Here is a 70,608-nt window from a genome sequence, read left to right as displayed (position 1 = left end):
AGGCCAGGACCCCACTCGTGGATTCGCAGACACTGAGATCTCACCTTCTTCTGTCATCTCCATATTTGTTTCTTTCCCTCTTGGTGGAATTCCGTTTTTCGATCGGTCCTTCATGTAGTCCAGGTTGTCCTAGAACTCACAGCGTAGCAGAAGCTGGGCCTCACCTAATGCATTTCCCCTGGGCCATTTTCTCCTGAGTGCTGGAATACAGGAGTGAGCCTAAAACCCAGTTTATTTATAAACATTTCGAGGCAGAGTCGGACAAAGGGAAAGTACGCTTTGGCACCCAGACCAGGGGATTAGGAATCCAGGACCGGAAGCCGCTAAGCGAGAACAGTCCCGTCAAGAGTGACAATGAAATATTTAGATAAAAAAAGATACATCTTTAGTCGGGTGGTGGAGGCACAGGCCTTTAATCCCAGCCCTCGGGAGGCAGGGTCTGGTAGATCTCTGTAAATTCAAGGCCAGCCTGGTCTACAAGAGCTAGTTCCAGGATAGGCTCCAAAGCTACAGGAAAACCTTGTCTCGACAGATCAAAAAAAAAAAAAAAAAAAAAAAAAAAAGGACGTAATTATACAAATAATCTCATGATCCTTCAAAGATTACCAGCACCCTAACTATTTGACATTGGCACTGATTTTGGTTATTGATACAAATTTAATGTAATTTTTTATACTGTATGTATGTTTCTACTCTTGTTTCAGATACTATGTTTTTTCAGTTCACTTAAAAATGTAATGTATAATTAAGCAATATAGATGAATATTGATCTATAATCATCAAACGTAATTGTCATGCTAGATATGATTTCAAGGTCATACAGAGATATATTTTAGATAGATAGGTAATTTATTAAGGTTTCTAGGCAGAGAGTTTCAATCCACTATTCCACCCTCTCAATCCGTTAAAAAGGCAGGTGGGTCCTTTAGCATTTGCCCCAAGCCTGTTGGGTTGCATTCCATCCCTGAGAGCCATGTTGTGGAGGGAGAGATCAGAAACTTTCTAACCTCTGCTCCTGTACTATAGCATTTTCCTCTCCAACACACTAAATAAGTCGAATGGAAACACAAAATTTAAACAGAAAGGATCACACAGAAACAGGATCAGAACAGCTGTCACCCAGATCAAGAATTCCTTTTTGCACCAGATAGAGTCTTAGGCAACTGGGAAAAATGAAAGGAACTGAAGATTGTGGGTTGTCCAGACTCAGGGGGTAAATCTATAACATATTTAATGTACCCCACATTCAGCAAACACAGCAGAGGGAGTTGGGAATATTTCAAAAGCCAGAGGACCAGCAAGTGGACTGTGAGGTCAGAGTGTGTCTCCTGTAACAGACTGGGAATCTACAGCCAGGACACCTCAATAGTATGGGTGTCTGAATACGTTCTGAACAGGGGCAATCACAATACAGGCACTATCCTGGAAGGGACAAATCTCCTAAGGCCCCTCTCCTAGCTATAACCTGCGGTTCAGTAAGGACAGCTGAGAGAAGGGGTAATTAGTCATACAAAAGCCAGAGCCTGCTAGTTGGTTAAATTATTCCAGGTGATCAGACATGAAATCGTATACAGGCAAGTAATACTTGATTGACTCTGCAGATTGTATTTATATATTAGGCTTCTACACACACACACACACACACACTCACTTGTGTGTGTGTTTATGCCCATATATATATATATATATATATATGTATATATATATATATATATATATGAAACATTTAAGAAAAAAGAAGCAATGAATTTGAGATTGAGCTGGGGTATACATGGAAAGGCTGGAGTGAGGAAAGCAAAATTGAATCATACTATTATAATTTTAAAATATTATAACATAACAAAATATGGGGGGTAAAGACTTGTCTCATCAATTAAGACGCCTCCTGCTATGTAAGAGTACTATACTTGGGTGCCCAGGACCCATTTCACAACTCACAAAACACTGTAGCTCCTGCTGTTATGGATTTGGTCCCTGGTCTCTTTAAGAGACAAGCCATGCCCACTCCCTCTCCATCCCCTGAGGCAGGCTGACCTTCAGCTTTTTGCCTGAGCTTGCTCTCTTTTTTAGCTTCTGCCTCTCTCCCTACTTCTCTGCTCCCCCCTTCTCCTCTCTCTCTCTCTCTCTCTCCCTCTCTCTCCCCCCCTCCCTCTCTCTCTCTCCCCCACTCTTCCCCCTTCCAAACCCCCTGAATAAATCTTCAACCTCACTCTGCACGTCTGTCTATCCATGTCTCCTGCCCGCCCTCCATGTGTCCCCCTGCCTGGGACCAGCCATTGCTCTGGGACCAGCAGCCATCTCTGCCTGGGACTCGCTGCTCGCATGGCCTGCTGTCTGCTGCCACATGGCCTGCTACCACCATTTGGGACCTACAGCATTTCTGCTGCCTACTGCCATGGGGGATCTTTTAGCATTTTTTAAAAAAACAACACCAGCTCCAGGGGAATCCATCACCCTCTTCCGTCTCATTTACCCACAGATAAAAATACATAATTAAACATTTTAGACATAAAATATTAACAAAGATTAAAAAGCAAACCTAATCATAATCCGACTCAACAGTAGAACATTTGTCTTCTACCTAACATGGTTCTTTTATTTTTCTTCTTCAGTTTCCTGAGTTTGCAGTATTTTGAGATAGATCCCAGAGAAGGGTTGTTTGTGAGCAAGATGGAGTTTCCTTGTGGGTCAAGGGATTATTAATGGAGGTGGTCTCATGATGTCCCATGATGTAATTTCCATGTGTTCATGTCATGAACAAAGAGTTTAGAAAGACACATATTAGTGAGGAAGTGGAGTTCCCTTTGTTGATACAGAAACACAGCTCCGACATTAAAAGGAATAAAAGAGAGTTTATCCTGGAGTCATATATGAGTGACCATGGTGTGGAAACTGATTCAGTTTACTCCTAATTTCACATTTCAACAGGGAATTTTTTTTTTTTGAAATTTGTATGGTACCAGAACAAAGCAAATCTTAAATGAAGGCAATTTTTTTGATAAACTAGTTAACAAGAAAGAAAGAAAGAAAGAAAGAGAGAGAGAGAGAGAGAGAGAGAGAGAGAAAGGAAGGAAGAAGAAAGAAAGAAAGAAAGAAAGAAAGAAAGAAAGAAAGGAGAAAGAAAGGAAAAATATATGTTTTGTTGGAAACAATAGAGGATAGTTTCACCAAAGCTGAGAAGTTTCTCCTATTGGTCTGAGATGTCACCTGAACTTTCTAAAGCCTTTGATTTGTGCAACTGGAGTTTTTAAATTTAATACATTATAAGATATTTAGAATCTAGGGGGCTGGAGAGTTGGCTCAGAAGTTAAGAGCACTGACTGCTCTTCCAGAGGTCCTGAGTTCAATTTCCAGCAACCACATGGTGGCTCACAACCATCTGTCATGAGGTCTGGTGTCCTCTTCTGGCCTACAGGCGGGATACTGTATAAAGAAATAAATAAATCTTTTTTTTAAAAAAAGGAAACAGAAATATGGAAGAAACACAGAGACATGGGATAGTACGGGGAGAGTCAGTGAACACTGAATTATTGAATCCTGAATCTGCCTTGTTTATTTTCCATATGTTTTTATGCCCCAATACAAAAGGGGGAAGAAGGCAGAAGACTGCCTTACCATGACACAAAGCACACCCAGAGCAGTTACTTGTTTTAGTAAATGAAACATTAAGCCATTATTTTCTAAGGTAAGTATTCTGATGCTTTGGGTGGAATGTGTAGTGAAAACACCCTAGACCAAGAGTCCTGCAGGCAGCCACTCCTACGCCAAACTTCCTGAATGATAGAGCCGGTGTGGCTTGAAATCTCTGCCCCTTGGTCAGGGTGGAGCGGATCCACGTCTATGGGCATTTTAAAGTCCAAAACACCAGGAAGCAACACTGTGGTCAACAAATCTCTGACCTTCAGTTAAGGTGGAGCAGACTCACATTTTCTAGGGCCCTACAGCAACAGGTATAGGGAACTGTAAGAACATTTTCTCATTCAGGGGTTAATCAGGCTTCCTGTCTCCTTAGAGAATCCTCAGGTGAACTGGCTTTCTTAAGGGGTGGTATCCTTGGCCAGGTGACTGACAGGGTCAGTTAAATTAACTCATAAGACAATGTGTTGTTCTAATTATTAGTACAAATTACAATGTCAGGGTTCTCCCAGGTTCAGGTGTCAAACTCAGATTCTACTCTAAGCCCAAGAGAAAGTAGATTTCCTTTACTGACCTGAACAAAGCACCTTTCCTCTGCCTCATCCCTGTGATGTCAGTAACAATTGCTGTGATGGAACCCCAAGAGAAGCCCCTGACCTGGGGCAAGTCGTATTTGTCTCACAGCTCGAGGGAACACAGTTCATCATGGTGCGATGTCATGGGGGCAAGAGTGAGAGGCACCTGGTCAGGCTGTGTGCACAGACAGGGAGCAGAGAGACAGGAAGCGTGCTGCTCAGTTTGCATTCCCTTTATTGACCTCAGCGTGTGACACATTCGTAGTGGAGCTTCCTGCCTGCTTCCTCTTCTCAGAATATCAGCAGTCATGTTTGCTTGTCATGGGACTGCGACTCCCACAGAGGTGGTGACAGGAGACAGAGGGCAGTGAGAACCACCTGAAATGCTGTCGCGTCTCTCATGGGTGGACCTTACCTTAGGAACCCTAGGCTATAATAGGCTGCACTGGGATTCTGTGTGTTAGCGAAGAAAGGAACTGCAGAGCTGTGCACAGAGCCATCACACAGTCATAGCGGCAGCTGTGGTGTGACTTGAGTGAGCAGAACCCAATACATCCTAGACATTGACTTCCATCATGTGGTCCAAGTCACATTGGGACACATGTCCCTTCTACTGTTGTGTAAACCCACCACATATGTTCTCCGGCATCATTTGTCAGAACTAACCCCTTGGTCTCTGCCTAGGAACCTGAAGACTCTTTTGGAAACCTCTGTCACGGAATGCCAGTCTTTTCAGTCACACTTGAATAACTTCTTACAATGTGAGCGCCTCCTTCAACTAAAACATCTGGACATGAGTGGTGTCCTGCTGTCCAGTTTATGTACGATGCCTCTCAGTGGTCTTTAAAGAATGTGGCAGACACTCGGGAGACACTGGAAATGCAGGGGTGTGGGATAAAGGGCTCTCAGTTCAGTGAACTCCTACCTGCCCTCAGCCCGAAAGACCTGGATAAATCCAGACTCCCCAGCAGGAAGAAAATAGCCAAAAATCTAAGCAGGAAGAGAAGAATCAGAAATCTAGGATTAGCCGGTTCAGTGACTGTGTTTCAGGAACTAGCTGAAGATAAAGTTAGATTGTAATCTTAAGAATAATCTTGAGAGGCAGGGAGTTGCCCCCTTGTGATCATCACTGATATTTTCGGAATTTTCTACATCCTCCCTGCCCCTTTCGGATCACTGGACTGTGATTTCTTCCTTAAAAACTCCTTCTCAGCCGGGCGGTGGTGGCGCACACCTTTAATCCCAGCACTCGGGAGGCAGAGGCAGGCAGATCTCTGAGTTGGAGGCCAGCCTGGTCTACAAGAGCTAGTTCCAGGACAGGTTCTAGAAACTGCAGGGAAACTCTGTCGAAAAACCAAAAAAAAAAAAAAAAAAAAAAACCAAAAAACTCCTTCTCTCCCGGTCTCTGGGGTCGAACTCTTCCCCTGCGTGGGTCTTGGCCCCAGTGCACTGGTTCCCGTTTCATCTCATTATTAAACCTCATGTGATTGCAGCAAGGACGGTCTCTCGTGAGTTACTGGGGGAGTCGTGTTATCCTGAGACTTGAGTGAGAGTCTCCCCACCCTGGGGGTCTTTCAAGCCAATGCTCCCAGCTCACCAAGGTCAATTTCTTTTTCTTTCTTTATTTTTTTATTTATTTATTTTTATTTATTTATTTTTGTTTTGTTTTTTCGAGACAGGGTTTCCTTGTAGTTTCTGGAGCCTGTCCTGGAACTAGTTCTTGTAGACCAGGCTGGCCTCAAACTCAGAGATCCACCTGCCTCTGCCTCCCGAGTGCTGGGATTAAAGGCGTGCGCCACCACCGCCCGGCTTTATTTATTTTTTTATTGATAGTTATTGACCTCTACATTTTTCTCTGCTCCCCTTCCTGCCTCTCCCCCTTTCCCCTTCAATCCTCTCCCAAGGTCCCCATGCTCCCAATTTACTCAGGAGATCTTGTCTTTTTATACTTTCTACTTCCCATGTAGATTATATCTTTGGACCACCATATCTAGTCTGCATGCTATGTGACTTCTAAAAGCCTGGTGGTCGCTGGCATGTAGTCTTCAGGACATGGTCAAACTTCCCTCCACTCTCCTCAAGTCCTTACTGCACCAGATAACTGTCTTTGCGCTACTCAATTGTGATTACCTTCTTTGTTTCTGAAATTCACCGAGCACATAATTATTCTCCTATCTGTGGGTCTAATCTGATAGCCACTAAAATTCCCTGGGACCACGGAGAATGGATCACAAGATACACAATGAAACCCACTTTAAGAATTTATTTAAAGAGAGAAAAACATGTGCACAGGCCTGAGGAAGTTCGTCCAGGAAGAATGTAGAGCTGGTGGTTCCAGCTTTTATTTATTTTATTTTATTTTATTTTTTTTTTTGGTTTTTCGAGACAGAGTTTCTCTGTGGCTTTGGAGCCTGTCCTGGAACTAGCTCTTGTAGACCAGGTTCCAGCTTTTAAAGGCTATCTAGGGCATGTAGCTGTGGTACACATAGATCACATGACCATGCTGCATGTAGATCAGGTAGGGCTTCAGGTCCTGGGTAGCTATGTAAGTTGCCTGAATGCTTGATGTCACATGTATGGTCCTGGAACCCGGATGTGCCAATGCTTGGGGTGGGTAGAGATTTTGCCAAAATGCTTGTGATGAAAAACCTAACAGCCACAAAATAATTTTGTATCACAATTTCATTTAATCTGTGTGATTAGTAAAGTATATGTCCATGGCATCAATATTGGTCATTGTTGATGGCTGACTTTCTTAAAGCAATTAATTGTAAGTTTTTTTTTTTAATCAAGTATACTCTGGGAAGACATAAAATGTGAAAAGAAGTGATTGTCATGATATTACCATTTGAGACATAATCTTAAAATCATCCCTTGCTGGAAAACAAGTTTTAGCATAATTCATTTGGCATCATATTATTGCGTGAGTTCTTATTGGTCTTCACACACACACACAAGAAACAATATATTTGCAACCTGAAGCTTTAAAGATGATAGAGAACGGCTAAGTTTTTATGCAAAATAGACAGCTGATTCCTTGTGACTATGTATCCATATTTTTTAATTTAATTTTTATTCTATGTGTTTTTCACATCCTGTATCTTGATCCTATTCATTCATCCTAATACCCCCTTTCACACCTGCCCCCGGCCCCTGTACATACCCCAAATAAAACAAAACGCTAAAATAAAAAGGAAGAAAATAAAATGAAAAACTTTTAAAATTTTTATAGAGGAACCCTGTGTAGAAAAGCAAAAAAAAAAAAAAAAAAAAAAAGTTAGGAATTAGGACAGCTGGGAACGATGCACAGGACTGACATCAGCCCTCTGAATGTGGGTGACAGTTTTGTGTGGCTTGGGCAGTTTGTGGGACCACTGGTAGTGGAATGAACATTTATCCCTGGTGCATGAACTGCCTCTTTGGAGCTCATTCCCTATGGAGGGATACCGTACTCAACCTAGATAGTGGGGGAGGGTCTTGTTCCTGCCCCAATGTTATGTGAGATTTGTTGACTCCCAAAGAGAAGGCTTATCCTACCTAAGGAGCAAATGGGAGACATGACGTGGGAGACTTGGTAGGATTGGGGGGGGAGGGAGTGTGGGGGAACTGGCATTGGTATGTAAGATAATATAAAAGATTGATTTAAAAAGAGAAAATAAAAAATCACTTAAATAATAAAAAATGAAGAGAAAAAAATCTCATCATGGCCATTGTAGTGCAATTATAAAAGTCACACTGTAACCTGATTTGTCCATACATCACTACTTGCAAGTATTCATTGCAAAGAGTCATTGGTCTGGTTTGAGGTCCCTGGTCTTCACTATATGTTTGATTCTTGGCTCCCACTAGGACTCTTCCTTGACATCCTTTGTTGTGGAGATCCTGCAGCTTTGGATCTACTGGTCAGGTCCCTTCATGTGCTTCAGTAGATCATAGACAGGGTGGATGCTGGGGCAGGCCAAGTTGTACTTAACCCTGGGTTTGGGCGTGGGCAACTGTAGGGTTGGTTCATCAGATAGAAGATGGGGACAGCTCTCGCATGCTCACAATTTCAAGTCCAGCTCACTCACACCTCAGATAACAGGGTTGGCTCTGTCGTGCTGCTTTGGCTAGGTGAAGGGCTGATTTCAAGTGTTGTCCCTGGCGGGGATCAGGGATAGCTCTCCCACTCTTATGACCACAAGGCCAGCTTTCCCACTTACCTCCGGCATTGATGGGTTGGGGGTGGGAGTAGGAAGAGGGCACTTCTCCCTTGCCGATGTCACCAGAAAACAGATGGGAAATGGGGACAGCTCTCCTGTGGTAAGTTTTTGGGCTTTCTGTCTCACACTTACACTAACTAGGTTGGCTGTTGTACCACCCTGGTCGGGTACAGGTCCTACTGTTCCGGGTGTTACACCTGGTGTGATCAGGAATGGCTCTCCATACGATGACCACAGCACCAGGTCTTCCACATGCCTCAGGCATTGCTGGGCAGAGGGGGAAATTCTCCTCTACCTGAGCTGCCACAAGCAGATGGGTGACGGGGACAGCTCTTCCATGCTCACCCATGCCTCCGCTAACAGGGTCAGCTCCCTTCCACAAGTGCCTTTTACGCTGACAACCCCTGATATCCTTCCACTCAATCCATAGTGCAGGAGCTCAGACCCTGGACCCCAGGACAAACTGGGCTATTGCTCAACCATTGAGCTCAACCCACACACTTGAAAACTCTGCCTGTCCTCTCACTGTGTGGTGCTGGGGGTGGGAGCCACACTGGCCAGTTCGTTTTTCTTATTTGTGAAACTGGGTTTTCTATTTGAAGACCATTTTTTAAGATTTGCTGTGTGTGTGTGTGTGTGTGTGTGTGTGTGTGTGTTGGGAGCAGTGAGACCCCAGATCCTGAATTTCTTGTAATCCCCTGATCTAAGTGCCTACAGCTGCTCTGAGCATGAGACCTTCAGGAGTTCCTGATGGCAGGAGAGTGGTTTCTGGTGGGTTTGGCTGGGGTGTGGCTATCTTTATATAATCTGCCCCTGAATACAATAAAGGAAGCATTCTTGGGAAATTCAAGGATGGCCCATGTCACTGTCTCTCTGTCTGTGTGTGTCTGTGTTTTCTAACCTCCAGCCCCTTGCCTGAAACTCCGTAACTGGGTAATAGCGCACAGAGCACAGACACGGGGGTACGGTGTGCAGCAATTGGACGTCCCAGCCGAGATTCGGGAACTAGGGAACACTGAGAGGTCGCCCTCAGAAGATGAGGGTGGATTGGGGTATGTGTGTTAATCCTGACGTCCTTCGCTTGGTTTGGCAGCAAGTGGAAGTCAACTGAGAAAGAGGGGTAAATGAACAGGGTTGTCCCCAGCCGGAGGGGACGTATGTATTGGGAGAGAGAAGAAAAAGAAAATAGAGAATAAAGTTAATGCCTTAAAAAAAAGGGGGGGGGGTAAAGTCTTTAAAAGAGACAAAGTAAAGTGATAGAGTAAAAATAAGCCACATAAAAATGGAAAATTCACAGAGTCTGGATTCTTTGTATTATTGTGTTTTCTTTGAATTTGTTGACTGTAAAGGAGCTAATTATAGATAGACATTTTATTATATGGGCTGCCAGGCTAGACCAGAATGGATATCATAAGAGTATTATGATTTCAGAATTTGGGTCTAAGGATATCATGCTTTGGAAAAGAGTTTCTTCTTTTATTTTCACAGAGGATGAGACCCTGTGGATTGCTTCTATCCCAATATGGTATGATAGACCACGCCCTCCTGAAAGGTTGTAGCAGTGGAGAGTGAGCGGCACCAGGAACTGGCAATGCAGCTCGTTCAGCTTCCAGCTGACTACGCAGAGTCGTTCGTGATGGAGGGGTGAGGAAAGGGATCGGGGCTGGGAGCCTCCATCATGCCTCTTCACCACCGGACCCGCGTCTGAGTGCAACTGGAAAATGGCAGTAAATTGTAGTAAATACCCCTAAGAATGCAGCGTCCCCTCTCAGCAGGAAGTAGCCAGACAGATTGATGACGCTCAAATTCCCTAAGTGGGGCCCCTTCAGTGGTTGCAGAGCATCAAGCCTGCTTCCCTGAGTTCCGCTCCACTCCATGCACGAGTCTGGACCTAGAACGAATGCAGCTGGGGCTAGAAGGCAGCTGGAGTAGAGCTTTGCTAGGTGGCTGTGGTGGAAGGCACATTGTCTCAGCAGAGTCGGTGCCTAGCCTGGCGGATGCCACAGCAGTGCCAGGAGTATCAGCACACACAAGTGCTGGAGCTGAGACAAGCTGGAGCACAGACACCACTGGGCTGCCCGAGAACGCAGTAGCGGGGCAAAGAAAAGGCAGTGGCAGTTCTAGGTTCTGCACACCGAAGAGTCTGCGGCAGAGCGAATTTTTTTTTTTTTTTTTTTTTTTCGAGACAGAGTTTCTCTGTGGCTTTGGAGCCTGTCCTGGAACTAGCTCTTATAGACCAGGCTGGCCTCGAACTCACAGAGATCCGTCTGCCTCTGCCTTCCGAGTGCTGGGATTAAAGGCGTGCGGCAGAGCGAATTTAAATCAAGAGACTGCCCTATTGTAGGAGCAGGTGGACTTATGACTAGTACAACAAATGTCCTGTTTATTATTCCATTTGTATGACGTCTGTTAATATTGCTAATGCCTCTTATGTGGTGAAATAACTTAATGGTTACTTGAATAACCGTTGAAATGTTACAATTAGCACACCAGATTGTACTGTTTAGGCAAAGGGATGGTTGAATACCATAGCTCAAATGGGAGGTTGGGTCCAGTGGTGATGGGGACCCTACTGCTGGCAATCTTAACACCTGTTGCCATGGGCATTCATCTTTAAATCCTGTGTAAGATCAGACAACTCATGAGAATGCAGCATATGGTCACTTAGCAGAAGCAGGATCAGCTGGGCTACTAGGGACGCCAAAGAGGTGCACGAGTGAGAAGGTGTCTTCATGCACTCAGCTGACAAGAATGAATGCGCCACGGGGGTATGGCAGCCGGGGTGTGTTATTTAGGGGACTGCTGAAGGAGCAGTGGTTTCTGACTGCTCCTGGGGTCATGGCAAAGCCACTCCTAAAAGTCCTGAGTCTGATATGGTCACATACCTCTGTTCACTTGAGGGGAAGAGGGTGTGTGGGAAATAGTATGAGGAACCAACAGTCTCTGGGATACTTGAATCTACCTGTCTTACAGGCTTAAGTTGCTCTCTTGTGTTCCCTAAAAGCCAGTATTCTCCTGAGGAGATGCTGTCACTCTCTCCTGAGTACAGGTTCAAAGTGACCAAAAGGCTGTGCGGTCAGGAGGGTCTTCTGTTTTATAAAAAATTTAGGGGGAAGATGTTGGGAGCAGTGAGACCCCAGATCCTGAATTTCTTGTAATCCCCTGATCTGAGTGCCTACAGCTGCTCTGAGCACGAGGCCTTCAGGAGTTTCTGATGGCAGGAGAGTGGTTTCTGGTGGGTTTGGCTGGGGTGTGGCTATCTCTATATATAATCTGCCCCTGAACACAATAAAGGGGGCATTCTTGAGGAATTCAAGGATGACCCGTGTTGCTGTCTCTGTGTGACTGTGTATTTTAACCTCCAGCCCCTTGCCTGAATCTCGTGAACTGGGTGGCAGCGCACCAAATGCAGACACGGGGGCATGGTGCGTGGCATGTGTGTTTTGTAGATTTGTGGATATGAAAGGAGGACCCCACACAGGTCAACGGTCCTATCACCTGAAGCCACCTTTTCAAAGCTACTTGAAAACCACAGAATCCAAACTTGGGTCCTCCTAAAGAAGCTGCATGTGCTGGGAACTGGAGAAATGGCTCATTGGTTAGGAGAAGTAGCTGCTATTCCAGAGGACCTGGATTCAATTCCCAGAACTCATATGGAAGCGCACAACTGCATGTAACTCCAGTTTCAAGGGATCTGACGTCTTCACACCACTGCACATAAAATAAGAAAGAGAATCCTGCAGAATATTTCTTTAAAAAAAAACACTATTTGCTGTAAAAGTACGAGCCATCTCTGTCCATCTATGGGTAGTTTTTTTGTTTTGTTTTGTTTGGCTTTTGGCTTTTCTGAAACAGGGTCTCTCTGTAGCTTTGGAGCCTGACCTGGAACTAGCTTTTGTAGACCAGGCTGGCCTCGAACTCAGAGATCCACCTGCCTCTGCCTTCCAACTCCTGGGATTAAAGGCGTGCGCCACCACCGCCAGCCATGGGTTGCTATTTAGAGTAAATATCTTATGCTGTACCCTAGGCTGGCCTACACGTCCATAAGAGGCCCACACTGGCTGATGACTTGACCCGCCTATGCCAGACTCTGAACTGCTGACATTACCGCTCTCAATCTGTAGATCTTTATGCCAACACACTTGCTGAGGAATCCTTACACTTAGATATTTTATGCAATTTGGAGAACAGGAATAACATTTAAGCAAAGAATACTTGTTCTATGTATTTAATAATTATTCCAATGAAGAAAATAAGAGAACAATAATAAATTATTTCATTGATTTTTTTTTTACTATATCAGGATAGAGGCCACAATTGAAGACATAAAATACAATTCTTTTTAAAGTGAATGTTTTACCAGTAGAGACATTTATTGAACACCTTTACACACACTTCAGCTACTCCAGAGTTTTAGAGTCCATAGGAACACAGCCCTACAGACACGGGGCAAGCAAGCTGGTGGTACTATCAGGGAGGCAAGAAGAAAAAAATCAAGAATTCAAGCCAGCCTACAGTACATGAGGCTATCAAAAAGAAAATTTCAAATGTGGAAGAAAAACAAATGTCACAAACCCTGTTCCCTTTGCCCCACGTTGTCTTCTTTCCTTCAGCCATCTCTGATAGATCCCAGTGCTGAGGTCTGAGTACACTGGATGTGGATCCTCTGTGGTCCCTACACATCCTTCACAGGAAGTATCTGCACTGCTCCCTTAAGTTGGAATTTTGGTGCAAATAACGGAAGAACTACACAAAAGGCACATGACTAACTCACAGGCCAAGGACAAGAATGAGAGAAGTGTCACAAAAGCTTTTGCTTTATTGCTGCCAATGTGACCCGGACCTCTGTTTCACTCACCAGATATACCTAAGCCTGGCAGTGAGGTTAATAACTGAAAAAGACCCCAGAGTGAGAGCATCCAGGTTTGCAGGTGCAGGACAGAGCCACTGTTCCACCAACAGAAGACACACAGAAACACAAAATTGCCTTCTGACTCCACAGGACTCTAGCTGTCCCATTGTTCTCCCTGCAGGGTCTACCTCACTGCACATCATTCTTTTCCTAGCCATGTTTGCAGTGTCTGAAGCCATGAGCTCTGAGACCCCAGGTGAAAGATGTGTCCCAGTGATATAGGTGGATCTTCTATGTGTACTTTCATTGGTCAAATAAAGAAACTGCCTTGGTCTTTGATAGGCCAGCCCTTAGGTGGGTGGAGTAGACAGAATTGAATTCTGGGAAGAATAAGGCAGTGAGGCAGACGCCATAGCTCTCCTCTCTGAGATGGACGCAGGTTAGAATCTTCCCCGTAAGGGGGCTGGAGAGATGGCTCAGCGGTTAGAGCACTGCCTGCTCTTCCAAAGGTCCTGAGTTCAATTCACAGCAACCACATGGTGGCTCACAACCATCTGTAATGAGATCTGGTGCCCTCTTCTTGCCTGCATGACATACATGCAGACAGAATACTGAGAATACTGTACACATAATAAATAAAAAAAAGATTCATTAAAAAAAATCTTGCCCGTAAGCCACCACCTTGTGGTGCTAAACACATTACTAGAAATGGGTTAATCAAGATGTGAGAGTTAGCCAGTAAGAGGCTATTGTATTGTATTTAATATGTATTGTATTAAATGAATACAATTTGTGTGTTATTTCGGCTATAAAGCTAGCCGTGCGGGAGCTGGGTGGGAACTCAGCCCACCGCTCCTTCTACATCCCAAGCCTTCCATGTCTTCAAATCATAAGTCATTTTTCTCTACTTATGGCCAGCAAAAACAAAGTCTGGGTGTCAGGTCATACACACAGCGCGCAGCACATTTACGGCAGGTATGGGTAGCAAAGGAGATACCCTTGGGCTGCCTTCTGGCTCTGAGTATATCCATGAGTTCATGGCAAAGATGGGAAAATCTCTCTACAGAGATGTAACCTGACTCATCATAGCACTGCAGAGGAACAGGGTACTGTTCCACACTCAACTTCCTCAAGTTGGCTGTGTGGTGCAAAAGGTCCTTCAGGATGGGCATAGAGAAGTCATTGTCATACAAATTTAACTTAGTGAGCTGTGAGCACTGGCTGAGGGCAGGGATGAGGACAGTGAGGTGAGAGTCCTTCATCCTACAATTCTGCAAGTCCAGGGACTGCAGAGTGTCTGCCACATTCTCTAACAGAACTCGGAGTGGCATAAGATATAAGGTCAATAATACCACACCACTCATGTCCAGATGTTTAAGCTGACAGAGACTGTGACACAAGGGGAAGCAATCCAAGTCGCGCTGTGACAGATGGAAGCCAGTGGTGGCGAGAGTCTCCAAGGGGGTTGTCAGGCACCTAGGAACAGACAAAGGGATTAGGTCACAGAAAAGGTTTGAGACTGTGTTTGAAAAGGAAGACAGGGCACATGTCTCAAGGTCAGTTAGACTATATGAAGAATGAGTGTGCCTGGGTGCTTCATAGGAGTCTACTAAATCAAGTAACACCCACAACTTTCATCATTATTCTTCCCAGTGACTGGCAGGCACCATGCACTCACCCTTCAAGTTAAAGAGAAAGATTAGCTCTGGTAGCTGACCCAGCTCTCCAGCTTGCTTACCTGAGTAACTGTTCCATGTGGTTTCTCAGAAAACAGACCCCAGTTAAGAACAGATGTTGCAGACGGTTAAACTTGGAGAACTGAGAAATCAATGTCGTGGCACACTCCTCTTCTGTGTCTGTTGTCCTGTTGCCAAATCTCAAAGTGTTCTGAACGATAAAAGTCAGGGAGAGTTTGCGAAGACTTCTCATCTGGCCGAGGCAGGGAGCGAAACATTCCAGGGAGGACATATCATACACCAAGTACAGGTCCAGTTCCTCAACGTGCTGTGGCTGGAAATTCAAGAGCGCTTTGATAGTGCATGTAGGCATTACCTTGATCTTCATCTTCGTACACAGGAGCTGTAGGGAGTCTTTTCTCTGATGGGCCCACTGCAGGAAGCATGCTTGTTCTTCCCTCATTCTGGGCCAAAGGCAGAGTTCAACCATGACCTTCAGACGCCTCCTCAGTGCATATCTGGGAAGGACCTTCACTACTTGCTTCTCTGCCACAGTCTCTGCAGCGCTGTCCCCACCCTCTCTTCCGGTCCATATTCTCCAGAAATCATAGTGCACTTCCCTCAGGTCGAGCACCTGAAGTTCCTCCCTCCTGTGGGTAAAACATGTAAAGTATCAGCAGACATGACAGCCCAACACTGAGCCAGCTTACAATACACATCCCCAATGTCAGCTCTTCCCTCCCGGTAAGGTGTGTGTCTCTTCAGCACCGCGTGTCCAGTGTAGGAACTCACGTGTGCTATGGACATTTTTCCTGAGCTGCATATGCAGACCTGGCTACTTTCCTTCTACTAAGATACTTTACATCCACTGAGTCCCATGATTAGTGTTTGTGGGATGCCAAGGAGAGATGCATTCCACACTGGCTAAATCTACTCTAAGCTCTATTCCATACTCAACTGTCCTTACAACAAGCAAACCATAGCTTTCAGGACCCCAGCATCCTGGCATGATGATCCCAGCAGAAGCCTCTGACCCACTTACAAGGCCGTTCTCCCAACCTTGCAGTCTCTTCAGCGTGCCCCATGTGCTCCAGGCTACCATACTTTGTTATTGCTCACCTGGGATGAAACCTTCTGTCCAGATAGGTGTCTATGCCATCTAGCAGAGCCAGGAAGGTTTCCAAGTTGGGAGTCTTCATCAACGTCCCCACAGGGAGGCAGGGGAAAGGCCAGGCCTCCACCATTGCCTTCACAACCCTAGCATGTCTGCCATGGAAGGCATCCTTGAAGAGGCCTGGGAAGAGCTCCGTGGGCAGTTTCTCCAGAGCAGAGATAGTCAAGGCCTCATTCCTCAGCAGAGCCTTCCGTGCCAGCTGCATGAGTGTGGGTGGGGTCTGAACACTCATCATGAAGAGTCTTCTGGCAGAAGGCTCCTGAGCAAGCAACACACTTTCAGGATAAAGTTTAGAAATCTCCCTCACCCAGCACAGTAACCACTCAAGGTTAGAACTCATTCCCCCAGCAATGGTAGAAATATCAACTTCAACCAGTGTCCTCCCTGGTGGTGTAAAGTCAGACTCCTGCACTGGCAGCACAGGAGCCTCTCTAGCCCCTGATTGTGCACAAACCTCAAAATACCTTGTGTAACCTTTGGTTTAAAAAATCAAACAACAAAAACCCTTGTATTGTGTTCGATATTTAGTTTACTTCCTGCCAAGGAGGATGGTGGCCGTGGGTTCCTCCAGTTTTCTGGCCACCCTGTGTCAGACCACATCCAAAACAGCAGAGCTCTTTGATAAGGACGCAAACTAAAGCCCTAGTCAAGATAGCAGGTGCAATTGCAGTTCCTGCTGCTGTGAGTCTCAAGCAGAAGAACTTCCCAGGAATCAAAGATACGTGATCCACAGGTCTACATGTGCTCTTATTCCACAAAAACAAAAGCAATCATTTGAGCTGCACGGTGGCGGCACAGGCCTTTAATCCCAGCACTCAGGAGTCAGAGGCAGGCAGACCTCTGTGAGTTCAAGGCCAACCTGGTCTACAAGAGCTAGTTCCAGGACAGGCTCCAAAGCTATGGAGAAACCTTGTCTTGAAACCCCCCCAAATAAATAAATAGAACAAATAAAAGCAATCATATGAATGGGCCACAGTATGAGCGCCCTAAGTCAGGAGGTCTTTCATCTCCAGCCTAGTCAGAGCTACAGTGGCAGTTTTAAAACAGGTTGAACAACACAGGAAAACCTTGTCTCAAAACAATCATCAACCATAATGAAATCAGGAAGCTATCGTAGATCAACACCTGAGATTAAGGTAAAACTTCATCTAGAAACAAACCCATTGTCTTTAATGTGTTCATCTGATGAGACAGAAATAAAAAGTTTCCAGTCCCTTCTTTGGTCTATAGGTCCTGATACAAACTACAAGAGCCCACAGAGGACATGTACTCACCAGTTCTGAGCACTGACGACAGGTCGGTCTCTTAATCCCAGCTGAGCCAGGCAGGTCCTCCAGGCTCAGGTCTCTGAGTATGGTGGATCTCCTGAAGCCTTTTGTTTGGTTGGTTTTTTAATTTTGTTTTTTTGAGACAGGGTTTCTCCGCGGCATTGGAGCTTGTCCTGAACTCTCTCAGTAGACGAGGCTGTCTTTGAACTCAAAGAGAACAGCCTGCCCCTGTCTCCCAAGTGCTGGGATTAAAGGCGTGAGCCTTTAATTTACCTTTCTGCTCATCTTCCCTATTGCAGTCCCACCTTCCAACCCAACGCTGCTATTTGATTGGATGGTTCAATTTCTGTCATTTTAACTTTGCAGAAAACATTCAATCACATTATTGATTTGAACTGGAACTCCTTGAGAAAACACCCCCACTGCCCCTCAAAAGTCTTGGATAAACACAAATATTCCACTTGTTAATTAATTACACAACACTGAGTTTGTTGATTTCTTCTTTTATTTGCTTACTTATTACTTAGTTTTGAATTTGTTCCACAGACTGTGTCTTGCTCTGAAGCTGAGATTGTTCTGGCACTTTAACTCCTAGGAATCCTCCTGCCTCAGCATCCTTGCTAGGATTTCTTTTATGAATCACCAAACCTTGCTGAATTTGATTCATGTGACCAAAGTCAGTCTGGGTTTGACTTAGTTTGGGATTTAATATATTGCTGATAACAGTCATAAAAATAATTCAAAAATGTTTTTGTCAATGGACCTGGGAAAAGACCTAGTCAGTCAGGAATATGTTTAGAAGCTCAATGCCGGAACTGGATGCTCTGTCAATAAACTGAAATAGCAGCTACTCAAAAGGGTGAGGCAGGAGGATGGCTTGCATGCATTAATAAGGTGGTCAGAGTTCCTAGAGAGCTGCCCAGCGTACACTGAGTTTTCTTCCCACCACTAACTGCACCAGATGTGCCGAGGCATGCCTGAACCTCAGAATTCAAGAGCTAGAGGCAGGAGGACCGGTTCAAAGTCACCTTCAGTTATCTTCAGTGATATTGTAAAGGCACTGACAGCCTGAGCCACGTGAGATCTGCTTTCTAACCAATGAACAGAACAGAAGAGGTGGCTTTTGAGGCTATCTTGGCTCCCCAGATACAGAGTGTGCTTCAGGAAGGATCAGACCAGCAAACTTGCTCAAGGAGATGAACTCGAGAGTGGGACCTGGGGACTGGATAGTGGCTCAGCAATAATGAGCACCTGCTGATCATCCATCCCCCTTGAAATGATCTGTAAGAGCAGTCTCTGGAGATCTGAAGCCCCACTCCGACCTTCTTGGGCACCAGGCATACACATGGTCCAAATTCACATGGGCAGGCCAAACACCTAGAATGAATGTTTTTTAAAAAAAAAAGTTTGGATTGTAGATCCCAGGACAGCTTGGTACACTCCTGCCAAGACAGGCTCTGTAGAGACCAACAGGAAAGTAGGCCTGAGTCTCGGTTTACCCTAAGGCGATACCTGGCTCCAAGAAAGACCACTATCTGAGCCCACCCAGGCACCACCCAGGAACCGACCATTCAAAAATAATTCCTAAAGTTCCAACTATTGTAGATAAGATCACTGAATGTCCCTTAGCCCAGCACGCTGATCCCCCTTCCACCAAGACACACCTAGACAAATATCAGCCATCCTGAGATTTAGAAATTCCTCACCCCAACCTAAGCTATTATAAAAACCCCCACTACACTGGGTGCTGGTGGTGAATGCCTTTAATCCGAGCACTGGGGGGAATAGTGGGGGAAGTGCAAGAAGGGAGGCAGAGGCAGAGGCAGGCAGAGCTTTGTAAAATCAAGAGTAGCCTGATCTACGAGAACTAGTTCTAGGAGAGCCAGGGCTGTTACACAGAGCAACCTTGTCTCAAAAACCAAAAAAGTAAAATTAAAAAAAAAAAATCCCAGTCCAGCTGAGCTTGGGTTTCTCTGATCATGCAATGCATTGGAAACACAGAGAGTCCGGGTTTGAACTTGAATATGAATAAAGGCTTTTTGCTTTTAGACACAGAACTCAGCCTCCTTGTTGGTTTTTGGGGAAGCTGCATGATCTGGGTATAAAAGGATCAGTCCCCGGAAATGGTACACGCTTATAATCCCCACACTGGGGAGGCAGAGGTAGTTGAGTCTCAGTGACTTCAATACCAGCCTGATGTAGTCAATTCCAAACCAGCCAGGCATACAGCCTAAGGACCTATCTTGAAAATTATTTTAAGCACGGTGGTGGCCAAATACAGTTCCCAGAAGGCAGGGTTAAGTGGATCTTGAGTTTGAGGCCAGCCTGGTCTAGAGTGAGTTCCAGGACAGCAAGGACTACAGAGAGGTCTTCTCTTGAAAAACAAAGACTGAGGAATCTAAAACGCCTGAAAGACACTTGAAATGTTCAACATCCTTAGGCATCAGAGAAATGCAAATCAAAACAACTCTGAGATTCCATCTTACACCTATAAGAATGGCCCAGATCAAAAACACTGTTGACAACTTATGCTGGAGAGGTTGTGGGGGAAAAGGAACACTCCTACATTGCTGGTGGGAATGCAAGCTGGTACAGCCCCTTTGCATGTCAGTGTGGCGATTTCTCAAGATCTTCAACAATCTTCCTCAAGATTTAGCAATACCACTTTTGGGTATATATCCAAAGGATGCTCAATCGTGCCACAAGGACATGTGCTCAACTATGTTCATAGCAGCTTTGTTTGTCATAGCCAGAACCTGGAAACAACCTAAATGCCCCTCGATCAAACAATGGATAAGAAAAATGTGGTACATTTACACAATGAACTACTACACAGCATAAAAAATAACAACAGCTTGAATTTTGCAGGGAAATAGATGGAGCTAGGAAACATTATTTTGAGTGAGGTAACTCAGACACAGAAAGACAATTGTCACATGAACTCACTTATAGGTGGTTTTTAAAGACAAAACAAAGAAAACCAGCCTACAAATCACAATCCCAGAGAACTTAGACAACAATGTGGACACTAAGAGAGATTTACATAGATCTAATCTACATGGGAAGTAGAAAGTATAAAAAGGCAAGATCTCCTGAGTAAATTGGTAGCATGGGTGACCTTGGGGGAGAATTGTATGGGGGAGGAGACAGGGAGGAGAGCAGAGAAAAAACCAAAACCAAAACAAACAAACAAAAAAAAAACAAGGCTAAGAGAAATAGTACATTGGGGTGAAAATTCAGTTCATGTGACTTAAATCATGAAGTGGTATGCAGCTGCTTGGTACAGTAGTGAGTGTCTTTAGTAATTATAGACAAACATTCAGGAAACAGATAGGAGGATTGCCTGAGCCCAGGAGTTCAGGACCAGAGTGGGCAACTTTAGAGAGAGTCTTCTCTCAAAAAATAAAAAAAAAAAAAAACCAAAAAACAAACAAGCAAACAAAAAAAAAACCCAAAGCAAAAACTTAGCTTCTGTTGAGTACCTTTTGTGTACCTGACCCAGTTTCAGAACTTTTGGGATACGTTACATTATTAAATAAAGCAAAAAAGAAAAGAAAAGAAAAACAAAAACCAAACAAAAAATTAAAAAAAAAATTTAAAGAAAAGATGGCTCAGTAGGGAGCCTGACTTCAAGACTAGGACCCACAATGTGTGCTGAGAGAAAGTGCTGCAGTTTCTAGTCCTCCCGTCTCAGCATGCACTCCCTGAGCACCAATGCACGCACCAATGAGCAAATACATTCCTCACGCGAAGAAAAATACTGAGTGCTGATCCAGGGCTGTGGGGCAAGTTTCAGGAGACTGAAGAAGGACTGTCACAGTCCTGAGGCTAACCTGGTCTAACTGCACAATGAAACTCCATTTCCCCATGGAGCAGTACTGGGAGCTGATGCCAGAAGACAGAAATCTCTGGACCTGTGCTTTTCCCGCCAGTTTTTTCCTGGAGCTTTTCTGTGATAGTCCCACCTGTCTCCAAGGAAATAGATTTTTTTCATACAATATGTTCTGTTATGGCTTACCCTCCCCCAACTTCTCTAAGATCCTTCCAACCTTAATTCCCACCCCAATCCATTCTCTTTCTGTCCTTCCTAAGAAAACAAACCACACCTAAAGAATGATAAGAAAGAAAGGGCAGGAGAGATGGCTCAGCGGTTAAGAACATTACCTGCTCTTCCAAAGGTTCTGAGTTCAATTCCCAGCAACCACATGGTGGCTCACAACCATGGTGCCCTCTTCTGGCCTGCAGAAAAATATTGTATACTAAATAAATAAATAAATATTTAAAAAAAAGAATGATAAGAAAGAGCTAAGTGTGGTGGTGCACGTCTCTAATCCCAGAAGGCAGAGGCAGGCAGGTCTCTGTGACTTCAAAGTCATCTTGATTTTTAAAGTGAGTTCTAGGACAGAGAAACCCACTCTCAAAAACAAGCAAAGCAAAAAATACCAGATTTGAATAGAACAACATAAATAACAAACAGATGAAAAGAGCCAAACAAAAATAAGGAACACATAGAGATGCAAGACGTGTTCACACACATAGGAATCCCATAAAAACACAAAATAGGTAGCCATAACATATGAGCAAAGGAGCAGTGTGGTGTGTTGGTGTGCCCCAGGTGATGCTGACCATTGCAGTTCCTGTCCATGCCGCCACAGTCTCTCTGAGTTCATAAGTGCGACACTTCTGTTGGGTTTAAGGTACCGTGGATCATTCTCCATTCAGAACAGTAGTGTACCTAAAATTTTTGCGATGGTGGAATCACTCAACTTGGACAGGTGATTATAGACTCTGTAGCTGAAGGCTGTGACATTGCTAACACCAGGCAGCGCCTTTATTGACTTGAGTACCTAGGGGAGCCATCATTGTTTTTTAGAAGCAGTTTTGAACTTTTTTTTGAAAAGTACTTTATTTTTTGAGATTACAATATAAACATTCACACTCCCCTATCTTCACTCCAAACCCTCACAAATATTCTTCCTAACAGTTTCAAATTCATGGTCTCTTTTTTCATTATCTTTTGTAGCACGCATTTATGGGTATGGACGTTAAAATAAATGGGCACATCTTGCTTCATCTATATACTGTTACTTGGACATACGCTTTCAGGGCTTTCCACTTAGTTGTGATTAGCTCTTTCCTAGGGAGGTGATTTCTGATGCTCCAGACATTCCTTAGTTGCCTGGTGGTTTTCTGAGGACCCTACCACCCCAAGTCTATAGTGCGTCCAACCTTCCAACGCCGTCTCCAGATCAGAATGTACAGCTTTCTACCTTTGTTCTCTGTGGTTTTGGAGCCTATCCTGGAACTAGCTCTTGTAGACCAGGCTGGACTTGAATTTACAGAGATCTACCAGACCCTGCCTCCCGAGGGCTGGGATTAAAGGCCTGTGCCTCCACCACCCGACTAAAGATGTAGCTTTTTTTATCTAAATATTTCATTGTCACTCTTGACGGGACTGTTCTCCCTTAGTGGCTTCCGGTCTTGGATTCCTAATCCCCTGGTCTGGGTGCCAAAGCGTACTTTCCCTTTGTCCGACTCTGCCTCGAAAATGTTTATAAATAAACTGGGTTTTAGGCTCACTCCTGTATTCCAGCACGCAGGAGAAAATGGCCCAGGGGAAATGCATTAGTTGAGGCTCAGCTTCTGCTACGCTGTGAGTTCTAGGACAACCTGGACTACATGAAGGACCGATCGAAAAACGGAATTCCACCAAGAGGGAAAGACACAAATATGGAGATGACAGAAGAAGGTGAGATCTCAGTGTCTGTGAATCCACGAGTGGGGTCCTGGCCTTTCACCATACCCCACGGTGCTTTCCGTTTCCTGCGTGAACAGCTCATCCGGACACACCCAAAATCCCAAATCTGGTTCAGAGGGTGAAGCCTCAAACATCCAGTCAAATTAGAGCTTGCAGGTGGGGCCGACTGCAAAGGGGAGGGGCTAGAGGGAAGGTGCTATAAAACTTCAGAGGAGCCAGCGAAGACACCAAGGTTTGAGATCCCAGAGCCACTGCCTGCCCTCTGGAAGAAGGAACGGCGTCTCCAGTATCCACCTCTGGTAAGTCAGCCCTGTCCGTCGGGACACCACATCTATGCAGCCCAGCCACTCTCAACGTGAGACACAAGAAGGCACAGGGAGCTTGAATTTCTGTCTAGATGAGGATACTGGAGACTGTTTCTGACACCAGATACAGCTTTACCTTGGTGTTAAAGACTATGTACATTTCTTCTTTTTCATCTGTAATATTTTTAATTTTTGAGACCAGGTTTTGCCGTGTTGCCTAAATTGTCCCAGAAGTGGCTGAGTAGCTCAGGGTAGGAACCCAGCCTCAGCTCCCAGTTGCTGACATTGCGGGCTGTTAATCAAAGATCTTGTAATGTTCTATTGCTGTTGTTCAGGTAATTTTAGTTTCAGGCTACTTTGTCTCTTTGGTTAGTTTTACGTTTTGTTTCTTTTTGATTTTTCAAGACAGGGCTTCTCTAGGTAACAGCTCTAGATATCCTGGAACTCACTAAGTAGACCAGTCAGGTCTTGAACTCAGAGAAATCTGCCCGTCTCTCTCTCCCTAGTACTGGGATTAAAGGCGTGGACCACCCTGCCGGTACAGAAGCCTGTTTGGAAACGGTGTGGTGGCACACCTTTATTCCCAGTACTAGGGAGGGAGGGGCAGGCAGATTTCCCTGGGTTTTAGGCCAGAATAGTCTACACAGTGAGTTCCAGCTAAGCCAGGAATAGAAAGAAAGTCCTTGTGTCAAACAACGACGATAATAAAAGCATGGACTTTTATAACCAAGGCTACAAACTCCATACATATCTCAGATGACCTTGGAGGACAGTGACCTCCTCTGCTAGAATTCACAGAAAACTGCCTGACTGTTTCCTCAGTACCAGCCTCTCTCTGCTGTGTGTGTGTGTGTGTGTGTGTGTTGGGTGTTCTACAGTATCACTTTCTGGATGTTGATCGTGTTGAGTTAACATTTCCTGGTTGTCTTTCTCAGAATTTTCCCCAGCTTCTACCAGGATGGGCATCTGGCCCCTATCCACACTGGAGGAGCTTTCAAGGCAAGCTCTGCTGAGAAACGAGGCCTTGGCCATCTCTGCTCTGGAGAAGCTGCCCAAGATGCTCGTCCCAGCACTGTTCGAGGAGGCCTTCAGTAACAGATACACTACGATTGTGAAGGCAATGGTGGTAGCCTGGCCTTTCCCCTACCTCCGTGTGAAGGGCCTGATGAACTCCTTCTTCGACTCGGAGATTTTTCATGCTGTGCTGGATGGACTGGATGTCCTGCTGACTCAGCAGGTTCGCCCCACGTAAGTGAGACCCATGTAGGGACAAGTGGAAGATTCTGGGGTACAGGAAGAGATGCCTGAGGTTGAGAGAATGGGGTCAGAGGTAGATGAGGCCTTTGTTAGCATCAGCTTGGAAGACCGCAGTAGCCTTGACTGCTGTTGAGCTCTGATGGAGAAGGACAGTTGGGTGTGGGGAGGAATAGAGAAGTGGGTGCAGTGGAAGGAGCCTGCCCTGTCTCTCCACAGGCACCGGTAGTACCAGGTCTAGAGAAACTGAATGGAGGGAAGTGAGACAGAGCTATGGTTGCAGCTCAGAAAGAGCCATTGCCTGGCACCATGAGGACTTTGTTGGACACTGAGTACTGGGGGAAAAGCAAACACTCCCAAATCCAGAGGGAGCTGAATGTCTGTCTGTCTTCTCTTGTCATGACACTTCACCTGTTCTACTCACAGGAGGGGGGAACTTCGAGTACTCGATTTTCGGAGGGTGCCCCGTGAGTTCAGGACCATCCAGGCTGGAGCAGAGGCTGGGAACTGCTCAGCTGAGACTGTGAGTGAGAAGCAAGCAGGGAAGCCCCCTCCCAGACGTGAGCTGAGGCCGCGAATGAAGGTGAGAGTTGACCTCTACTTCAGTTCCCAACTGAGGGAAGAAGAAAAGTACTTCTTACAGTGGGCCCAGCAGAGAAAAGACTCCCTACGGCTCTGCTGTGAGAACATGAAGATTACATTCCAGTCCCTAGATAACGTCAGGACGCTTCTGAGTGTTTTCGAACTAGAGTACATCAAGCTTTTGGAACTCACCACAGATTGGAGCTGGTCCACTCTGGCACAATTTTCTACCTACCTCACGGAGATGAGAAACCTTCACTCAGTTTCTCTGGTGCATATCCATGAGAACATATTTGGGGCTTGCTGTCTAAAATGCTTAGATGAGAAGAAGTTTGTTCAAAAGTTGTTTTCTCAGTTTTCTGGTCTCAGCAGTCTCCAGCATCTTTATCTACGTGGCTTCTTTTTCTTCAGTGAGCACGTGAAACTCTTGCTCAGGTAAGGATGGATAGAGAGCTGTTCCTGCTACCAGACCAACTTTACATTTTATGTCAAAGAGTAGTGGGCCTGGTATCTGCCAGGCCTTACAGAATAGTGAAGGAGACATTGGAACATCTAAGCATGGACATGTTCCTATGTCATTGAATCAAGGTCCCTCATGACCACGCATGAAGCAGAGGCCTGATTTGGGGTAGGAAATGTGTGCTGCATAGTATGTCACAAAAGCAGTTGGTGAGGGTCAGGTTCAGTGAGAATGTTGTACTTTCTCCCTTAGAATCCAGGCTAAGCTAATGGGAAGTGCACAGAGAAAGAAGGGAACCAAAAGAGTGGAGGAGCAGAGTCCCTGCATCTTTCCCCAGGTGGTCTGTGCTCAGACTGTGTGGACAGCCTCCACCATGCCTCTTAATATCCCATGTAGGAAATGCTTTGAACAAGTAGGGACTGCGCTGATGGCAATGAAGGACAGTGGGATTTTGGGTCAGTGTCGGGGTGGAGACTGTGTATTCCCGCAGGGGTGGGGGAAAATGTAGAGGGCAGCGAAACCACCTGAAATGCTCTCAGATTCTACATGGGTTGGTCCTTACCTTATGTGCCCTAGGATATATTACCTGCACTGGGATTCTGAGGGTCAGTGAAGAAAGGAGATGCATGGGCTGTGCCCTGAGCCATCCCACAGTGATGGTTGACAGCTCTGGGTGTGACTTAGTGATCAGAACCCAAGAGGCAGCACCATAGACGTTTTCCTTCCATCAGTGTGACATTGGGTGGGATACATGTCCCTTCTGCTGTTGTGTAAAATCATTACACATGCTCTCGAGAATCATTTATCAGAACTAACCCCTTGGTCTCTGCCTAGGAACCTGAAGACTCCCTTGGAAACCTTCTCAGTCACTGACTGTCACATGTTTGAGTCATACTTGAAAGACTTTGCGCTGTGTCCATCCCTTCATCAACTAAAACATCTGAACATGAGTGGAATCCTACTGTGCAATGTGTCTATTCTGCCTCTCGGTGTTCTCCTAGAGATGGGAGCAGACCGTCTTGAGACTCTGGAATTGCAGGGGTGTAGGATAGAGGACTCTCAGTTCCGTGAACTCCTACCTGCCCTCAGCCAATGCTCCCAGCTCACCAAGGTCAATTTCTATAACAATGACTTCTCCATGAATCTCTTGAGCGACCTTCTCCACCACACAGCCAACATGAGCAAGATGACCATGGAGCAGTACCCTGCCCCTCGGGAGTGCTATGACGAGTGGAATTGCATCTCCATAGACACATTTTCCCGACTTTGTTCTCAGCTCATGGATACGCTCAGGGCCATAAGGCAGCCCAAGAGGATAAGCTTTGCTACAGTTGTCTGCAGTAGATGTTTTCAACGCTGTGTGTATGATCAGGGGACCAGACTTTGTTTCTGCTTGCGGTAAAGAGGGAGAAAGTTGTTTTTGGTCCTTGAATTCTCAGGGTGGCTACATAAAGGCCTTTGTGCAGAGCAGTTAACTAAAGTGAGCAATGCAGACACCCACACCTTCTATAGCAGAGGTTGGGGATTTCTAGAGGTTTTTAAATCTGGATACCAGTGTCGGAGGCACTGTGTGCATGTGCAGTGGCAGTAGGGAGAGCAATGCAAACCAAATGGGATGAGTTTAACCCATGGGAAGAACTTTTCTCTTTTCTGTCACTTAAAAAATATTGGTGGAACTTGCTACTATTAAACTCTTATGAGCTTACTTTACATTGTTTCAGCTATGTTTACGTGGTGAGGAGGTACATCCAATTGCCAGAGGCAAAGGAACCCTAAACCAGCTGCCTGGCATGGTTGCCAGGAGCCAAATCTGGTCTGCTGGAAGAGAAGCCAGGCCTCCCCAGTGCTGACCCATCTCTCCAGCTCCTGGCCTTGACCTCTTAATCCTCTTGTTCTGCCTCCTCCTCCCACTGCTGAGATTACCCATATGGACCACCATGTCCAGCCTGAATGCTTCAGGGCACCTAAAAGCTAGGTGGCCAGTGGTTTGTCAGTGTGCAGGATGTGGTACAAAGTCCCTCTACTGTCCTGAAGCCCTTACTACATCAGACAACTGTATTCGCACTATTCAATTGTGATCTACATTTTTGTTTTTTTTTTTTTGTTTGTTTTTTTCTTTTTTCTTTTTCTGGTTTTTCGAGACAGGGTTTCTCTGCAGCTTTTTTAGAGCCTGTCCTGGAACTAGCTCTTGTAGACCAGGCTGGCCTCAAACTCACAGAGATCCGCCTGCCTCTGCCTCCAGAGTGCTGGGATTAAAGGCGTGCACCACCACCGCCCAGCTTACATTTTTGTTTTTACAATTTACTGAGTTCCAAATTATTGCCCTATTTGTGGGCCTAATCTGATAAACACACTTTTACTTCATTTGTGTGTTTATTAAAATATTGATGCTTTGCTAAATATTCGTGAGTGTAGCTGCCTGACTTCCGTAAAGCAATTAATTGTAAAGTTTTGTATCAAGTACACTCTGGGTAAGAAAAACATGAAAAGAAGTGATTTCCATGACAGTTTTATTTGAGACATAATCTTATAATCATCCCTTGCTGAAAAACATGGTTTGGCATTGTTTGTTGACATCGTCCTCATGCTGAATATCACAGAAGTTGAACCCTGGCCACAAGGCTTTATCTTGTCAAATAGTTATATGTTTTACCTATAAACCGACAGTCCTGACAGACCAACACATTCTTGGGAAGGAGAATTCATACTCGACCTGTTCAATGATTGTCTTGTGTTTTTCTGAACCGATGCATCTGCAGAGGGGACAATGACACTGTAAGCAGGTTCTTCATGCTTCATGTAAGCGGGCTCTCACATGGGACTCTCAGTCTTCAGTTGCAGCACACTTTATGATGACGGGGTAACTTACAGCAGGACCACAGAGAGGAAAATCTGCATGTCTGGTTCATCTCCTGTAGGTACAGATTCTGTATGAGGGTCTGAACCCGGAACATGGAGATCCTGGGTCACCAGCTACAGGAAATGTGTCCTGATCTTTCTTCTACACATAATAGAAAGGACACACCGAAACCTTACCTTAAAGATCATGGAGCTGAAAAAGAAAAGGTATCATTACATACTAGGCAAATGTTCCACTTCAGAGTCAAGAACCAGAATGTTAGAAAATTGGAGGGTATTTTGGTTGTTAGTGGTGCTGCATACATTTTAGACATACAGTTTCAATTTATTCAGCAGATTTGTTAGAAACTCACTGTGTTTTCAGTCCTGTAGCTCTATAATAGAGTGTGATGTCAGGGATGGTGATGCCTCCAGAAGTTTTACTGTACAGGATTGTTTTGACAATCCTGTGTTTTTTTCTTTTCCCTTATGAAGTTGAGTATTGTTCTTTCAACATCTGTGAAGAAATGTGTTGGGATTTTTATGGTGATTGCACTGAATCTATAGATTGCTTTTGATAGGATTGCTATTTTTATTATGTTGACCCTACCTATCCACGAGCACAGGAGATCTTTCCTTTGGTATCTTCAATTTCTTTGTTCAAAGACTTAAAGTTCTTGTCAACAGGACTTTCACTTCTTTTGCTAGTGTCCCCACAAGAGTTGGCCTTGCCCTGTGGTGGTCAGATTGATGACTATCTTAAATGTCAACACAGAACGTTCATCCAGCTACTGTTTTAAGCAGAGGCAGAGATCCAGAGGGGAGCACTGGATCTCAAAGTCCAGTCAAGGAGTGGGAGGAGGGAGAATACGAGCAAAGAGGTCAAGACCATGATGGGGACACCCACTGAAACAGCTTACCTGGGCAAATGGGAGCCCAAGAACTCTGGCCTGACAGGAAAGGACCCAGCACAGGACCAAACTAGGCCCTCTAAATGTCGGTAACAGGTGTCTGGCTGGGGTAGACTTCAGGGAAACTGCCAGTGGGACCAGGATTTATCCCTACTGCTTGTACTGGATTTTTGGAACCCATTCTCTTTGGAGGAATACCTTGCTCAGCCTAGATAGAGTAGGAAGGACCTTGGTCTTTCCTCAAAGCTATGTGCTAGATTTTCTTTACTCCCCATGGGATGCCTTACCCGCTCTGAGGAGTGGATTGGAGGTGTGTGTGTGGGGGGGTGGGAATGGGAGGAGGTGAGTGAGTGCAACCTTGGGATAGATATGTAAAGGGAGAATTGACAGTTTCTCTAATAAAATAATAAGAAATTTACGTTGAAGATTATTCTGTTCTCATACACCCAGCCATTCTCCTGCCTCAGCTGGGAATATAGCTCAGCTGGTTGAGTACTTGCCTATCTGTCAATAATCTTCTGGGTCTGATCCCATGGCCCAGCATCACTGATCACTGCCTGTGGTTGTTGATGCTGCAATCCAAGCACAAAAGTGGAGGAAGGAGTATTGAAGCTCAAGGTCTTGTCAGCTACGTAGTTAGAGTTCAGCCTGGGCTAAGTAAGGTCCCATTTCAGAACACTAAAGACACTACGAGACCTGGAACAGACCTTCCCAAAGAGAGAACAAAGCTGACACAGGAGCAAAGACTTGGCACAAGGGGTAACAACCCAGTTCCAAAGTGCCCACCTGCAGAGCTGGGTCAAGGCTAGGGGAGAAAAGAGGAAAGCTGCATCTGAAAACTGTGAATTCAAGTGGTTCCAGTTCTGCAGGGGATCATGCTATACTACAGTCCTGAGAGCTGGGAGTTCCGTGTTGGGACATCTGGAGACATAAGCACCAATGGTTTGCTGACCTAGATTAGTATGCAGTGCAAGGTATCTCTACAGAATCCAGGAGAAGGGTTGCAAAGTTCAGTGATCATGTGAGTCCACTAACATCTAGTAACATTTGAAGGGCTGCCTTTCTGAGTCATTATTTTATGTCCACCTCTCCATTTTGCCAGTCTCCTGAAGGGGACGTATTTGTGTGAAGTAACTGTCTAGGCTGGAGAAAGGCCTTAGCTGGTATGAGCACTTGCTGGTCTTGGAGAGGATCAGAATTTAGTTTCCAGAACCCATGTCTGGCAGCTCACAAACCCTTGTAAATTCTATTTCTAGAGGATGCTAAGCCCTCCGCTGGCCACTGCCAGCACAGCCCCACAGCCAGCATATACTTACATGGACACACGAATATATACACAGAAATAAAATAAATCTTCAAAAACAGAATCAAAGACAAGCTTTTCTGAGTAAATGGGGGCCATGGGGACCTTGGGGGAGGATTGAAAGTTGGAGGGGAAAGGAAGGGAGGGGAGCAAAGAAAAAAATGTAATATTCAATAGATATCAATAAAATATGTATAAAACATTAAAAAATTAGAAAAACAGAATCAAACAATCCATAAAGGTTTATTAGTTTTTAATGGGAAAAATTTGCACATTGTGGGATGTTTTTGGCATTTGAACACAGATATAATAAACTACTGTAATAAATGGAGGCTCTAGGATTCAAGCATTTTTTTGTTGTTTTGTTTTTCACACAGGGTTTCTTTGTGTAGCTTTAGAGCCTGTCCTGGAACTTGCTCTCTAGACCATACTGGCCACAAACTTCCAGAGATCTGCCCGTCTCTGCCTCTCGAGTGCTGGGATTAAAGGTGTGCACCACCACCACCCAGCCAGGATTCTATTTTAAAGAAAAATATTACATCATTTCTCTCCACCCTCCAACCCTCTATTTTCTTTCCTTCCCAATCAGTTTCAAATTTGTACTCTCTTTTTCTTTATTTGATATTGCAATATACAAAAATATAAAAATATTTATACGATTATATATATATATATGCAAAGAAATATATAAATCCAATCTTGAGTCCATTTAGTGGTGTCTTAGGATATTATATATTATATTGGATAGCCATTTACAATACTCATCTCTAGGAACACCAATTGTCCCTCACAGCATTTTGTCATATATTTAATTTGTTCATCGATGTATCTATTTATTCATTCTACAAAGTGAGCACAGTTTTCCCTCCTTCCTCCCCTCTCAGTTCCTCCTCATTCTCCTCGTGCTCACCCCCTCCATCCTCTCCTCTTCCATTTCTATTCAGAGGAGAGCAGGCCTCCAATAGATATCATCCAGGTATGGCATATCACATTGAAATCCAGAAGAGGCAAACCTATATGAGGATAAGGGTACAAAAACCTGCAAAGGAATCAGACTGCTCCTGCTCAGACTCTTGGGAGTCTCGCTGAAGACCTTGCTACACAACTGTAGTGTGTATGCAGAGTGTTTCAGTCAGTCCCATACAGGCTCCTGGGGTGTCGGTTCAGTCTCTGTGAGCCCTTATGAGCCCAGCATAGTGGATTCTGTGGGCCTTCTTGTGATGTTCTCCACCATTCAGGCTCCTACGATCCTTCCTCCTCCTCTTCTGCAGGATGTTCTGAGGTCTGCCTAATCTTTGCAGTGAGACTCTGCATCCATTTACATCAGTTGCTGGATGAAGCCGCTCTGCTGAGAGTTGGGCTACACACCAATTGATCACTATAACAGAATATAATTAGGAATCATTTTATTAATTTTTCCCCAAGGACGTTTGGTTCTGTCCTAGGTCTCTGGTCTGTCCAGCCTCTGGGTCCTGGCCCTTCAGGCAGTGTTTGGTTTGGGTTCCCTCTCTCGGCACAGGTCTCAGTCTGCCAGTCATTTCTTGGCCACTCCCACAAGTTCTGTGTTTCCTTTACACCAGCACATCTTGTCAGTGGTACAAAACGTAGACTGAAGGTTATGTGGCTGGTGTGGTGTTCCAATCGCCCACAGGAAGGCTTGTCTGGCTACAGAAGATGACCATGTCGGGATTCCTATCTCCCATTGCGTTTATGTGAGAATGCCCTAGCTGTCTAAACAAGTCAAGCTCAGCTTCCTCTCAGCAGTTTTTAATTACCTGTAGCTCTCCATCTAGGGGAGGGGTGGAGCCCTGTGTTAATTACCCCCAGCCACAATGGCGTGTTAAGTAGGGTTGTTAATGTCAGGTCTTATTTAATAACACCGTTTTTGTTGGGATTTCATTGTTGAGGATTAGTTTCCTTGTCCTATCTAAAGTGTCAGTATTACAGAAGACTTCCCGGTCCTCTGAGTCTTATAATCTTTCCACCTCCTCTTCCATGGGGCTCCCTGAGCCTAGGTGTAGGGGTTGTGTGGATGCTTCACTGAGGAATGGGGACCCCACTGTCGGGTGTTCTCTGTGTTTTTGCTAGTTGTGGCTTTCTGCAGCGGCTTCTCTCTGATGAGAAAACAAGGTGCTTTGATGAGGAGGGAGAGCCACACTTCTCTGTGGGAACAGGGATGAGTATTTAGAATGCAGATAGGACTTGCACTGGTTTAGGAAAGATTCTCCTCTGAGGTCGATCCCCTCTGCAGCTATGGGTGTTTGACGAGGTTTCCAGTATCACCTCTGATTTCTCTCCTGTTCACACAGCCTTTAGTCCAAGATATGAGGGCAGCTATTGCACCTTTAGGGATGTCATTGCCATGCTGGTCATTGTTGCAGGTGATCGGTGTCACGGCTCGGTAGGACTATGGCATGCATCCATCCTTTAGAGATTGTAGAGCGTCTTCCAGTATTATGAAAGGTTGTCCTCCGGGAGAAGGCTTTGATCAGCTCATGTCCTAATTCCAGGCCTAATGGGATTTTGAGCTCAATCTGCTAAGTCAATTTAGTGACGTGTCATTTCCAAATCAAAGTTAGAGAGAAGGCTTGGACATAGATCACTGTTAAACAAATCTTATAGCACATTGCTCTTATTTTTTAAAAGTCATGGGACAAGAGGGAACCTCAGCTAGGCTTGGTGGATCATGTCTTAAATTCTAGCATTAAGGAGGCAGAGGTAGGCAGATCTTTGCAAGTTCAAGACCAGAGTAAGTTAGAGGACAACAAAGGTTGTTACACAGAGAAACTCTGTCTCAGAATAACAACCAAAGCACAAACGAGAAAACAAAGAGGGAGTCTTGATTAAGAAAGTATCTCCTTGATGCAGTCATAGTAGCCTACGCCAAATCCTAGTACAGAACCTGAGGCAGGCTGACCTCTGAGTTCAGGGTCAGCCTGGTGGACAGAACTAGTTCCAGTACTGCTAGGGCTACACCAGAAAACCCTGTCTTGCAAAACAAACAAACAGCTGGGCAGTAGTGGCACAAGCCTTTAATCCCAGCACTCAGGAGGCAGAAGTGGGTGGATCTCTGTGAGCCTGAGGCCAACCTGGTCCAAAAGAGCCAGTTCCAGGACAGGCAGCAAAGCTATAGAGAAATCCTGTCTTGAAAAACCAAAAAAAAAAAAAAAAAAAAAAAAAAAAATAAAATAAATGAATAAAAAAATAAAAAAATAAAAATAAAAGAAATAAAAAGGAAGAAAAAAAGAAAAAACAAACAGACAAAACTAAAAAAAATAGCAAGAGGGGGCTGGAGAGATGGCTCAGTGGTTAAGAGCATTGCCTGCTCTTCCAAAGGTCCTGAGTTCAATTCCCAGCAACCACATGGTGGCTCACAACCATCTGAAATGAGATCTGATGTCCTCTTCTGGCTTGCAGGCAGACACACAGACAGAATACTGTATACATAATAAATAAATAAAATATTTTAAAGAAAGAGCAAGAATAGGAGGAGCAGGAAAGAAAGCACCAGAGAAAAAGGAAGGAAAGAAGAAAGAAGGGAAGAAGAAAGGAAGGAAGGAGCATGCTGTAGCCAAGTCTATGGTCATCTTCTTGATGAGTGTCTCATGTGGAAGGCCTCAGACTACTGTTGGCAGGGCAGTGGCCAACCTGGGCAGATGGTCCTGGGTTATAGAGGAGAGCAAGCCATCTATCCACGGACCCTTCCTCAGATCCCAATTTGAGCTCCTCATCCAATTTCCCTATATAATCTACGTAAACTGTAAGGTGGATTAGACCCTTCCCTCCCCGATTCGGGTTTGGTCCACTTTCATCACGGTAACAGAGCATCCTACTCCAACAGCACTCTGCATTCCCCAGGCTCAATATTTAATACCACCGTAAACACACGCATGCTAGGAAGAAGGGCTGGGGCTCTACAGTTGGGTGTGTATTTGTGCACTTTTTAAGTTGCCGGGGATCCAAACCACAGTCTTTTGCATTGTAGGCAAATGTTCTCAGGTGAGCTATCACCTGAGCCCAGATTGTGTGTCCTTAGCGGTAGTATATGATGAAACCAGGATAACATAAAACATTTGAGGTTTCATAGGAAAGGGTAGAAATATTTGTGTTTAGACATTTAGAAATTAAAGGTGTCAAGCCAGGTGTGTTCGAACACACCTTTAGTCCCAACCTTTGAGAGGCAAGGGTGGGAGCATCTCTAGGAGCTCAAGGACAGCCAGGTCTACATCTTGAGTTCAAGGACATCCAGGGCTGTGTAAGGTCACGTAACCAGACCCAGAAGCTTAAGAAGGAGAATTGAGAGTTTGAAGTCAGCCTGAACTATGTCGTGAGACTGTATTGGGAATATGATGATGATTCTTTTTATTTATTTTGAGACAGGGTTTCTCTGTGTAGCCCTGGCTGTCCTGGAACTCCCTCTGTAGGGCATGTTGGCCTCAAACTCAGAGATCCTCTTGCTTCTGCCTCCTGAGGATTAAAGGTGTGTGCCAACACAGCTGTCCTAGAATGGCTATTTTTGTTTGTCAACACCTGACTGCTTCTGGAATTAAGTAAAACCCAAGTAGCTGGGTACACCTGTGAGGAAGTGGTATTCATTAACTCATCTGAACAGTGAAGAAGTGGAAAGACATACGATCATATCTCTTTGCTCTGCATAATTTCCAAATGAAAGCAATACCAGCTCATAATTATGCCTAACATGGTATGACACTCTCATGTGCAAACACATTATATATTTACCCAGGTTATAATTGCAGCTAACATGATATAACTACCCCTCCTACAGCCACAAATGCATTTTAAGTAAAGGGAAACTGAAAACACAGTATAAATGAGTAATATGTCCAACCCAGCAGCTGTTGCAATGAAGAGAAGCTGGTGGGCCACCCAGTGGTAGAATCCAGGAAAAAAAAAATACAAGAGAATCACCAAAGGAGCAAATAGCATGCAGGGGGTGCCACCTCATGGCAGAATTGAACCCGGAGGCAACTCACGTTCTGTGGGTCAGGACAAAACAAAAACACCAGCCACAAAATCAGGAATCAAATAAACGACTACAACTCCCTGGGCCAAACTTGCCTGCCAAGCATTTTTAATCACTCCTACAGGTGGGCAGCCATTCATTCAAGCAAAATCCAAACAGATCCCCCATGAGGGGCATGTCCAGAGTGCAGAGTCCCCACTACAGGTTTCCTTGTGTACTGCAGGAAGACAGAAAGGCTTTCTTGGTGGAAATTTCATCTCGAACCAAGAAGAGGGCTCCCGAAAGGACCAGCAAGAAGGCAGAAATGAGTTCCTGTCCAGCTGGACTATACAGGGAGTTCCAGGTGACCTGTTGTAGTTTGAGTGGAATTGGCTCCCATAAGCTTATGAAGAGTGGCACTATTGTCTGGCATGCTTTTGTTTGGGTAAGTATGTCACAGTGGCGGAAGCACCTAGGGGCAAGCCAGTGATCAGTAATCAACAATTCTGACAGATTTTTATATCAATATCTGCCTGCAGGTCCCTATCTCTAGATCCAACCTCAACTTTCTTCAGTGATGGACTTAAAACCTGTGAGGTGAAATTAATCCTTTTCTCTTCAAGTTGCTCTTGGGCATTGTTAGGAATTTTTCCTAATGTGAGCTCTCTGCCGACACAAAAATCCCAATCAAGCCAAATCACAAGCCAAATTAAGTAATATCCAGATTTAATAGGATTCCTGAACTCTTGGGTGGCCCTGAGGGGGAACCAGGAGGCTACAAATGATACCATGGGAGGTGGGGGAGGGGAAGAGACCACACTTGTTCCTCCTCTGGGAGCTATCTTAAATACCCTATGGGAGTTTTCCTGACCCACCCCCCCAAGGGAGGGGTCAGGACCTGGCATGCTGGGATTTGGAGTCCAGACAAATACAACTCTCAGGCCTGGGTGCTAGGCTCCCAACTTCACAGTCAGGTATTGTGGTCCAGCCTCGACAAAAAGGGTAGGGATATTGAGATTTAGAAATGTAGTAAAGAGTATGAAGATGTAAAAAGAATAAAATGAAGACATATAGAGTAGTATCAGGAGGGAGTTCCCGTGACGACTAAAATCGCCCATGTTTAATTTCCATTTGTTTAAAAACCCTTTACCCCAAAAGGTAGGAGTAAGAGAAAAAAAATGCATTAACACGACACCAAATGAGAATCGAGCTGCATTTTTGGAGCGGCCACAGGAGCCTTTTAGAAGGCATTCACCATGTGACCCAGAGTCACAAGAAAGTGCAGAGGCTTTGACTTTGGCATTCCTTAGTCAGGCATCTTTAGATATCAAGAGGAAATTACAAAGGCTTGAATGCTTAGGAAAAAAGAATATGGAGAGTTAGTTGCAGCGGCAGAGAAAGTGTACAATGGAAGAGAATGTGCAGAAGAGAAGGAGATGAGAAAGAAACAGAGCAAGAACCAGATTCTTACTGGTCTCCTGCTACCTGCTATGGCAGGGTGAGAGGAGACCAGGATGCCACTGAGTAGCCTGGATGCTGGAGAGGAAGACAAGAAACTGAGAGGCAATAAAGAAAGGCCCCTGCTGGGAAAGAATTGATGTGCATACTGTAAGGAGCAAGGGCACTGGGCTAGAGACTGCCCAACGTTCCCAACCAAGAGGACTAAGGGCAATGCCAAAATCCTTAGCCTGGGAATGGACAGTGATTAGGGAAGATGGGGTTCAGTACCCCTCTCTGAACCCAGGGCAATTCTGAGAGTGGAGGGGAAAAAGGTCAATTTTTCAGTGAATACAAGTGCTGAAAATTTAGGGCTATTGAAGGCATATGACAAATATAAAGACCCGAGTCCAAGGGCCACAGGAGCAAAGCCCTGCTTATGGACTACCCAAAGAACTGTGGACTTAGAAGTGGGCCGGGTAGCCCACTCATTTCTTGTAATCCCAGACTGTCCATACTGTCAGGGACCATTGTCCTAAAGAATGGATTTGTCAGGGACCATCATCCTTACAGGGATAGCAGAGGTCATTGCCCTAAGGATGTTTACAGAGATCCCACCCCTTATCCCAACTATCTTGAGAGCTATCTGTTAATGGAACCCACCCCTTACTCCAATGCTAATGGATCACATCTGTTAACTGAACCGCCCCTTTCTCCAATGTTAATGGATCACATGCTTCGGCTTACACCAAATGCTGGCTGATGACCTTCAGTTACCCCGGCAGAGTTCCTGCCTGCCCCTACCTCCACCCCATTCAAGGGGTATATAAGCTGTAACTTTCACCCCAATAAACAGAGACCTTGACAATAGAATCTTGCTTGGTTTCCTTCTTCTCTCCAGATCAGGTCTTGCAGGTTAGCGCCCCTTCAGAGGACCCTGAATAGCTGACCCGCCAAGTGGGGGTTACACCATACTCCTTGTTGGACTGTGATCTATTGGCCAAGATGAAGGCTCAGATACATTTTTCTGATGAAGGGGCATAGTTGCTCCATAAAAATGGGAAACCTATTCATGTCCTGGTGGTAACTAGGCACTTGACTGAAGAACACAGGCTCCATCAAGCAGCTTGATCCCAAATTGGAAAAAAAGATTCCATTGGCATGGGCTAAAACAGGGTGAATGGATTGGCAGCACATCATCCCTCCATTTGTGTAGAGATCAATTGGGGGCAGATCTGGTTAAAGTCTGCCAATATCCCATGCCCCTAGAAGCCAAGAAGGACATCACCCCACATATCATGTGATTATTAGACTTGGGCATCTTCCAGCCTGTGCAGTCAGCCTGGAACACACCTTTGCTACCTGTTTGGAAACCACACACCAATAACTATACACCTGTTACACTTCAGTGTAACAATTTTGTTCACCTAAACCACTGAAGAGACACACAGCAGGGGTATAACTAATGACTGGAGAGACAGGTCGTTTTCCTCTTTACGGCAAGCAGACCCAAAGATGGTCTGCCTATCCTAGGTACAGCATCAATGACATATTGTGCCGACTCTTGTAGGAAACGAGACACTATAGGGCTGCCTTGTGGCACGGAGTGTATCCATGAGCTCTGAATTAAGTTGAAGAAATCTCTCATTGAGGACATAACCCTGAGGATCATAGCACTCCGGAGGTGCAGGTTAATGCTCTATACTCAATCATCTTTTCAGGTTCACTGTGTGTTGTAGATAATTACATTCACCAATTTCTGACAGAGTCGTTGGTATGGGGTTTGCCTGAAGTGAGGGGTTGTTGCTGGCCTGAAGAAAGATCTTCAGAGCACTGTTGTATTCCAGAGACCATTTTGGGAAGAACAAGGCTACTTCAAAAAATGAAGGCGAACAAAGAGAATTCAAGCCCTTCAGTCCCATCAGCAAACATGGACCACATAAAGCCATGTTGGTACTGGGATAAGAAGGACTTGGCTCATACACCCTCCCAGCTTGAAGGACTTGATCCAGCTACTGAGGCCCAGTACCGCCGAGAGGGGGCTAGCTTCATACTTGATATGGGCACACATTTGGGCTTACCCTATGGCACCATAGCAACAGGAATCAACTATTTTCATCGATTCTATATGTTTCACTCCTTCAAGCAATTCTCACGCCATGTAACAGGAGCTGCCTGTCTCTTTCTGGCTGGGAAAGTAGAGGAGACACCAAAAACATGTAACGATATCATCAAAGCAGCTCATAGTTTATTAAGTGATGTCAAGTGTGGTGAGTTTGGAGATGAACGGGTGAAAGAAGTCTTGGTGCTGGAGAAAATCTTACTACAGACCATACAGTTTGATTTAGAAGTAAAGCATCCATACCAGTACCTACTCAGATATGCAAAGCAGCTCAAAGGTCATAAAGAAAAAATTCAGAAGTTGGTTCAAATGGCATGGACCTTTGTAAACGACAGTCTCTGTACCACCCTATCACTGCAGTGGGAACCAGAGATCATAGCTGTAGGGGTAATGTATCTTGCGAAACATTTGTGCAAATTCAAAATTCAAGCGATGACCTCCAGACCCATGTACAAAAGGTGGTGGGAATAGTTTGTTCAAGATCTCTGTGTTGACATTCTGGAAGACATCGGCCACCAAATCCTGGATCTTTACACACAAACAGAACAAGAGAGGCCTCATCATGCCCTTCCTCAGCTGCAGCAGCCCCCATCCCTTCAGCCTGCACCACAAGTCCCACAGCCACACCCATCGCGAGGCTCTGAGGCAGCACAGCCCCAGCAGAAGGAGCAGCAGCAGCACCAGGAGCAAACACCGAAGCCCAAGACGCCGCCCCCACAGCCTAGTCCTCCAAGAGAAGCTGAGCACACCATGGTGGAATATCCTGAGGAAGAGAACAAAGCCACAGCACCACCACCTAAAATTCCCAGACTTGAGACCACTCCCCTACCCTTGCCTCCAGACTGGAAGCCTCCCATTGCTCCTGCCTTAGGTGAGGCTGATGCCGGCAACCCAGTGGCAGCAAATGACCTCCCCAAAGTCCAGATTCCTCCTCCAGCCCACCAGGCCCCTGTGTACCAACCACCATCACTGGGGCCTCCACCGCCACTGCCCTACAGCTATGTGACTGGGATGTCTAGCACCAGCTCTTATATGTCTGGAGAGGGCTGCCAGGACCTGCAATACATAATGGAAAGTGAGGGTCCCCACTACAGTGCTCTGTGCCCAGCCTATGGCCCACGTGCTCACCTTCCCTACCAGCCCCATGTCTACTCCCCCAACCCACCTCCACCTCCACCCCCTGTTCTTCCACCTCCAGCTTCCTTCCTCCCACCCAACATTCCTACCCTCATCCCAGGCTACCCTTCGACTCTCCCTCCCAACAACCCCAATTTCCCACAGCCACCCATTCATGTAGCCCCTCCTCACCCTCTTCGAGGTTTGGTTTTTCCACGAGTCAGCTACCTGCCTGCTGCTATTCCCCCTGAGGGGCAGCGCGCTGTTACCACACTTATCCCCCACCTGGCACACTGCCTGTCAGGGGGACAGGATGGGCAACTGGATGAGATAACAGGAAGTCCCTTTCCTTTTTTGTTTATTTATTTTAACCCTGGTATACCATTACGACAGACTCATCAACAATACTAGGTTAAAGACTGGACTTGGAAGGCCCACTCAATTTTTCTCCTGTGCACGCAGCTGCCTTTCTCTCTTGCCTCACTGCACCCGCCATTCGCAGCAGGTGTCCTCTTCTTCTGGGGGGGGGTGAGAGGGAAAAGGTGTCACCTCAGTGTGAAAATAGAGAATGACAAATACATGTTTTTAGATACTATGAAAATAAATTCTGTTATATGCTAAGCAGTGTTGTCTCCATGAAAAAACAGCAAAATAAAAAATGAGTTTCCACTGAGTTGGTAGTAGCAGCAGGGTGCCTTGTATGTGTCAGACACTTTCAGGGTAAGAGGGTCGGGCTAGGATGAGAGCAGTGCACCCTGAGTAGTGCCTGTTGTGGTGTGACCACATCCAGTCTCGGTTGCTTTCTGTGGCTATCACAGGATTACTTTTGCTAGTGAAGATGGTAAGTAGCCACATTGGCTCAGTAAATCGCTTCAGAACCTTTCTTTACTGTCAAGCAAAAGAACCGATGATAAGGAGACCTGGTCAGCAGGAAGGACAGAGAAAGGATCACTCCTCTCAAGATCTGACAACATCCCCAAGGGTTCACTCACTCCTTCCACCTCAGTGCAGACTCCTTCCTGTCCACAGTGCCTCACCTGGACTGTGACCCACAACTGCAACGCCACGTGTGTCCTCCGTACTCATCCCTGCTGTGTTCAAAACAGACAAAGCTGAGTGTGGTGGTGCACACCTGTCATCCCACCACTGTGGAGCTGAGGCAGGAAGAGAGAGGAAAGGTGAAGCCCATCCTGGGCTACACAGGATGACCTCATCTGAAGAAGCCACCTGAACTTCATGGGGAATTGATGCAGGCTCAGCACAGAGCTCTCACTCCTGGGAACTGTAAATGTGTGAGTCCTTTCCCTCCAATACCTTTTCTCTTTCCTTTCCCATCAATTCCCCTCAGTTTGCACACTTGCTGAGAAGGAGATCAGAACCCACTCTCACTAGCTCTCAGTCCAAAGCTGCCTTCTGACTATGGCATCCCTCCTAGACCACCAGCTGACGTTCAGCTCTACTCCTTCAGATTGTTGTATGAGCCCTCACTCAGGATGAGCAAACAGGAAACAATCCCCCATTTTCTCATGTGTCCAGCACTGCTAATCCACCAGTGGCTACAGAGAGCAGGTGCCTGCTAATGACTTAAAGAACAAGACTTTCTCTGCAGAGACAACTGCCCATCCTTCTGTACCAGAGCAGCGGGTCCATGTGACCCTTGAGGAAGTAGACAGTATCAAGTTGCAGCTTTTGGAGTGATTCCACATTGAGGAACTTCAAGGTGAACTGAATGACAACCCTGTTGCTTCTGCTCTGGAGAGTTAAACATGCCTGTCTGTGATGGCCCAAAAATGTGAGCCTATTCTACTCTGCTTGAACAGCAAAGAGTTTGAGGTTGCTCAAAGTTGTGACAAGAACTGTAGCTACACACCCTGACCTAGGGTGTGACTTCTTCATGGTTTAGACATAAAAATGGCACATAGAGGTGTATCTTCTCCACCCTGACCAAAGGTCAGAGAATTTAAGCATACTTCTGCTCCTTTCTTTCTTTCTTTTTTTTTTTTTTTTTTTTTTTTTTGGTTTTTCGAGACAGGGTTTCTCTGTGGCTTTGGAGCCTGTCCTGGAACTAGCTCTTGTAGACCAGGCTGGTCTCGAACTCACAGAGATCCGCCTGCCTCTGCCTCCCGAGTGCTGGGATTAAAGGCGTGCGCCACCACCTCCCGGCTCCTTTTTTTTTTTTTTTTTTTTTAATTAGGAGGTATGAACTAGGAAGTGGCTGCCTTCAGAATACTTACTCTAGGGTGGGTTCACTACATAAACAACAGAATGCTTTTCTCAAGAATTAATGACTTGATGTCTCAGAGTATTGAAGCAAGTAACTGTTCCGGTTATACTTTGTACCATGATAGAGCAATCTCCACTCCCCCCCCCCCCCGTGGTAATGGAGTATAAACTTACGGATGTAGACTGCTATCCAAGAAATCTTTGCAAACCATCTGTAGGATTAAAAGGCTAGAGATTGAACCATCCAATCAAACTGCAGCGTGGGTTGGAAGGTGGGACTGCATTAGGGAGGGGGAGGTGAGCAGAAAGGTATATAAAGAGCTCAGGAGGCCACTGAAGATACTCAGAGACCTGAGCCTGGAGGAACTGCCTGGCTCAGCTGGGAAAAGGAGGCCCCCTGTTGTCAGGGCTCAGAACTGGTGAGTAATTGTCCTCCCTTGTGTCCTACAGTTTGATATAGGGACCTTCAGACCCAAGAAGGGACAGAACATTTTGATTTCTGTCTCTTCAGATGAACACATTGGAGCCAGTGGGTTTGATTCTAGATGAAGTTTTACCTTCATCTCACATGTCAATCTATGATAGTTTGTTGGTTTCATTATGGTTGATGATTGTTTTGAGACAAGGGTTTCCTATATTGTCCAAGCTGTCCTAAATCTCGGCCTGTAGTTAGCTAGGCTGGAAATCAAGATCATCCTGACTCACTTTCTCTCATACTGTGGTATATTCAAATGAGTATTTTCAATTGTTTTTGTGGAACAAGGGGTAAGGTAGAACTGTAGACCACCTGTCTCTGACTCCTTGGTTCCTCTGCCTAAACCTCCTTCCTAGGGAGGTGCATCTGTCAGGGTCTGAGAGAAGCCCCCAAAGAAGACCAATAGCCATGTATGAAATAACAAGAGAGCTTTATTGATTCCAATGCTGGGGTGACAGTTAGCTTACCCCAAAGAGGGTCACAAGCTCCCTTTAAGCAGAGGTAGGGGAATTTCAGAGAGGAGGGGTTAATCTGGGGCTGATTGGTGAAGGGAAGAGTAGCATGGGGGCTGATTGGAAGGTTCTGGTTGTTAATTACATTCAACAATTTCTGAAAGATTCATTGGTATGGGGTTTGCCTGAGGTGAGGGGTTGTTGCTGGCCTGAAGAAAGATCTTCAGAGCACTGTTGTATTCCAGAGGCCATTTGGGGAAGAACAAGGCTACTTCAATAAATGAAGGCAAACAAAGAGAATTCAAGCCCTTCAGTCCTATCAGCAAACCTGAACCACCCATTTCAAGGCTCTGAGGCAGCACAGCAACAGCAGAAGGACCCACAACAATTGACCCAGCTGTGCAGCAGCACCAGGAGCAATCAGAGCAGCCCAAGACACCGCCCCCACAGCCTAGTCCTCCAAGACAGGATAAGCACACCATGGTGGATTATCCCGAGGAAGAGAACAAGGCCACAGCACCACCACCTAAAATTCCCAGACATGAGACCACTCCTCTACCCTTGCCTCCAGACTGGAAGCCTCCCATTGCTCCTGCCTTAGGTGAGGCTGATGCCGGCAACCCAGTGGCAGCAAGTGACCTCCCCAAAGTCCAGATTCCTCCTCCAGCCCACCAGGCCCCTGTGTACCAACCACCATCACTGGGGCCTCCACCGCCACTGCCCTACAGCTACGTGACTGGGATGTCTAGCACCAGCTCTTACATGTCTGGAGAGGGCTGCCAGGACCTGCAATACATAATGGAAAGTGAGGGTCCCCACTACAGTGCTCTGTGCCCAGCCTATGGGCCATGTGCTCACCTTCCCTACCAGCCCCATGTCTACTCCTCCAACCCACCTCCACCTCCACCTCCTGTTTTTCCTCCCCCATCTTCCTTCCTCCCACCCACTATTCCTCCCCGTATCCCATGCTACCCTCCCCTTCTCCCTCACAACAACCCCAATTTTCCACCCCCACCTCGATGCCTGCTACCCATTCATGTAGCCCCTCCTCACCCTCTTCGAGGTTTGGGTTTTCCACGAGTTAGCTACCTGCCTGCTGCTATTCCCCCTGAGGGGCAGCATGCTATTCCCCCTGAGGGGCAGCTCGCTGTTACCACACTTATCCCCCACCTGGCAAGCTGCCTGTCAGGGGGATAGGATGGGCAAGCTGGATGAGATAACAGGAAGTCCCTTTCCTTTTTTGTTTATTTATTTTAACACTGGTATACCATTACGACAGACTCATCAACAATACTAGGTTAAAGACTGGACTTGGAAGGTGCACTCAGTTTTTCTCCTGGGCACGCAGCTGCCTTTCTCTCTTGCCTCACTGCACCTGCCATTCACAACAGGTGTCCTCTTCTTCTGGGGGGGGGGGTGAGAGGGAAAAGGTGTCACCTCAGTGTGAAATTAGGGAATGACGATAATGTGTTTTTAAATACTATGAAAATAAATTCTCTTATATGCTAAGCAGTGTTGTCTCCATGAGAAAACAGCAAAATAAAAAAAAGGAGTTTTCTAATCGACATGAAGAGTCTATTGAGTGGATGGGAGCAGCAGGGTGCCTTGTCTGTGCCAGACAGTTTCAGGGTAAGAGGGTCCGGCAAGGATGAAAGCAGTGCATCCTGGGGAGTGGGAGTACCTGTTGTGGCGCGACCACATCCAGTCTCGGTTGCCTTCTGTGTCCTGCACTGGGTTACTTCTACTAGTGAAGATGGGAAGTAGCCACATTGGCTCAGTAAATAGCTTCAGAATTCAGTGACTTTCCCTCTAGAAATCAGGGCCTATTTTTCCTGGGTACTCAAATTTTGGTAGCTGTGTTTGGGTGTTCGTTTGTTTTCCATTCAGCGCTTCTCTCTGTGACCCTAGTAGGTGAGGCAGCCTCACTTAGCTTGGAACTCTGCATCCTCTATTGTCTGGAGGGGCAGCCTTGCTGGGTGGCTGTTTCCTTTCCTCCAGGGAGAAAGAGGTGGGTACTGGGAAAGTAATATTGTTCATGTCTCTTTGAAAAGGCTCCTACATGGAGATGCATTTCTAATTGTCTCAAGACATTTGAAAAAGGCTCAAAACTGGTGATTTCTGGCTAGTCTTGCGGAATGTAACACAGCAGTTCGAAATTTACCTCAGAATCTGTGCCTTTAGTAGGGCTGTGACAGTAAACATTTTTCGTTAGTATGGATTTTTTTTTATTACATCGTTTTCCCCTCCCCTTTTCTTTCTCCAAAGCCCGATGTATAACCCTTTCCACCGCCTTCACATTCATGGTCACTTTTCTCATCAGTAACTCTTTTTTTTTTTTTTTTTTTTTTTGGTTTTTCGAGACAGGGTTTCTCTGTGGCTTTGGAGCCTGTCCTGGAACTAGCTCTTGTAGACCAGGCTGGTCTCGAACTCACAGAGATCCACCTGCCTCTGCCTCCCGAGTGCTGGGATTAAAGGCGTGCGCCACCACCGCCCGGCTCATCAGTAACTCTTGCACGCATATATGTAGTTACGTAGACATAAATATTCTTCAATACAATCCATTTGGTCTTAAATAAAGGCTTAACCATGAGCATGAATTGGGGAAGCTTAGCCAATCACCCTGTTTGTAAGGCGTGTCCCCCTTAGGCTAATATTTACTTATAAAATCTTGCAGGAGTGCAGCCCGCGCTCTCTTTGTTTTTCTGTGCTCCTCTCTGGAACCTTGGCTTTTGTAAGTTTTCTTTTCTTTCCTTTATTAAAGCTGAATATTATATTAATTTAATAATTAATAATTTAATAATTAATTTATTTAATAATTATTGAATAATTAATTTAATAAGCTAGTTTAATCATAGTTTAATCTGGTTAATCATAACTGCCGATCGACCACGCCCCTTCACGTGAATCTATCGCTGTGGCGGGAGGAGAAGACTCAAGGAGAGTATCTAGTTCTTGCCCCAACAGCCTCCTGTCCAGCATCACTGGGAGCCAACAGCACATTTAGACTCTCCTGGTGTAGTCACTGAGAACCCAGGTGAGAGCTTGACCTTTGCTGCTTCCTTGTGCTGCGCAGGTCTGCTTCTGCCTACGGGCTCAGATGCGGACTTCTCCCCTGGTACAGAGTAGAGACTGTAAGGAGGTCTGTGCCTGGTGTGAGTACAGCAGCCACACTGGGGCTCCTGCTCAGCCTGTCAGTCCTCCAGCCCCGCCCCGCCACCCTTCACGTGGGTGGAGCCTTCCCTTCCTCTTAGCTTCATGCTCTTCTGTCAGCTGTCACACCAAGCATCCTGGTGAAGGGTGCCAAGTGCAGGATGAGAGACAGCAAGGGAAGGAATAACCAGAAGGTACGGAAGAAAGGAATTTCCTGATTCTCTAGCGTTTCTTCCTTTGTCTCACAAGAGTTTGATCTCCTTTTATTCCGTGCGTGTTTTCTAAAACAAGATTCACGAGGTGTGACCATGGCTTGGTGGAGATGGGGAAAGCAGACCACTTCTGTTCTTACGCCTGAGCTCTGGATTCTCTACAAGGGAGGTAGGAACATGGGCATCCTGTCAATGCACATATGGGATCTGGAACCAGGACAGCCTGCCTTACTCAGGTTTCTACTGCTGCGACAAAACATTCCGGCCAAAAGCAACTCAAGGAGGAAAGGATTTATTCCCTCTGAAAGCTCTCAGGTCCCAATCCTTCACTGAGGGACATCAGGGCAGAGACTCAAGCAGGAACCTGGAGGCATGAACTGCACAAAGTACCAGGAAGGAGGACTACAAACTGGCTTGTTCCCACATGGCCTTGCTCTGCCTGATTTCTTATAGAACCCAGGGTCACCAGCCTAAGGACCACATCACCCACAGTGAGCTGGGCCTCCCCCGGCAATCATTAATCATGAAAATGCCGCCACAGACTTGCCTACATGTAATCTGAGGGGGACATTCTCGCAATAGTGGTTCGCTATGACTCTCGCCAAATCTGTGTCAAGTTGGTGAAAACACAAGACAAGAAGAGGAAATCTGTCAGCATCCAGCATGCTTCGGGTGTTAACCCTCTGCTTTCTGAAGTCTGCACCGAATCCCTGAGGGGCTCCTGCTCTCCGGGATGTGCCATGGCCTCACTTGGTCTTGTAGTGGGTCACAGACACGACATGAAGTTCTACACGTACATCCCTATGCCCTATTCTAGGCTTCCTGCTCTGAGAAATTTCTGATCTGTATGCAGGCGGCTGACCAGAATGCAGAGCACTGGACATGGCCCAGGCACCAGCTGTTGGTGGGCCCTAGTCCCACTGGCAGACCTCTTGTTATGGTTGCTCAGGGAATGAATGGCATTTGTCAGAAGTGGTAGAGATAAATTCCTTGTCCAGTTGTGAGGTCCTATTTCCTTCCTGACCAGTGATATTTCATCTTTCTTCAGGATGGGATGGAAGTTGTAGCAATGAATTGCATCCCTGGTCCTAATAGGTTGTAACTAAAGTCTCTTTGTCCTAAGTTTGGTATAGATGTCACCTCACCAGTTCTGTCAAAAGATCCCTGAGGCTAACACAAGCTCACAGCAGGAAGGGGTCAATCGAGCTGTGTGGATAGGGAGTTGCCACACAGACGCTCTGTCTTCCCTGCACAGAAGAATCTAAAATAGCTGAAAGACACTTAAGGAAATGTTCAACATCCTTAGTCATCAGAGAAATGCAAATGAAAACAACTCTGAGATTCCATCTTACACCTATAAGAATGGCCCAGATCAAAAACGCTGATGACAACTTATGCTGGAGAGGTTGTGTGGAAAAGGGAACACTTCTGCATTGCTGGTGGGAATGCAAGCTGGTACAGCCCCTTTGCATGTCAGTGTGGCGATTTCTCAGAAAATTAGGAAACAACCTTCCTCAAGATTTAGCAATACCACTTTTGGGTATATATCCAAAGGAGGCTCAATCGTGCCACAAGGACATGTGCTCAACTATGTTCATAGCAGCTTTGTTGGTCATAGCCAGAACCTGGAAACAACCTAAATGTCCCTCGACCAAAGAATGGATGTGGAAAATGTGGTACATTTACACAATGGAGTACTACACAGCAGAAAAAAATAATGATAGCTTGAATTTTGCAGGGGAATGGATGGAGCTAGAAAACATTATTTTGAGTGAGGTAACCCAAACACAGAAAGACAATTATCACATGTACTCACACATAAGTGGTTTTTAAACATAAAGCAAAGAAAGCCAGCCACAATCCCAGAGAACTTAGACAACAATGCAGACACTAAGAGAGACTTACATAGATCTAATCTACATGGGAAGTAGAAAGTATAAAAAGACAAGATCTTCTGAGTAAATTGGGAGCATGGTGACCTTGGGGAATGATTGAAGGGGGGAGGGCCGAGGCAGGGAGGGTAGCAGAGAAAAATAAAGAGCCCAAAAAATATCAATAAAAAAGTACTTAAAAACCTAAAAACATTAAAAATGCTGCTGGACTAATCAAACCTATATATTTAAAAAATATTTTGACGTTAAAATTTAAGTCATCAGTTATATTACTTTGGAGGAGAGGTTTTTCTTGTATTTCCACAGGAAACAAAAGGATGTTGATTCATTCCAGGTTAAGATAATCAGGTTTGATCGAGGAAGACCCACTCAAATCCTGATTACAGATATAAAAAATAAACCGAGGACTACAAAACACGTGATGTATATTTTACCTGTTCCAACACATAAGAAAATATTATCTTTGTCTGACTCATGTACAATACATAGCCTATATATGTATTGATGTAGACATTAAAATTGCATTTAAAAGTTTATGCATTTTCAGAATAAGGGAACCTGACGCCAATTAAAATTGCCCAGGTGATCCAGCATCCAAAATAGATTCAAGGCTACTGACTGAGATAATCTAGCCTCACAAAATTTCCAGTCTTAATTATTCTAATTTCCTCATGATCCCTCAAAGATTACCAGCACCCACCCAATCAACATGATATCATCTAGAGAACTATATCCACATTCCATAAAACAAATCATGAATGTTTGTCATATTTAGGGGTTTGGTTCCTCACTAGTATGTGTCTTTCTTAACACTTTGTTCATGACACAAACACCTGGAAATTGCATCATGGGACATCATGAGACCACCTCTATTAATAATCCGGTGACCCATAAGGAAACTCCATCTTGCTCACACACAACCATTCTCTGGGATCTATCTCAAAAAACTGCAAACTCAAAAAACTGAAAAAGAAAAATAAAAGAACCATGTTAGGTAGAAGACAATGTTCTACTGTTGAGTTGGATTATGTTTAGGTTTGCTTTTTAATCTTTGTTAATATTTTATGTCTAAAATGTTTAATTATGTATTTTTATCTGTGGGTAAATGAGACGGAAGAGGGTGATGCATTCCCCTGAGCTGGAGGTACAGTGGTTTTTGAGTTGTGAAATGGGTCCTGGGCACCCAAGTATGGTACTCTTACATAGCAGCAGGTGTCTTAATTGATGAGACAAGTCTTTACCCCCTGTATTTTGTTATGTTTTCATATTTTAAAATTATAATATAATCATACAGTTTTGCTTTTCTCATTCCACTCTTTCTATGTATGCACCCAGCTCAATCTCAAATTCATTGCTTTTTTTCTTCAAAAATGTTTCATATATAGACACATAGGTATAAACACACACACAAGTGAGTGAATGTGTGTGTGTGTGTATGTGTGTGTGTGTGTGTGTAGATTCCCAATATATAAATACAACCTGCGGAGTCAATCGAGTATTACTTGCCTGTATATGATTTCAGGTCTGACCACCTGGAATTCTTTAACCAACTAGGAGGCTCTGGCTTTTGTATGACTAATTACCCCCTCTCTCAGCTGTCCTTACTGAACCGCAGGTTTTAGCTGGGGGAGGGGTCTTAGGAGATTTGTCCCTTCCAGGATAGTGCCTGTATTGTGATTGCCCCTGTTCAGAACGTATTCAGACACCCATACTGTTGAGGTGTCCTGGCTGTAGATTCCCGGTCTGTTACAGGAGACACACTCTGACCTCACAGTCCACTTGCTGGTCCTCTGGCTTTTGAAATATTCCCAGCCCCCTCTCTGCTGTGTTTGCTGAATGTGGTGTACATTAAATATGTTATAGATTTACCCCCTGGGTCTGGACAACCCACAATTATTGGTTTCTTTCATTTTTTCCAGTTGCATAAGACTCTATCTGGTGCAAAAAGGAATTCTTGATCTAGGTGACAGCTCTTCTGATCCTCTGCTTCTATGTGAAGCTTTCTGTTTAAATTTTGTGTTTCCATTCGACTTATTTAGTGTGGGGGAGAGGGAAATGCTATGGTACAGGAGCAGAGGTCAGAAAGATTCTGATCTCTCCCTCCACAACATGGCTCCCAGGGATGGAGTGCTACTCATTAGGCTTGGGGCAAATGCTAAAGGATCCACTTGTGTTTTTTCTTTTCTTTTTCTTTTTTGTCTTTTGTATTTTGTTTTTTGACAGGGTTTCTCTGTAGCTTTGGAGCCTGTCCTGGAAGTAGCTCTTGTAGACAAGGCTGGCCTTGAACTCACAGAGTTCCATCTGACTCTGTCTCTGGAGTGCTGGGATTAAAAGCGTGCACCACCACCGCCTGGCCTCCACCTGTGTTTTTCTACTGATCAAGGGGGTGCAACTCTATAATGGTTGGAAACTCTCTTTGTAGAACAGGCTAACACCAAACTCCCAGCACTTCTGCCTCAGCCTTCTGGGTGCTGGGGTGATAGATGTGAACTGGACACTCAGATTGTTTTGTATCTGACATGTAAACCAGCATTAGCACAAGACTACAACCCCATCTACTCAGAGGCCTGAGTTCTAACACACGATTGTAAATTTCCTTTTTAACCTCTCTCCCTTTGAATACCCCTGTACATCCTACACACAGGTGTAGAACAAGAATACATCCCCATCTACTGGAGAAAGCGGGATGTGAATCTCAGGTTCCAAGGGACCTTGGAGAGACTGTAATGAAAATACCCGCTAACTAAGTTCAGGGACAGAGCCCCTGTTTAGCACATGAGGGCCCTGTGTTCCATTCCAGGCACCAGGCTTTGAAAAGAAAAGGAACAAACAAACCCAAGAAAAAACGAGGACATGAATTTGGAACAGAGCAAGGAGTATGAGGGAGGGCTGGGGAGGGAGGGGAATAGAGTAGTGGGATGGATATGTTATAATCTCAGAAATGAAAACAGAGAGCTGCAGACACCGTTAATGTGGGGCACAGCCATACTGTGCGTGGTCTGCTGTCCTGATCTGCCCCCAGTGTCAGGGCAAAAGAGGCAACATTTGAAGGAAAAAGGTTGGCAGGAGTGTGCTGCTTGGTATGTTGCTAGCTGTGCACATGTGTGGTTGTGCATTCCACCTGTTGCTAGCTTTGCACATGTGTGGTTGTGCATTCCACCTACAGAGCCAATCAAAGGAACAACAACAACAACAACAATAATAATAAATCACAGGCTGTTGTGATTGTTGTCTTTGTTTTTTTATTTTCCATTTGAATCCTCTGCTATTTAACCTTTGATCTCCTGCACACCACGTGTGCACCCTATGAATGACTTGGGTCCCTGGCCCTTTATTTTATCTTTTAAGAACAGGCCTTACTCTGTAGCTCTGACTAGCCTCGACCTTGCTATATAGAAGAGTATGAAAATCAATACACTAGATCCATTTCTCTCCTGAGGACTTGGATTGAAGGTGTGCACCACATTGGTCAGCAATAGATTTATTCATGTTGAGGTAGGGTCTGCCTAGGTGCCCAAGCTGATATAAAGCTCAATCTGTGCTTCAATTTGTGATCCTCCTGCCTCTGTCTCCAGAGCAGCTGGGATCACTGTCCTGTACAACAGGTGTGGCTGCCCCACTGGTTTTAACATCACCTTGATTCTCAGGTGATCCTGCTACTGTTCAAGGGGCTGAGGGCGTTTCTTGGGGCTCTGGCTCTCCAAAGGAATAGAACACTATTGGGGGGGAACCTTCCCATAAAGGCAAAGGCTGCAGGGGTCAGGCCGTGGCGTCAGGACAGCGTCCCTGTCCAGGTTGTTTCTAGCCATCAGGCTGGAGTGCCACTGCTTCCCTCTTCGTGGTCTCCAGGCTTGGAACCCCCATTCCCCTGGTGCGGAGGCCAAAATATGTTCTGGTTTGGGTCCCAGCCTGAGCTACATCATGTGATCCTGAAGTTAAGAATAGCTGTAAATAAACTGAGCATTGAGGTTCACTAGTATTATCCTATCACATGGGAGCTTGAGGCAGAGAAAAAGGGGACCAATGTCTGCTACATAGTTCGTTGTCAGTTGGGGTACATAAAAGCCCTGTCTAGAAAAAAATTTTTGATGAAATGGAAAGATAAAAGAGAAGAAGAAAGGAAGACAAATATGATTGTATGGGCTATGAATGTATGAACGAGTCCTTGTATGTACCAGAGTCTCAGTTCATTCCCTTTCCTGCTAGTAGAGGATCTGACCAGACACACCTGAGCTCCCCAAAAGGATGGATGAAGAGGATGGAGCCTCAATCATCGAATCAAACTGTAGCTCGTGGGTGGAGCTGGGGCGGCAGAGGGGAGGAGTGAGGAAGAAGGTGGATAAAAGGAGGAGCCAGAGAAGATACCCAGAGTTCCAGATCCTAGAGCCAGCTGCTGGCCCTCTCGGAGTAGGAACACTCTCACCTCTGGTAAGTAACACAGCTTCATCACCCAGCTCAGCCACTCCCTGCTGAGGACACTAGAATTTCTGTCTCCATATCTGGAGATTCGAGATTGGTTTTAAACCCACAAGCGGTTTTGTCTTTAACTCAAATACTGTGTTCTTTTTTGTTAATTTGTGATCTTTTAATTTTGAGCCAGTGTTTTGCTATGTTGCCCAAATTGTCCTAGAACTGGACTGATAGCTCAGGCTGGTTGGGACCTGCAGTTCTCCTGATTCTGTCTCCGGAATGCTAGTTCATTAGCATGTGTCACCAAAGATGCCAGCCTTAGCTCCCAGTGGCTGACATTTCAGGCTGTTAATTATCTTCTAGAGTTTTTTTAAATTCATCTTATTTTAGTTTTTCTGGCTATGTTGCTTGTAGGTTTGGTTTTGCTTTCCTGAAACATGGAGTCCAGGAGCCCAGGCTAGTCTATAGCATGATTAATAAAAACCCAAGACAGATACTTGGGTCCAACCTAAAGATCAGAATAGCAAAGTGACCAGCCACTAGATCTTAGCTCTATCTCAGACCAAAACGGGTGATCCTGCCTCCAGAAATCCTGAGACTGCTGAGCTCTTTTCCCCTACAGCCTTACCTTCCTCTTTCCACCCAGCCTACCACCTGTCTCCACCTACTCAGTGCTGTAACTTAAAGGCTATGACTCCGGAGTGCTGGGACCATCTTTGGGTGAGTTCTGTTTCTCTTTTTTAGACAGGTTAAATCTCATGAAATGCAGGGTTGGCCTTGTCCTGGACCTAAAGGTATGTATCACAACTCCCTGGCCTATAGTGGCTGACTAGTGTGGCTAGCTGTGTTCTTTATTCTTCTGGCAAGCTTTATTAAAACACAAACAGTATACCATTATACTAGTCTGGAATTGTTGGGACCATTTGGAGTCCTGGCCTTCAGCTGTTCTTCCCTGCTAGAGCCTTCTGATTGGAGTTACTAGAAGCTGTGCCTTGCCTAGAGGATCAGAGGATGGGGTTTTCACCTGTTGGCCCACTTGACTGCTGGGTATTTAAGCCTCCATGGTGCTATGAAATAAAGGGCTTCTTGCCAATGATTAGATGTCCGTGTGTCTGTCTGTCTCTGTTGGTGTGTGTCATTGTGTGTTTCAACCTCCATCTCCTTGCACAAAGCTTGTGAACTGTATTGTAGCGCATAGAGCACAGACGTGGGAGCAGTGCGCAGCGAGCTTCGGGCAAGGGGCTGGAGGTTGAAATACAAACACTCTGATCCTATAGGCAAGGCACAGCTTTTAGTAACTCCAATCAGAAGGCTCTAGCAGGGAAGAGCAGCTGAAGGCCAGGACTCCAAATGGTCCCAACATGGAACTATATGTGCATCTTAGAAGACCCTGAGCAGTGACCTTCGTCCTCTACCTCCTAAGTGATGGGACACAAAGCTCAGTCACTGGCCTGTTTACACAGTGTGGTGATGGAGAGGGTCCAGGGCCTCATGCCTGGTAGGACACTCACCTACATCCCCAGCTTCTTTAGATTGTTTCCTTTATTTTTGTTAATTTGAGTGAACATAGATTCATACAGGAAAACGAAGGTCTGGAGGGTGAGACGTGTTCAAAGGAAATCACCTGAAATTTCTAGAAGAGGAAGCTTTCTCTGTTGCTATTGAAGTACTGTGGGATTGGAATTTTTTTTGTTGGATAGTATTAAGTCAACTTGACACAGGCTAGGATCATCTGAGAGGAGGAGGAAGAGGAGGAAGAGGGAATCATGATTCAGAAAATACATGATTCAGAAAATACCTCTATCAGATTGGGTTGTAGGCATTCTTTTTCTCTTTTCGTTTTTCCAGACAGTTTCTCTATGTAATAGTCTTGGCTGTCCTTGACCTCACCTGTAGACAGTAAGATCTGCCTGCTTCTGCCTCCCAATTGCTGAGGAAACGTGTTCACCACTGCCCAGCTTGTAGGTATTTTTTTCATTAATGGTTAGTGGGGGAGTGCCCTGCCCATTGTGGATGATTGTGTAGATTTTATCACAGCAATGGAAGCCCTAAGACAGAATTTGGTATGCGCATAGTGAGATATTGGTTGAAAGACCTGACCTTGTTTGGGGGGGCCAATTATGGAAGGGCTTGGGAACTTTGGGTTAGATGAGCCATTGAGTGTGGGGAGCTCAGCGGGATGATCTGTAGGAGCCTGGGAGATAAGAGCCTGGATGCCGCGCAGATGATAGAGGCCTGGCTTGTGGGGTTTCAGAGGGAAGCAAAGACTCCTCCACTGGCTCTTTGAGTTAAGACTGTGATTCTGATTTTAGCTGAGGCTGATGAATCCACTGTGATTGACAAGGGACCAGAACAACCCAATGAAACCTTTGCTTTGCTGAGATAAGGATGCTGGTAACCTGGGGCTTCTGAGATTTAGAAAAGCCCAGCATCACTGAGATGAAATCCTCTGGAAGTGTTTGCTCAAGGGCGTGTGTGCCTCGTGCTGGCAGCTGAATATGGTAGTGCAGGATTCAACAGGTGGTTCTGGTTTTGAAGACTCGAAGGGGTCGTGGAGAGCAGCTGAGGCTCGGCACTGTGGGCAGGGCCGGAGTTTCCAGAGAACCTAGGAGAAGCTATGGGTGAAAGGGCAGCCCAGGTGAAGCAAGAGAGCCAGCATTTTGGAGATACCAGTACCTCAGGAAGAGCAGCAGCGGCAGAGGAATGAAACTGGCCTGAGCCTACAAGAGAAACTGCTGCAGACAGCAGAGCTCGGAAGCGACCCGAGTCCTTTGGTTGAGGCCAGAAGATAGTGAGTGGATCCAGATATTGGCCATCGAGCTATTTTCACTGTTGGAGTTGGGTTTTAATTGTGACTGCGCACTTGTCCTGTAGTCTTGAAATGAGAAGTATTTAATTTTCGATTTTTACAGGAGCCCACAGTTGACAAATTGAAAAAGGGATTTTGGATTCTGAGAGACAGGCTATTTTATTATATTCTCCATTTCTCTCCAGAAAAGGGCAGGCCTCCCAGAGATGTCAACCAAACACAGCATATTGAGTTGCAATAAGATTAGGTTCCTCCCTTTTTCTTAAGGCTTGAAGAGTTACCTCCCTTTTTCTTAAAGGATTGAAGAAACAACTCAGTATGAGAAAAAGGGTTCTGAAAACAGATACTCCCTGTTTCCACTGCCGGGAGTCCCACAGGAAGACCAAACTACTCAAGTGTCACATGTATACAGAGGGCCTTGGTCAGTCATACAGGCTTCCTGATTGTGACTTCAGCCCCATGAGCCCACATTAGTTGATTCTGTGGGTTTTCTTAGGGTTTTCTTAACCCCTCAGGTTCCTCCAATTCTTCCTCCCCTTCTGGAGGTTCCCGTTAGTTCTGCCTAATGTTTGGCTGTTGGTCTCTGCATCTGTTGCTTATTGAATCCTCTGACAGCTGGGCTAGGCACCAATCTATGAATATATCAGAATACCATTAGGAATCATTTCATTGAGTTGAATTTCTTTCATTGTTTGTTTTGGAGGGGCCTGGCATTCCAGGCAGTTTCAGGGGTACACTCCCTTCCATAGCATGGGTCTCAAGCTGTTTGTTTGGCAACCCCTACAATTTCCAAGCAGCCTATACCCCAGCACATCTTGTAGGCAGGACAAATTGTAGGCCAAAGGTTTTGTTGCTGGGTTGCTGTTCCAAGGCCTCCACTGGAGGTCTTGTCCAGCTACAGGAGACGACCATTCAGGCTCTGTATCCCTTATCCCTGTTGCTAGGAGCAATGTTCGCTAGAGTCTCCCCCGTGCACTCCTGGAAGTTTCCATTGCACTAGCTTTCTAGCAGGTTCCTGAGTTGCTCCTCCATTCCCGTTGTCTCTCCCAGTTCTGAGAGGTGGATGGGGTCAGAGGGGAGGTGGGGGCTGGGGGAGAGGAAGGAGGGCAAACAGTGGTCAGGATGCAAAGAAATAGAGTAAAAAGAGAATGCCAGTAAGAAAAACTGAATTAGCAAACAGGGTGAGCAAAAAGTAGAAAATTATGGTTTTAAGAGGCACAAACTCTGCTCTGATGTGTTGGAAAGAAGCACGGTGGAGTTTACTTCCTCCTTGCTGAACTCTACCTCAACCCCCTGATCCGATGCCAGACAATTTAAACTGTCTTCCCAGAGTTGCACTGTTTCAGGCTCTCACCTGGAGGACCAGCACTGGTGAGATCCAGGCAGCAGGATGGGAGTTCAAGGTGAGCACAGCCTGGGCTGCAAAGCTTTGTCTCAAACATAACACACCCACCAAATCTAAACAGAAAACGCTCCCCAGAGGGTGACAGAGCACACCTTTAATCCCAGTTCTTGTGAGGTAGAGGCAGACAGATCTCGGTGAATTCAAGCTAGCCTGGTATATATAGTGAGTTCCAGGACAGCCAGGGCTACACAAAGAAACCCTGTCTTAAAGACAAGACGAAAGAAAAAAAACTGATCTTCGCTCTTCTCTCAGATAATACACCAAGCATGTTTTTCCTCCCCCAACTACCACCAGCTCCCCAACACACACACAACTCCATCTTGCCCAGACCTGCTCCCTCTCATTATTTTCTTCAGAGGAGAACAGATCTCCAAGAGATGACAGTCACACAAGATAACACAAGACCTAATGAGAAAAGGTGAAAGACCTCATATCGAGGTTGTACAAAGCAACGAACAGGAAGAAAAGGAGAGCTGATATTACTATTAACCTTTAATAAGTTTGCATTTGCAAAGGCTGTGGGGCTTTTAAAGATAGTCATGTTTTGTGTTTGTGAGATGTAGTAATCTGAGATCTTGGGGATGAAGCCCCACAACAGCGATCCCCCCCACACCCCTAAAAATGAAAGGTTATATCTTAAAAAGCACTCTGTGTCAAGTTGGCAAGGGGTCAACTGTGCTGGATAATTTTATGTCAACTTGACACAAGCTAGAGTCATCTGAGAGGAGGGAGTCTCAGTTGAGAAAATGCCTCTATAATACCCCCCTGTAGGCAAGCCTGTAGGGCATCTCCTTAATCAGTGATGGGTGGGGCCCAGCCCATTGTGAGTGATGCCATCCCTGGGAAGGTGGTCCTGGCTTCTACAGACAGCAGGCTGAGTAAGCAAGGGGAACAAGCCAGTAAGAGGCATCCCTCCATGGACTCTGCATCAGCTCCTGGCTCCAGCTTGCTACCTGTTTGAGTTCCTGTCCTCACTTCCATTATGGTGGACCACCCTGGGGAACTGTAAACCAAATAAAACCTTTCCTCCTGAATTTGCTTCTGGTTGTGTTGTTTAATAACAGCAATAGGACTCCTAACTGTGACTCTGTGTGTGTGTGTGTGTGTGTGTGTGTGTGTGTGTGTGTGTGTGTGTGTTAAATGATCTTACCATGTGGTTCTTAGTGACCTGGAACTTGCTCTGTGGAACAGGATGTAAATTATAGAAATCCACCATTGTCTACTTCCTAAGGAGTGGGATGAAAGACATGTGCTTCTAGGCTAGGGTATTTGTTTCATTTGCTGGTGAGCTTTTCTTATGCTTTAGTTTTCCAGAACCACAGCTGGTCTCGAACTACTTATCTTCTGACTCTTGACCCGCCACACACTGGGGTGAGAGGCCAGAGTCACTGAGTCTGAAAGGATTTGCTTTCTTTTTTTAATTGATTTTATTGAGCTAAACATTTTTCTTTGCTCCCTCGCTTCCTCTCCCCTCCCCTTCAATCCTCTGTCATGATCCCCATGCTTCCAATTTACTCAGGAGATCTTTTTGTACTTCCCATGTAGATTAGATCCGTGTATGCCTCTCTTAGGGTCCTCATTGTTTATGTTCTCTGGGATTTGCTTTCTTGTAACTTAATCAGTTTGTACCCTTCAGTGATGCTTCCTGGATACAGATTGCGTTTGTCTGAATTAACATTTCCTGGCTTTTTTTGGAAGTTTTCCCAGGATCCATCTGAGTGTATGTAAGGAGTCTACTGAAGCTCCTGGAGCAGGTGAAGGAGGAGGATCTGAAGGACGAGGACACGGTTGTCTGTCTTGAGGGACTGTCCTTGGAGCCTTTCCACCACTGTGCCAGGAGGTCTTCACTCACTCAGATTATGAAGACTGTGGTCACAGCCTGGTCACTCCCCCTACCTCCCTGTGTGGGCCCTGATGAAAAAACACTACAAGGAAATCTTCCAGGCTGTTCTGGATTGGCTGGATGTCCTACTGACACCAAATAGTCACCTAAAGTGGACAAGACCCAGGTAAGGTCAAAGGGAGGATTCTGGGGCACAGGGGAGAGAGAATCTGGGGTTAAGACCGTGGACAGCTATAGGTAGATCAGAGGCCTTTGGTAGCATCAGTTTGGAAGACAGCAGAAGCCTTGACTGCTATTGAGATCTGATAGGAAAGGACAGTTAAGTGTGGGGAGGAATAGAGACGATGTGGGCACAGTGAAAAAAGCCTGTCCCTGTCTCTCCACGGGCACTAGTAGTACCAGGTCTAGAGTAACTGAATGGAGGGAAGTGAGACAGAGCTACGGATGCAGCTCAGAAAGAGCCATTGCCTGGGACCATGAGATCTTTGTTGGACGCCCCATATTAGGGAATAACACAAACACTGCCAAGATCCAGAAGGAAGAAAGTAAGAGCTGACATTAGAGATGTGGAAAGGAGCTGATTAAATTGGGGTCTTGTTTTGTCTACTGACTCTTCACCTGTTTACCCACAGGAGGTGGAGACTTGGAGTACTCCATTTGCAGAATGAGCACCAGGAGTTACGGAATGTATGGGCTGGAAAGGAGGAGGATGGCTGCTCCTCAGAAGCAGAGTAAGAAGCAAGTAGAGAAGCCTGATCCAGAAACTGAAAAGGAGACAAACGGATGGTGGTAACTGACCTTTGCTTAGGGACACATCTGCAAGAACAAGACGACTTCTTGGGTTGGGCCTGAGAGAAAAAAAAAATTTCCAGTTCCAATGTAAAAGGATGAAGTTTTTGTAACTGTGCATACAGACTTTCAAGAAAGTTCTGCAAGTTTTCCATCCAGAGGACATCCAGAAGTTGGACTCTGAATAAACTGGGTTCAGTCTACCATGATACAATTTGCAATTTTTCTGGGTCAAATGAAGAAACTTGACCAACTCTGTCTCAACAAAGGAGAAAAAAGGGTTCAGTATTAGAAATCCAGTAATGAACTCAAAGAAGCATGCCAATGTGTTCGTTTCTCAGTTACCCAAGCTTACCTGTCTCCAGCATTCCTAAATGAAAGGTATCTCATCTTGTAAAAGTCTGGGTGCAACAATTGGCACAACAATCACTGAACAGACACACAAGACGACTACAACTAATGACCGGGACAAGGAAAAGAAGTGACATTCTTGTCTCTTCTGCAAACAGAAACAGAATCTGCTCTGCTTGTCATACACACAATGTTATATGACATGTTGCATAGAATCTTGATGCAAAGATGACCTTCTTTGTCTGCCTTATGGACCTGAATGTACCCATGAACTCTGAATAAAGATGATTACTTTGTTTTCTGTAGACAAAACCCCAGCGGTGATAGCATTCCAGAGGAGCAGGTTACTGCTCCAGAATCATCTTTTCAACTCCCTGTGTGATCCAGATCTTCACTCAAGACTTGGCTTGGAGATTCTATTATCATGGAAATTAATGTTAATGTGTTGGTAACGTTGGTTGAGGGAGGTATGAGGACACTGATCTGAGTCTGTCGTCCCAAGGCCAGAAAATCCAGTGTTTTGAGAGTACCTGCAATATTGGCTCTCAACCTTTGCAGAGCCCCAAGATGTAAAGGGAATTTGACACCAATATATGCAGATATTTCAGTTGCCGGAGGCTCTGACATTGAGCAAGCTGATCCAGGTGGGCTTTCTAAATCTGGCTGGAAGTGATGAGGCATGTTTTCAAAGGAGTCTTGAGGTTCCTAGGCAGAGACCAAGAGGTGAGTTTTGGAAATGGCATTGGAGAGCATGTTTGGTACAGCATTGTCGTCTTGCTCTTCTGTTGGTGACTCTCTGACTCTGCCCTTTCTCTTCCCAGAATTCTTAGTCTGGCTCTTGCACTCAATCTCTTCCTGCTCAGCTATCGGCCAATCAGCTTTTATCAACTATGGGCATAATCCACATCATTTCACCCTTTTTAATTAAAAAGGAAGGCATTAACCGTACCTTAGTAAAATGATATACAACGAAAACAGTTATTAAGAACTGTGGTAACAATATCCAATCAACTTGTTTTGCAAAATTAGAGAAAGTACTGTTTAGACTACCTTGGTGAGTCTAAAGTTTCTCATTTAATTTATCTTATATCATAACTGAGAAAAACTATAACTAGGGCTATCTAGTCTTCAACTCTATCAAAAGACCCCAGAAGGGTGAAATGTTACCTTATGCCAGGGACCTCAAGCTGCCTGACAGTCACCCAAAGTTCCTCTGCAACATTGGCGCATCCAACTGGAATATCTGAAAGTTTTCTATGAAGCAGGGAACTTTGAAGGACTGTCCTTTCTTGTCTGGTCAGAGTTCTGCAGTCACCTTTTGTGGTGATGAGGTGAGCAGGCCTGCTTTTCATCCCGCTCGGCTCCCACACGGCTAGCTTTACACCCGAAATAACACACAAATTGTATTCATTTAAACAACTGTCTGGCCCGTTAGTTCTAGCCTCTTATTAGCTAACTCTCACATCTTGATTAACCCATTTCTAATAATCTGTTGTAGCACCACGAGGTGGCGGCTTACTGGGAAAGATTCTAGCCTACGTCCATCTCGGGTCAGAGAGTCATGGTGTCTGACTGACTCGGCTTCTTTCTCCCAGCATTCTGTTCTGTCTACTCCACCCACCTAATTTTCTGCCCTATTAAAAGGCCAAGGCAGTCTCTTATTAACCAATGAAAGTAACACATAGACAGATGCCCCACCTACATCAACCTTTCTTGTGTCCTGCTGGTCCAGTTTGGACAGTGATTGTCAGCAAATGAGATGAGGGCAGTTTCTTTGCCCAGTGACTAACTTTTGCCACAAAGAAAGTAAACTCCATGTAGAGGCTCTGCAGTGCTGATCATCTTCTTTGAAGTAGATTGATGTTGCCAGGAGCCAATGTGTCTTTACTATTGTGAAAAGCCTTAGATTGTTAAATATATTAAATACCATATGCTGTAAGTCTTTGATATGTCTGAAGATTATTGTCTCTCTAAAATCTCTCTGTATGACCTTGAAAACATCCCTAAACGGCTATCAATTTGACTATAATAGATGACAATCTGTATTTCTTAATTCATACATTTTGAATGAGATGCATAAGAATAATACCTAAACAAGAGTAAAAATATAGATGCAGTATAACAAAATTAACATTAAATTTGTAACAATAAACCAAAATTCATGCCAATGTAAAATATAAGATTAAAAATTGATTTTGGATGAAAGTAGATTCAATAATCTACCCTTTTATCCTATATCCCCCTTTTTTTAGGAGATTCCTGAATCTGATCTTTTATGTTTAACTTTCTTCTTGAGCATTACCAATAATAACTTAACCAACCCATCTAAATGACAAACATTCATAATTTATTTGGGGAGGATAGGTGTAGTTCTCTAGAATACTTCAGCTGATCAGGGGTGCTGGCAGTTGAGGGACCCTGTGAAAACTAGGATAATTCTAAAGCTTGGATGGTGTGTTTTCTAAGGCTGGATCATCTCAGTCAGTTGCCTGTTGCTTTGAAGCTGTCTTGGATCATCTGGGCCATTTTTGTTGGTGCAGGATCCCCTTGTTCTGAAAATAAACTTTTAAAGATAACATAAAAATAATAGGCTGTGCATTGTGTATAAGTCAGCCAGAGATAATTTTTTGTTATGTGTTTGAGCAAGTAAAATATATATCATGTGTCTTGTAGTTCTCCAGGTTTATTTTTTTTATATTTGTATTTGGGATTTAAGGGGATTTTCCTCAATCAAACCTGATTTTCTTTAACCTAGAATGAATCCATAGCCTCTCATTTCCTGTGGTAATAAAGCAAAACCTCTCTCCCAAAGAAATATGCCTTGACTTACATTTTGAAGTCAAACCATTTTAAATATATATACGTTAATTTAATCCAGCAGCATTTATAATCAAATGTCTCTAAGCTGTTGCTTCTTCCTCAGCAATCAAACAATTCAAAGACAACACAATAACATGCAGTGGCCGGGTTCTCTCTCTGTGGCCGGGTTCTCTCTCTGTGGCCGGGTTCTCTCTCTGTGGCCGGGTTCTCTCTCTGTGGCCGGGTTCTCTCTCTGTGGCCGGGTTCTCTCTCTGTGGCCGGGTTCTCTCTCTGTGGCCGGGTTCTCTCTCTGTGGCCGGGTTCTCTCTCTGTGGCCGGGTTCTCTCTCTGTGGCCGGGTTCTCTCTCTGTGGCCGGGTTCTCTCTCTGTGGCCGGGTTCTCTCTCTGTGGCCGGGTTCTCTCTCTGTGGCCGGGTTCTCTCTCTGTGGCCGGGTTCTCTCTCTGTGGCCGGGTTCTCTCTCTGTGGCCGGGTTCTCTCTCTGTGGCCGGGTTCTCTCTCTGTGGCCGGGTTCTCTCTCTGTGGCCGGGTTCTCTCTCTGTGGCCGGGTTCTCTCTCTGTGGCCGGGTTCTCTCTCTGTGGCCGGGTTCTCTCTCTGTGGCCGGGTTCTCTCTCTGTGGCCGGGTTCTCTCTCTGTGACTGGGTTCTTTGTGTATTTTCCATCTTTACTTGCCTTTACACATCCTTAGAAAGAAGTAAAGGAATAGAATATATATATATAATATATACATAATATATATTATATATAATATCTGTGTGTGTCTGTGTGTGTATATATATATATGTATATATATATATATATGCTGCTTATACCTTTGTCCTCTACAGCCTATGGAGCTCTTATCAACGCTGTTCTAGGAGGTCTTCACACTCACTAAGACTGTGAACATAATGGAGATTGTTCTTCTGTTTCCCAGCTGCCCAGGCCCAAATAATCACACAAAACTATAAATTCCAACACCAATGGACCGATGTCTTAGGTGTATTTCTAACTAGCTCTGACACTGTAAATTAGCCCATTTATATTAATCTGTGTATCACCACAAGGCTGTGACTTACCAGTAAGATTCCAGCAGTGTCTCTCTCCTTCAGCAGCTACATGGCGTCTCCTTGACTCTGCCTTCTCTCTGTATCTCTTCCACTCTGTATCTCTTCCAGTCTGGCTATATTCTGCCCTGCCATAGCTGCCAAAGCAGCTTCTTTATTAACCAATGGTAACAAATCATATTCTCATTATACAGAGAGGAATCCCACATCATGTGAAGCTATGATCACAACCTGGCCTTTTTGCTGTCTCCCTGTGGGGTCACTGGTAGGCCTCACCCACAAGGAAAACTTCCAGGCTGTGTTAGGTGGGTTGATGTCCTATTGACACAGAATGTTTGCCCCAGGTAACAAGACCCATGTAGGGAAAAGTGGACGATTCTGGGGTACAGGAAGAGATGTCTGAGGTTGAGAGAATGGAGTCAGAGGTAGATCAGGCCTTTGTTAGCATCAGCTTGGAAGACTTCAGAAGCCTTGACTCTGCTATTGAGATCTGATGGAGAAGGACAGTTGGGTGTGGGGAGGAATAGAGAAGTGGGTGCAGTGGAAGGAGCCTGCCCTGTCTCTCCACAGGCACCGGTAGTACCAGGTCTAGAGAAACTGAATGGAAGAAGTGAGACAGAGCTATAGATGCAGCTCAGAAAGAGCCATTGCCTGGCACCATGAGGTTTTTGTTGGACACTCAGCACTTGGGAAAAAAGCACTACCAAGACCAGATGGGAGAAAGTAAGACCTGACATGACAGATGTCAAAAGGAGCTGACTAAATTGGGATCTTTTTTTTTTTTCTATTGACACTTCACCTGTTTTACTCACAGGACATGGAACCTTCAAGTACTTGATTTTCAGAATCTGTACCATGACTTCTGAGCACATGAGCTGGAAAAGATGGAGGTAGTTACTCCGTCTCACCACTAATCCTGCTCTGTATGATACCTATTCCGGAATCTACAGATGTTTCAAAATTGAAGGTAGTAATTAACTTCCATTAAGGAATGCATCAGAATCTTCAAAAAACGTACTTTTTGGAATGGTCCTGGGGAGGATGGAGATCCTTTCCTTGTTGTCCTTTGACATTATCAGGAGGGTTCTGAGAGTTTCCTGACAGAGCACATCCTTGCATTGGAAGTGGAAAGAACTGAAGTCAGTCTACCGTGGCACAATCTGATGTTTTGGGTCAGATGGTTAATCTTTTTTTAATATTTATTTATTATGGGTACAATATTCTGTTTGCATATATGCCTACATGCCAGAAGAGGGCACCAGACCTCATTACAGATGGTTGTGAGCCACCATGTGGTTGCTAGGAATCGAACTCGGGTCCTTTGGAAGAACACACAATGCTCTTAACTGCTGAGCCCAGACGGAAAATCTTAATAAACCCTCTATTTCAGAAGGTGACTACTGGGTCCACACTAGACGTGTAGCAGACAGGAGGAGGCATGTCATCATGTTCATTTCTCAGGTCTCCAAACTCCCCAAACCTCAGCATCTCTACATGGAGGCTGTCTGTTAGTAAAGGCCACATTCAACAGTTGTGCAGGTAAGCAAGGGTAGACAGTGGCTGCTACCAGAACAAACCTTTCTCTTTTCCTTTGAAAATTAGTGGGCACATTGTTACTGCCAGTCACTGCGGAATGAATAGTGAGGGAGTCGTCTGAATACCTAAGCATGGTCTTGCTTCCTTGTTAAGGGAATAGGCTCTCCCAGGATCACTCATGAAACAGAAGCCTAAACTAGGGTAGGACATGTGTCTAGAGCACTAGGTCACAAGTCAGGTGGGTGGGCCAGATCTAGTGTGGGTGGGTTTGTACATTCCTCCTTAGAATCCCGTCTAAGATAATGGGGATGGAAAAGAGAAGATGGCACAAAAAAGACAGGAACAGAAAACCTGCATAGTTCCCCAGTTGGTCTGTGCTTAGATCGTGCGAACAGCCACCCCACTGCCTATAATTTCCCATGTGGTAAATGGATCAAGCCCAAGTGTGTGATGAACAGATCAGAGATGGTTGACAGCAAGGCTGACAGAGTCAAGGTGCAATCTGGGAATCACCATGGAGGTGGTGACAGGAGGCAGAGGGCAGTGAGATCTGCCAGAGATGTGCCAAAATGCTGCCCTAGATTTCTCGGTGGCATTGAGAAACGGTGCTGTGGAGCTGTGCACTGAGCCATCCCACAGTAATCGTGCCTGCTGGGGGTGTGCCGTGAGTGGACAAAATCCAGCAGGCAGCACCACAGATATTTACTTCCATCCTTTGACGCAACTGACCTTGGGACATGTGGGCCCTTGTGCCTCTGTGTAAATCCCACCAAATGAGGCAAAACTAACCCCATGGTCTCTGCCTAGGAACCTGAAGGCTCCTTGAAGACCTCTGTCACTTCCAGCCTGAGCTAGAGTGCCCACCTGGATCAATTCTCCTAGTGTCTGAGACTCCGGCTACTAAAATATCTGGACATGGTTGCTGTTCCATTCCCGTTACCTCTAGGGCCTCTTCATAGGTTGATAGAGAATGCTGCCAGAACTCTGCAGACTTTGGATTTTCTGGGCTATGGGATGATGGACTCTCAATGTCTTCCAATGCAGCTGCCCTCAGCCAATGTTCCCAACTCATTAGCATCAATTTCTGTGACAAAAGAATCGCCAAGCATGTCCTGAATTCTGGACTACACAGGAAACTGCAAAAGGTGATTCTGGAGCAGTACTCCACCTCTCTGGCTTGTTCTCATGCCGGGGTTTTGTCTTCAGAGAACAATTTCATCAACTTTGTTCTGAGTTCATGGATACAATCAGGGCCATTAGTCCATGAAGGTCATTCTTGCCTCAAGAATCCGTACAGCGTGTCATGGACGCTGTGTGGAAGTCAAGCAGAAAAGATTGTTCGCAGTGAAGAGGAAAATGTCTCCTCTTGTCCTCTGCCCAGTCATTAGTTGTATTTATCCTGTGTGTGTTCATCGGTTGTTGTGCACAACTATTTCATGCAGACTTTACAAAGTGAGATCATTCATGTAGAGAGGCTGGAGATGAGTGAGTTTGGGCAACTGAGAAATGAACGGGCTGGCATGCTGCTTTGTGTCCCTTATTAGCTTTCCGCTGCCAAACCCGTTTTCTACTCTGCTGAGACAAGAGTTGGTCAAGTTTCTTCATCAGACCCAGAAAAGTTGCAAATTGTATCATGGTCGACTCAACCCAATTTATTCAGAGATCCAACTCCTGGCAGGCTCTGGACGGAAAACTGTCAGAACCTTCTTGATTGTGTCTATGGACATCTTGTGTGTCTGTTCGGTGACTGCTGTGCACAGAATTGTTACTCTGAAGTAGTGGAGAAACGCCCTCTAATGGAGGTTTGGAGGGATTACAAACAATTGAAATCAAACTCAGGACAGGAGCCCTGTGTGTACATCAAACATAGCTGAAGGAAAGACAGTACAGAGCAAAAGGAATTTGCCTTAGGTTATAGTATTCTTCTGTGTCTTTTCGCATTTTTAATATTATATTCCAGGGAACCTGTTAATCTTGAAGATTTTCATACAATTTTCATTCTTAACTATGGGTGTGTGTATGCGCGTTAATACTAGTGCAAGTGCCAGAAGCTTAGGGTACTAGAGACATCGGATCCCCAGGGTTAGAGTGACAGACAGTTGTGAGTTGCCTGACTAGGGATAGGAGCCAAATTGTCTCCTCTGGGATAGAAGCAAGTGCTCTTCAGGGCCAATTGCTCTCTACCTTCTCCTTCTCTCCTTGAAGTCTTGTTTCTCATGTTGATTGTGCCTCTACCTCCTAATTGCTGAGATCACCAACATGGATCACCATGTGCAGCCTGCATGCCATATAGAGCCACATTCTCCTGGGCTGCTAAATTCAGCAGGGCTAATAACTGGTAAATAAAGGACTCCAATGCACAACAAGTCCTTCAACTATCATAAGGCACTCATGGGACCTAATGGCCGGGAGCTGGGTGGTGGGACGCAGCCTGCAGCTCCTTCTACAAATGTCTGTATTTTAATGTTTCAATTACAATATATGTTTTATTATAAAAATCCCCCAAGTAATTATACTTTTTGTGGACCTAATATAGTAAGAATAAAAGATTTTGCTCATATTCCTTTATTTCTTTGTTTTTTATAATATAGACTGATGGTTTCTTTATCATTCTTATTGTCTATCTTCTATAAAGCAATTGTAAAGATCTCTCGCTCTGAAAAGAATTAAAAACATGAACAGAAGCGATTTCCATGATAGCAACTGAAACGGTCTTAAAATTAACGCTTGCAGGAAACCTGACCTCATCTGATCCTATTATCAGCTGAGTACCACAGGCCAAGGTGCGCAGTGGTCGCAAGCTGTCTCCTCCTGCTCCATGTTTTACGTTTTCCCTCCAGCGCTCTGTCCTCACAGAGCAACATTCTCTAATGACAGAGCACAGACTGGACCTATTTAGTGAGCAGCAGCTGCTCTTCTGAGCTACTTCTCTGCAGAGGACATGCCCCCTAAAAGCAGGTTCTTTCTGACAGACTCAGACACGGGACAGTCTTCATATGCTGCCCAGTGAAAGAGAATGGACTTACAGCAGGGGACATGCGTTCATCTGCATGGTGACATCCTCCAGCCTCTGGCTCTCCTCTAGACCAGCTTTGGTGTGAGGCCCTGGACCCAGAGCACAGACTCCGGGCCACTACTTACAGGGGATGTGTCCTGGTCTCCCTTCCATACACATTTGATTCATTTTTGAGTCAGGGTCTGATGTAGACTAACCCAGCCTGCAGTCAGCTGTGTAGCTGAGGCTAGCTTGAATCCTATCCTGATGCTGCCACACTCTGAATGCCAAGGGTAGATGTACAGACCACCACGGAAACAATTTTCCATGGAATTTCATTCTATTCTGTTGAGAGAAGTTTGTGTGCAGAAAGCTACTTTCTGTAGTTCGTGTACTGGAAGCTACTGATTGAAATGGGAGGTGTGATTTCTAAGGTCATCCAAATCCTTAGTGGAGGTTGGGCTTAATCCATCCCTCTATTTCCATCACATGGAAGGTAGAGGCAGGAGGATCAGAAGTACATGGATGTTCTTACTACACAGGCTGTTTGAAACCAGACAGGAACACAAGGGAGATTGTCTGAACAGCAACAGAAAGTCCCAGAGGAGTAGAATCTGACTCCCTGGGTGTGGCCACTGTTAGGCCTTTTGGAGACCGCGCTCTGTGAACCTGGTTCACACGTGTCCACACAGTGACCAAAAAGGAAAACACCCAGTCCAGATCTCTAGGTTGTTTCTAAGGCTCACACACAGTCCAAGTCGACACACAAAATATTCTTGCTTGTCTCCTCACATGAACATATTTAAGACACTGATTTTGAGCCCTGACTGGTGACATAAGAACATGAGGCAGGAGGGTTGCAAGTTTGAACAAACCCGACCTAAGGAACATGAGTGACCTCTAGTCTGGGATGAGTAGCAAGACCCTATCTCAAACCCCAAATCTGTGTGCAACAACGCACACCTCTTAGCCCAACACCCTCAAACCTGAAGCATAAGTATAAAATGTGGGCTACATATTGGCTTCGATGAGCCTCGGCTGCAGAGTAGGACTCTCTGTAAACACCAACTTACAAAAATGAACAAATGGGTTGATTAACATGAAGTGTGATGTATCTCAGTGGTGGGTGTTTGCTCTCATGTATGAGGCCCTGGGGCTCTGTCCCCAGCCTCACCCACTGTGAAAAGGTTGTGGACTTTTCAGACTTGATGGTTCAGCTCCGGGGCTGAGCACTAGGATGGCTTGTAACTGGTTCCAGGTCTTTCTCTATACTGTGGGTAACCTAAGGATATGAGGAGTTTGTATACGCAGCGTGCTTGGAGATACAGATCTACAGGAATCGTGTGTATTTCACACAATCAAAGTATCGCTTAGGAATCATTGCTAACTTTTAGTTCTTAAGATTTTTTTTTGTTTTCGTGTGTGTTTGGGTTCTCAGTTTCTTCAGACAGGATCTGACTCTGCTCAGCCTACTTAACAATACCCAGGGACTCAAACTCCCTCCAAAACATGGTTAAGTAACTTAAGTAACTTCCTTAAGGATCTGAATTCGTTCTCAGAACAACATGACTGGACATTATAGTGTATCCCTGTAATTGAATCACTTTGGAGATAGAAGTAAAGATTCGGAAATTCAAGGTCATCCTAGCTATGTAGCCAGGTCACCTGAGAGCCCACCTCAAAGATCAAGGAACTTACAAGGAATAAGTATCGTTTTTACATGCAAGGCAAATGCTCTACTTCAGAGGTAAGCCACAGCATGTTAGAAA

The 70,608-nt window shown here is 45.2% G+C and overlaps 4 protein-coding genes and 1 long non-coding RNA gene across 7 annotated transcripts in view; 2 read left to right on the top strand and 3 right to left on the bottom strand.

The window, feature by feature from the left end:
- LOC119801845 (PRAME family member 12-like) overlaps positions 1–114 on the bottom strand; it is a 13,015-nt gene extending 12,901 nt beyond the window's left edge. The window contains exon 1 of the mRNA XM_038312560.2: positions 45–114. Within this exon, the coding sequence (XP_038168488.2) occupies positions 45–114 (70 nt within the window). The remainder of the gene's footprint in view (positions 1–44) is intronic.
- A 14,059-nt stretch (positions 115–14,173) lies between these two features.
- Positions 14,174–16,347, bottom strand: LOC119801842 (PRAME family member 8-like). The gene is made up of 3 exons (XM_038312549.1): positions 16,061–16,347; positions 15,004–15,591; positions 14,174–14,741 (listed from the first exon to the last, which is right to left on the bottom strand). The coding sequence occupies exons 1-3, from the start codon at positions 16,345–16,347 to the stop codon at positions 14,174–14,176; spliced, it is 1,443 nt and encodes a 480-aa protein (XP_038168477.1).
- A 6,715-nt stretch (positions 16,348–23,062) lies between these two features.
- On the top strand, positions 23,063–36,135 carry LOC119801797 (PRAME family member 12-like). The gene is made up of 5 exons (XM_038312445.2): positions 23,063–23,132; positions 24,382–24,694; positions 25,127–25,717; positions 26,577–27,082; positions 35,903–36,135. The coding sequence occupies exons 1-5, from the start codon at positions 23,063–23,065 to the stop codon at positions 36,133–36,135; spliced, it is 1,713 nt and encodes a 570-aa protein (XP_038168373.2).
- Positions 36,136–39,076: 2,941 nt separating this feature from the next.
- Positions 39,077–44,779, top strand: LOC119801765 (cyclin-K-like). Its single transcript, XM_038312379.1, is given in 2 exon segments — positions 39,077–40,187; positions 44,154–44,779. Coding segments are annotated over 2 exon segments (1,737 nt in total).
- An 11,451-nt stretch (positions 44,780–56,230) lies between these two features.
- Positions 56,231–63,358, bottom strand: LOC119803699. Of its 3 annotated transcripts, none has more exons than XR_005283695.1 (4): positions 62,142–63,358; positions 60,448–61,148; positions 60,102–60,347; positions 56,231–56,687 (listed from the first exon to the last, which is right to left on the bottom strand). It is a non-coding gene; the product is annotated as an uncharacterized LOC119803699 (long non-coding RNA). The 3 variants fall into 3 exon arrangements; XR_005283693.1 differs by lacking the exon at positions 56,231–56,687 and having other exon boundaries at positions 57,535–60,347; positions 62,142–62,330; positions 63,274–63,336; XR_005283692.1 differs by lacking the exon at positions 56,231–56,687 and having other exon boundaries at positions 57,535–60,347.
- Positions 63,359–70,608: the final 7,250 nt, after the last annotated feature.

The sequence above is a fragment of the Arvicola amphibius genome, chromosome 1, assembly GCF_903992535.2.
Source record: "Arvicola amphibius chromosome 1, mArvAmp1.2, whole genome shotgun sequence".
NCBI lineage: Eukaryota > Metazoa > Chordata > Mammalia > Rodentia > Cricetidae > Arvicola > Arvicola amphibius.
The sequence above is the reverse complement of the archived record's forward strand: the minus strand, read 5'-3'. Positions and strand labels throughout refer to the sequence as shown.

Excerpts from the sequence above, each read along its gene's own strand:
- LOC119801797 (XM_038312445.2), top strand. The coding sequence starts at position 23,063 with ATGAAGGACCGATCGAAAAACGGAATTCCACCAAGAGGGAAAGACACA. Across the intron at positions 23,133-24,381 it reads TATGGAGATGACAGAAGAAG|AATTTTCCCCAGCTTCTACC; the intron begins GTGAGATCTCAG and ends TGTCTTTCTCAG. Across the intron at positions 27,083-35,902 it reads CTTTGCTACAGTTGTCTGCA|GTGGGCAGCCATTCATTCAA; the intron begins GTAGATGTTTTC and ends TCACTCCTACAG.
- LOC119801842 (XM_038312549.1), bottom strand. The coding sequence starts at position 16,347 with ATGAGTGTTCAGACCCCACCCACACTCATGCAGCTGGCACGGAAGGCT. Across the intron at positions 15,592-16,060 it reads GACAGAAGGTTTCATCCCAG|GAGGGAGGAACTTCAGGTGC; the intron begins GTGAGCAATAAC and ends TTTTACCCACAG. Across the intron at positions 14,742-15,003 it reads CACATGGAACAGTTACTCAG|GTGCCTGACAACCCCCTTGG; the intron begins GTAAGCAAGCTG and ends GTCTGTTCCTAG.